Here is a 72,089-nt window from a genome sequence, read left to right as displayed (position 1 = left end):
TGAGTTAAATATTTTGTTAATAGTTTGTTTCCCACTTTTCAAGTTAATCTTTCAATTCTTAAAGCACTATTTAACAACAACAGCAAAACCAGTCTAATAAGATTAAAGTCGCATTTTTTAACATTTTATCCTGCCTTTAAAAAGAAAATCTACCATAAACCCATAACAAAAGGTACTAATTGAAGAAAGATAATTGTAGAAGAAATGTTCACCGTATTTTAAAAGAAGAGTGCTTAAATTGCTTGTTCACTTCTGATGGTTGCATTAATTGGTTTTTATTTTTCTTTGTGGATTGATATTTTCATTTAACATAAAATATTTCCCGCTAGACCTCCAGAAAGGTGGTACTTGAAAATCAAAGTGATCATAGTAGCTTAGACTCTGAATACAGTGAGTTTTCTCAAACTCAAGCTTTTTTGACCAGCTGGCCATCTTCCTTGAGCCAATGCTCCTGCATTTGGAGGCTTGACGAAGCAGTTTCTGGATATATTTTTTCCTCATTTAATCTGCTTGGATCCATGTCAGATGTTTTTCAAATAAATTTCAATTAATATTTACTTGAGATCAATGCTTTAGTCACAAAAGTAAGTTGTTTCTTGCCTAACACTGACAAGTAAATAAATTTAAGAGGCTATATTTGAAATACCTGTTTAAAAATCAGAGCTAAAGCTATTTTAGATATGACAATATAATACATGTAATAATGTATTTTTAGAATTGCCTCTAAAATATTATTTTTCTTTTTTTAGCATTCTTAGGTACACACTCTTAAGCTGTAATTCATCAGAAAGATAAGGTTAGAGAACACTTTTACTGTGTAAGTTCTGCAACAGATTTTGGCCAAAAACAATAAAACCAGACTTGATCTGAAGATGGGCATCAAGGAAAGCAAGGACCCTTATTTAATACGGAATGATGTGATGTGGAATTAGACGTTACTTCTGTATTACCAAGGAGAAAGGAAAAATCTTGATAAAAGTCTCTGACCATCAAGGGGGTTGGAGATGAGAAATAGCTGCAGGGATTTTTCAACCCACACAAGTTTTCTTAGCTTTTCCCTCCCAGTGAGATTCTGACAAGCTTTCCTAGAAGATATCTACTTCATTGCTCTCATGAAGTACTCCCTTGCCCCCTTAAATGCTTTAATGAGCCTCTGTTACTAAAAGAGGTAACTTTCCTAGTACCCAGGCATGTTGGATGGTGAAAAAAAAAGTATGTGAACAGCTGAACTAGGGCATGAACATAGAGGGATGACCAAGGCGCAATTTAGCAATCTCAGCTCTGGCAGCATAGTTCTTCACTTGGGGAGCTTTGAAATGTTGTAATGCCTGTTCCAAGCCCCCTGAAATTCTGATTTAAATGGTCTGGAGTGGGCCCAGGTATTGGTAATTTTAGAAGTTCCCTTTTGATTTCCACTCTGCGGTCAGGGTTGACAATCAATGTTATAAATTAATCATTATCCTGTAGTTCAGATTTTAAACGGAGGTTTTCCTAGTTTTTGTGTTCAACTGTGTTCCAAACAAGACATTCTTCTAAGCATCCTCCCCTTTCAGTTCTCCTCAAGTATAAAATCCTTCCTAGACCAAAGGAAAGAACTTAGCAAACCTCTTGCCACCACTATGGACACTGGCACAAGTACCCTGTTGGTAATTGCTGTGAGGCTGAACAAGCGCTAAGTCCACACACCACTGAAGGGCTGCAGCTTGAATAATGCCAAGCAGAGTGGCCCAGCCAGAGACGTTTTTCTGAGTGGCTAGTCTTTATCAAAGACCTTTGTTTATTGAAGACAGATGCCATTTCCTTTGTCACAGCCTTAAGATGCTTGGAAATTTGGGGGTGAAGATGTCTATGATTTTACCTTATAAAGCATGCTGATGGGACATTAGTGGGAAAGAAATATCACCAATTTTATGCACATTTATAAGTTAGGAGTCCAAGAAACCGAGCTAAGTGCAGCATGAGGGAGAGAGTTATGGCAACCAGCTCAGAAGGATCACAGCACAGTGAGTGTGCAGGGCATGGCTGGGAAAGATGAGACAGGGGTTTCATTATGGCTGTGCCATAAAAAAACCCATTACCTTGAAAAGTTCCTTCGGCTTTTGGTACTTTCTTTTCCTTCACCAAAAGGGTCCTGGGATAGGATTAGGTGATACCTAAGGCTTTTATAACTCTAATATTATATAACCCTTCAAAAGCTACTGGTGGATATTTATTGTAAGTATATGAAAGACATTGGAAGAAACAGGAATTTTTTTATTAGTTTAAAATGGTCATAAAATGTTAGAGCTATAATTTAGTCAGTCACACATTTAGTGACTGTAAACAAAGGGCTATATGAAGGTTGGAGGTTGAGCATCAAAATAAATCAGTTATGGTCTTTGCGTTTCCCAGGCTGACACATCATGAAAGGACAAAGAAAATCACACTAATGACAGATAAAATAATTCCAAAGAATAATTTAATAGAGGTGTGAAGCTCAACAGGAAAATCAGAGGGAGAGGTAAAGGTCATTTGGATCATTTTAACATCATTGCTAAGAATGGCTTTACAAAATCTGGTTTTCTTCTTTGGACTTGTTGAGAAGACATTTTGGTTGTGGTGGTATACTTTTTTGTCTTCTTTGGTTGTAAGCCCTGTGGTGTTAGCTGGGCACCTGTACTGGCTGGTTGCACAGTACCTGCTGTATTTGACAAATTGTAGAATAGAAGTTATTGTCGGTATTGTTTTCAAATGCACTCCATCGAAGAGCAGCATTAGCAGTGGCCTGATGCCCGCTATATAGATTTGTCATCTTATTATGAGGAGCAAAGCCATTTGGCTGTGCTTCACTCTAGGGCTTTTTGCTGCTCTGCAGTGGATTCTCAAATTAGGAGTGCATAATCCTGCCAACGTGTTCAGATGGCACTTTCATAAGTTGCTCGGGCTGTAATCAGGATGTGGTGATAATCAGACTGGAGTCTGGATGGACATCCTGCTGCACCTCATACAGCTCCTCTCTCATGGTGACAGCCACGGAACACTGGGGCAATGAGCTCCATCACTGGGGCATGATGACAGTGCCAGGAAGGATAACAAACAGACTATACCCACAGAACCTGGTGGTGCTTGTGAGTGCCAAGGGGAACAGATTGTACTACAGAGGGTGTTTAGGAAGGCCATTAGGGCAACTTAAGTTATCAGAAGACCATGACAGGAGACTTGTGATGCACAACAGTGATAGGCTTAGGTAGTGAAAAGACAAAGAAATGAAGTTGGCCACAAAGTCAAGATGAAGATAGCAAATGACATATTCTGTATTTGAACTATGTGTCAATGTTAAGAACTTACAGAAATGATACACATTGCTAAAAAACCACTCTGAGGCAAGAAGGAATATAATATCTGTATAGGAAGTCCCTTCCCCTGGCAGGGCTATTCAGGGTTATTCCAGCTAATGGGGATACCTAGGTGTGGCATGAAGGAGCAAACATTGCACACAGGGAAGTGGTTATAACACAGGTTTGTGGTAAATAAGAAGCTGTCAAAGGCCTTATCCAGAGCTTGTGGTTGTAGCCAGCTGAGACCCAATGTATGCTCACTTCTCAGCTGATGCCTGAGGCTCAGCCATGAGAGCAGAATGTCCATACACTTGTATGGTATTCGCTCCAAAAGGGTGGATCTGAATCTTGTTGAGATTATAAGCCAGAAGATGCAAATGAATTCTGAAGGAATCAGAATTAGTACTCCTACTTCATAAGGCTTTAGTTCATCTCTTAGCTCTGGATCTGAGAAACCCTCTGTGTGCATCAGAGTGAACTCTGAGCAGATGGCTTCACAGCGAAGATACTGATCCAGGTAACTGCATGAGTATTTTTATTAAGAGATGACAGAATTTACCATGATGCAACTTTAAAATTAAGGAGTCATAGAATGTTAGAGCTGGAGGTTAATCAGACACACATTCAGCGAACAGTTATTGTGAGTAAAGGGCTGTGTGAAGGGTGGGGGTTGAACATAAAAATTACCCAAATATGGTCCCTGCCTCTTGATGATGGAAAAACTGACTGGAAACCAAGTTTTTTTCAGGGGAGTCTGTGAACATGACCATCAGATGACCACTAATTGGGCACTGGAGTTTCAGAAGTCATAGACATTCACTATATTATACCTGAAGTTTATATTGAATGCAGTCATTTTATTTTATTATTTTATTTTTTGAGACAGAGTCTCACTCTGTCACCCAGGCTGGAGTACAATGGTGCGATCTCGGCTCACTGCAAACTCCACCTCCCAAGTTCAAGTGATTCTCCTGCCTCAGCCTCTTGAGTAGCTGAGATTATAGATGCACGCCACCATGCCTGATTAATTTTTGTATTTTTAGTAGAGATGGGGTTTCACTATGTTGGCCAGGCTAGTCTCGAACTCCTGACATCAAGTGATCCACCTGCCTGAACCTCCCAAAGTATTGGGATTAGAGGCGTGAGCCACCAAACCCGGCCTCAATGCAGTCATTTTAAATGGAATTATTTTGTTTGTGATTGGTTAAGCTTAGATATCCCTCACTGAGTCACCATCCGGATGACGCAAAACAAAATGAAGCTGTATTAGGTGATATACTATATTTTTCAGTGTAAGGACCACCCTAGCTTGTCTATATCTGAGGCTTATTTCCTCACTTGTTAGGAACCCTTTTTGAACAGATTACTCTTCATGTTAGTTAGAGCCTTGCTGTTAAAAGTATCATCCCTGGACAAGCAACATTGGTATCACTAGAGATCTGGTAAGAAAGGTGGACCCTTTTGTCTCAACACAGACCCACTGACTCACAATTTGCATTTTAACAAGATTCCCTAATGATTTCTTTGCCCATGAAAGTCTCAGAAGCTCTCCCTTAGAGTCCTCCCTAACTCTAGATTTGTAGTTCCAGATACCAACTTTATACATCTGGATAAATCATAGGCACCTCAAACTTATCCCAGTGGAAATGGAATTTATAATTGTTCACCTAAATGGCTTTTTCTCTCTATGTATATTTTTCTCAGACCATTCTCCAAAAACAATCTTCCTATATTTTGAACTCAGTTGATGGCATCACTCCTCTACCTAATCCTAAGCTCCAAACACCAGGGTCATTCAACTCTGTCCTTTCTTTGCACCTTCCACATCCAGCAAATCCAATGGGATTGAGTCTGTCTCAGAAATACCTCTCTAGCATGCCTGGAACTCCATTCCCACCTTATTCTTTTGGTTCAGCAACAGTCTTGTTTTTCAATGTTTCCACTATTCTCTCCCTCCACTTTCAACCCACTTAATATCTCTTTGAAAAATATTTTCATTTGTTCCAACTGTGAGTAATTAGCCAAAACTTCTACAGATGTTTTGTGAAAGCAGTAGTCAGTATGTGTTTTTTTCTCGCAAGACCTATCTTTATACACTTTCCACCACCCCAACTCCCTTCCACATATACACACACCTTTTCATCTGTTTAAGATTCAAGTTAGAGTAGAAAAGCAATTTCCAAGTCAATTACACTGGAAATTGCAAATTTGTCTCTTTTGCTCTAAAATAATCAGAATATTTCAATCATGGTTGTACCATCATATTAATAGAAATGTTTGGTTTACCTCTGAACGTAGAAGTTTTAATAAAACAGAATGATATTTTCTGACCAAAAGAAAACCCCAAATATTAACTTTTCTGTGTCCTCGTTTTGAAAGAGAGGTTATTGAAAAATCACCTGGGCTTAATAACGTTTTAAAAATGCAGTTATTCATTTAATAAATTTTAATATGTGAATGATGAGCTATTACTAAGGGCAATACATTTAGAATTTTTTTCTGAAGAAGTTGTGTAATGTGTTACATGTATGTCCTTGATTTTAATTTTAATGTGATTTTTCAAATTCTTATAAGGCAAAAACAACAATATAGTGCTCACTGGGATATCTTGAGGGAGTTCTTACATAAATTATGCTACCTTTCTAGCTGTGATTTACCTACAGTTTTCAGCTGAACCTCCTTTTTGTATGAAACGTACTGGAGGAATTATGTTTATTGCATTACAGGTTTCAGAGGAGAAAAAAGCAGAAATGGTTTTCTTTGCTTGGCATGTCAAGGATTTTATCCTCTCCCTCTGACCTTTTCACCTTCTTTGTATAAGTCATGTCTATAATTCTTACCTGTAATGACAACATTGGTTTATTTTCTTTGCTATATGATATCTGATTTTAAATGGTTCTTTTCTTGCTCAAGTTTGGTGCGTATTTATTTATTTAATGAAAAACTGCACCCTTTATTGTGGCATTCACATATTAATGTTTAATGCAGTGAACATGAAAAATATATCAAAGGTATTACTTGCGATAAAACCTGAATCAGAGCCTGATCTGCTCAATATGGACACTAATGACTCCACGGTGGTTTTGTGAGGCCAGAGTGCTTGCTCCACAAGATTTTTAGCCTCAAGCTGAAAACCTTGGCCAAATGAGTTCAGCACATCCCTCAGGATTTATTATATTAGGCTGGCTGACAACGAGTAAGGGACAGATTTGTTCAGACCAAAAAGGGCACACTGTTCCAATGCAGTTAAAAGTAGCTAAACACTCCCTACTTCAAATCTCTATTTCCACTTGGCAGGGCTTTTTCTGCTTTAAAACTAAGTGAAATTCCAATTTCCGTCATAGGTTTATCATTTTCTAACTGAGAAAATACTTTTGTGTTCTTTCCCTATAATAATACCTTTTATTTGTATAGCAATTTGCCATCTGCACAGTTTTCACTTCCGTTATTCCGTTTAACCTTCATAATAACCCTGGTAGTTATTGTCTTATTGTTCTCATTTTTATAGATAATGGAGTTGAGGCTCTGAGAGCATAAGTGATTGTCCAAGGTCACACAGGTGGTACTTAAAGTCAGAACTCAAACCCAGGTTTTTTGACTCCCAAGTATAGCTAAGACTCTTGACTATAGACCATTTTACAATAGTGTGGGATGTCTTAACCATACAAATTGTAAAAGGTTTTCAGAATTTCTTTAGAAAGTGGATTGAAACACAGGAACATTTGTAATGAGTGTTCTTCTTTCAGCTAGACCCAACAGTGAGTCATTTCACTGTTTTCCCTCAGAGCATTCTCATTTTTCATTCTATATACAAAATGCAGTGTTCATTACACTTGACAGTATTTTGGGAAAACTTGTTTTTAATATTAAATATTTCGCTAGTGAATATTCAAGTGGCTTATGCCTGGCTCTGTTGATAGCCTGCTGTGTGACCTTGATAAGGTTACTTAACCTTTTTTATGTCTTTGTAAATTTAGGGTAAAATCTTTCTCTCACTTGGCAATGTTAATGCATAATTAATTAGTGCTACTAGAATGAAATCAAAGGCTTTGCCATTAAAAGCAAGGGAAATACACCAGACAATATTACCCTAGATAATCACTGAGGCTCACTGCCCTGAGTCCGTGACTACAAATTTGGAGCTGAGATCCATTTGCTGTCATTGATGACAGTAGGTAGCACAATGCAGAACCAGAACTATTTTTACCATCTTGTGCCCCTCCCAATACATCCCAACACATAAAAACACTCCAAGGGTGAATCTAAGAGTTTTCTTTGTGCCCAGTCTATCTCTCAATCTTTTCTATATGTTGGTATTTTATATATGGTATACATTTTGAAAAATGTCAGTCTCCTCAGAGGGACATAATTACAGTTTTTGCTATTGTTATTTCTTCATTTTTGGTCAGGTAGTTAATGGTTTTATAGAGGTGTTGTTGGTAGTAGTATTTATTTTTAGTGAAATACCTTAATTAAAGAATTCTCTGCAGACAGAGCCTGTTCCAACATGGAAATGGTTTGGAAATACCTTTTCCCAAAGTGTTGTTCTAGCTTCTTGTTGGGTAGGAAGATATTGCAGAAATAGTAGTAATGAAGATGGGGACTGAGACGATATGAATTAGTGTCTTGATTTTAACTGATAAAGAAACTAAGAAACTAAGGTTAAGGAATATTTTTACATATACAGAGATAATAAATCTCAGAGTCAGAATTTAAATTGAGTTTTGTCTGATGACAAAGCCCTTTAGAAAGATAAAACAAAATAAAAACAAAGCAAAACAAAAAATAGACATACAGGTTCTATGGAAGGTCAGAGGACAGGGTGGCTTATCTGTGTACACTGCTGGCAGATGTTCACAGTACGTCACATTTTTATCTAAGCTGAGTCTAAAATGATGAGTAAGCATTGAATAGGCCATGAGAAGAGAAAACATTTGGCATTGTCTGTCTTTTCATTTTGGCCATTTTGGTTGGTGTATAGTGGCATCACATTGTTGCTTTAATTTGCATTTCTTGGAGGAAAAGGTTGAATGCAATTTCATATGTTTATTTGGCTCTTTTGTGAAATGTCTAATGTCTTTTGTCCATTTTTTCAATGGAGTTGTCTTTCTCTTACGGCTTTGTAGGTATTTTTCATATATTCAGTATACAAATTCTTTGTTGGTTATGTTATATTGCAAATATCTTCTGCTTTCTTAGTTGCTTTCACTCTATTAACAGTGTCTTTGGATGAATAGGCATTCTTCGTTTTAATACAGATCAATTTATCTTTTTTTCCTCTTTGGAAAAAGATTTCCTGATTTTTGCGTTCTGTTTAAGAAAATTGGCCGGGTGTGGTGGCTCACGCCTGTAATCCCAGCACTTTGGGAGGCCGAGGGGGGTGGATCACTTGAGGTCAGGAGTTCGAGACAAGCCTGACTAACGCAGTGAAACCCCGTCTCTACTGAAAATACAAAGAATTAGCTGGGTGTGGTGGGGGGCGCCTGTAGTCCCAGCTACTAGGGAGGCTGAGGCAGGAGAATGGTGTGAACCCGGGAGGCGGAGCTTGCAGTGAGCCGAGATGGCGCCACTGCACTCCAGCCTGGGCAACAGAGTGAGACTCCGTCTCAAAAAAAAAAAAAAAAAAGAAAAAAAAAGAAAATCTAGCTTACTTTAAGGGCATAACGATGTCTTCCTCGGGAAATGTCACTGTTTTAGCATTTACACTTATATATGTGATCCTTCTGAAAATAAATGTTGTGTCTGGTGGCAAGTTGTAATATAGATACATTTTGGATATACATTATGTATACAGATACACAATTAGATCCAGCACCATTTATTGAAAAGATAATTCTTTCCACATTTTCACTGCACTACCAGCTGTTAAATAAAGCAGTCAACTGTATCTGTGCAGCTGTGTTTCTGGACTCTACTCTGTTTTATTTGTTAGTTTATCTATCATTGCTCCAGACCATACTCTGTATTAACTAGTACTTTTTAATACATGTTGTTACCATCATGCAGTTTTATTCTTCCTTAAGTTTGCTTTGTCTTTCTAAATTACTTTCATTTCTATATGAATTGTTACAACTTCTTCTACTTACACACACAAACATTTATAGACTCATGTACAGAGATTTGCTGGTGTTTTGGCTGGAATTAGTTTGAACTTTTAGCTTAGTTTTGAGGGAATTAATGTCCTTACAATATTGAATCTTCCAATGCATGTTCATGGCATATTCCTCCATTTATGTAGATCTTCAATATTTCTTAATAATATTTTATAGTTTTCAGTATATTTTTTGCACTTTTTTTGGTTAAATTACCTCTTATGTGCAGTCTTATGCCACTTTCTTTTGATTCCCCTCTTACTTGTGCTCTGATCTGCTAACTGTCTGAGAAGTTCTCAATATTTTCCTGCTTAGAGTGGGCTCTCCTTTTCTGGGGATGATTTTATGTGTATTATTCTATGCTCGACCCCTCCTCTCTTGTTTTCTGTGAAGTCTCTGACCTTCTCTGAATTACCTTGGCTTCTGAAGCTGACTCCACTTATTAGATGTTAACTACCATACTTAGATGTAAGTTGAAGTCTGTAGTATTATCTTTATCCTAGATACTCTGTAGTTATGTGTTGTGGGTGGTTTTATTTGCTCTGTCTTTTTGATCTGTAGAGTGTTTTGGAGGAAGTATGGAAATACAGATGTTTGCATTCACTATTGCCCTATTGAAAACCAGTGTCTCTGTTCCATTTCTTCTCTCTTTGCAAACTTCCAATACTTCCTCTAACCTCTTTTCTCTCAAACAGTAATCCTTAATGTTTCATCATTAACAAAATATAATTCATCAGAAGAGAATTACTACATATTTCTCCACCAGTCTTCTCATTAGTACTGACATATTCTCATTTCCTTCCCGTTACAAAGGATGAACAGTTCTTGCTTCTAAGAGCAAACCGTACAGTTATGCATTTCACCCACTTTCTAGTCAATTAGTTTGCAAAATCTCTTAGCTAATGCTTCTTTTCTTGTCTTCAGTATCATTTTCTTTTATTTATTGGAAATTAACTTTTAGAATACAAACATGCTTCTCTTTTATAGATAAACAACAAAAAAGAAACAAAACCAGAAAAACTCTTTTGTTCTCACTTTCCTCTCCACTTACAGCCTCTTTATCTTTATTGCTAAACTATGAATATTGTTTTGTCCTATTTCTTCTCTCATTTTATCTTAAACTCACTCTGCGTAAGATTTTTATTTTCATCACACCTCCAAAGTTGCTTTCTTCACAGCCTCAACTGCCATCCACTTGCAAAATCCAATGGGTATTGTTTCAGTACTCATCTCACCCAACCCATCAGCAGGATTCAGCACAGCTGGTCACTTCCCACTTCTTGAAGCAAGTTCAGTTGCTCTTTAGAACCACTGTCTCTCGGTTCTCCCTCTACTTCAATGCATGCACCATCCGAATCATTATTTTCTTTTTCCTTCTTATCTTTTAAAATTCTAAGTAATGGAATGTCATAGGGCTCAGTGCTTTGGCCCCTCTTTTATTTTATATCAACATTTATTGCTTAGTTTCTCATCTACTCCCATGGTTTCAAATGACGTATAAATGCTACAACTCTCAGAGTTATAGACTCATGAAGCCTAGACTCACATAAACAATTATCTTCTGACATCTACCCATGGAGATTTAATAAGCATTTCAAACTTAAGATGTCCAAGATAAATTTTTCTTCTGCCCCAGATCCTACTGTAGTCTTCCTTGATTTAGAAAGTAGCGACTCCAGTCTACTTGGTGGTGCTCAGGTCAAAACTCTGGAGGCATTACTGACTCCTGCATTCAATCCATCAGGAACTTCTATTTGTTCTACCTTTGAAATATATCCATATTTACTACTTCCACTACTACCACACTATTCCAAACAACGGTTATTTTGCTTTGAAATTATTGCAGTAGCCTCTAACTGACCTGCCTTCTTCACTTTTGCTTCCTACAATCTATTATCCTCACAGTAGCCTGATTGATATTTTAATATAAAAGTTATATTATGTAACTCCTCAGTTCAAGATCCTGTAAAGGCTTTTCATTCCATTTATTATAAACTTCAAGACCATACCATGGTCTACCCATTTTGGCTCCTGCTGTCTCTCTGAGTTCATCTTCTACCTCATTTCCCCTTGGTCACTGAACTCCAGTCACACTGGCCTTCATTCTGCCCTTCAGTCACACCAGGCATACTTGGCTTCAGAACCTTTGCATTTTATATTCTCTTGGTTTATCATGTTTTTCTAGAGACATCATCATGAATCATAACTTCACTTCATTATGGTCCCTGATCTAATGTCTCATCAGAGAGGTCAAAGAGGCCTTCCTTGACCATCTACATCTACCTAATTAACACTCCTCACAACTCTATGTTTTTACATGCGCAGAATTTATTACCACTTGGTTTGTGTGTGTGCGAGTGCTGTGTGTGTCTGGGTATCTATGTGTGTGTGTATAAGCAAGAACAGTGCTGTCAAAGAGTAAGAACTTAGTAAATATTAGTTGGATGAAAAAAATTGCTTCATTAAATGCATATATTTTCATTAAATTTTAAAATGTTGTAATTCAAAAATACACATTTGCCAATCTATGTGGTGTTTTATAAGCTAGATTCATTTTTATTTGGGCTGGACTGAGTAGAACCACTAAGATCCAATAGAAACTGCATTTGTTTCCTCATAACACTGTTCATCTCTTATCCAGATGCCACATTAGGTTAATATGAAAACCTGGGTCTGTACTGAGAAAGCTAATCTTACTACTTAAATAAGAATACCTAGGAGCATTGAGCTCACTCCAGTAGTAATGACAAGATTTTCAAAACAGCAGTTTGCTCTGAGAAAATAAAATTTATACTAGGAGACTGTTAATTTTGAATTTAAGATAACAAGTGGAGTCAGATTCTTCTTAATAACTATTGTTTAGTTTTGAATATTACAGAGATCCTATGCTTTGGAAATATATTTAATTTTTTGCCTTCCTTTTCAATAAAATATTGTAGTTCATTTTTACTTTAACTTCATTTTCTGTAGCTGTTTTTTTTTATTTCCTTAATTTGAATTTCTTTTTGATCATCCTACATTACGGTTGTTGTCCTAGTAAATATAGATGAGAATTGTTATATATTTTGCAGGAATGCTGATAGTAAGTCAGGCTGATTGCAGTCTGAGTCATATAAGTGAAAATTCTGCACAAATCAAAATGTGCTATATCAGTATTGTTAAGCTTGTTATGATGACAAATATTATTGTTATTATGGATATGAATTTTACTCAATAAATTCAAGAGTGCAAGAAATAATATTTCATATTTAAAAATCAATTTACACTTAACTCAGAGGTCCCATCTTGCTTAGCTAGCTGAAAATTCAATTTTGTCATTGTTATTCAACCCGTTCCCTTACCCAGACTTGTGCAAAAGTTCTCAGATCTTCTACAGCATCAGCACATTGAGCTGCGCCCTCTGGTCAAGGGCAGTTAGCAAAAAAACTAAAGACAAAACACAAAACAAAACAAAGCAAAGCAAAACAAAACAAAACAAAACAACATTGGTTAGTGATGGAATGCTTGTCCCAGTCCGCAGACTGTTTTTTCTGTTTTGGTTGTTTTTCTGCTTCCATGCCATTCTTGGAGGAGGGTACTGTCTAGTGAGGCTGGGAGTGCAACATTCCCGTCTTGTAAAACATAAGAAAATTCCATCCCTCTGAGATTCTGGTTTTTTATATCAGTTAGGGTTCAGATTTTCTTAAGCAGAACTGGCTCTAGCCAGTTTAAGCAAAATGGGCAACTTATATGGAAATAAGTAGCTTATAGAATTTCCAGAACAGTCAGGAAAATAAATTTGGATGCTTTGCAACTAGATAAATGCTCAACCACCTCATGAGACCATTCTATAATAACAGGAAAGAATAACACTACTAGGCTATAGAAATTGGTCTTTTGTTTTACTGTTTCCTGGTGGTATAATAACGCATTAGGACACAGGCATACGTTGGTTTAATAAGGAAGTTTTCAATAGTTTATTTTGTATTTTTGAGCAGAATTGAGGCTGTCTTCCTACTGGTTTTCAGGGTACCCTCATCCACACCATCATAGGTTTCTACCTATTTGGGAGGGGAATAGAAAAATCTCTGAGAAATATAGTCATATTAGGTTTACTTAGTAATTTGCTTCAAGTCAAGCAGACTGAAACCTTTACTGTTGCCTTTAGTGATAGAAACACAATGACTATTTTATGCAGATGCTCTTTATCACTTACATGGGCAATGGCAAATAACTCCATTTCATGGTTCAGTTCATAGAGTCATCTGAGGGAGCATTTTGCAGCTAGTGTGATCTTGGTTGGTCAATCAGCATAAAGTCTGCGCAAGAACAAATGTGCTGTAGTAGCCATGCTAAGGCCTTTTAAGGGTTGAAGCCACTGATTTGTAGCTACTATCTTCAGGAATTCCCAGACAAAAATGTTTTTCTCTATGGGAAACTGTGGCCTTCATGATGCACATTTTCATATTCTTTAGGCAGACCTAAAGCTGCTTCCTTGGGAAGTCTTGGCCTTATCTTCTGGTAATACTATAGTTTTCAGCCAATGAAGGTAAACTGGAAAGATTTTTCTTTAGCCAGTTAATTTTTTATGAGAAAATACCAGCTTTTGCTACTGAGTACTTATCAGTATAATTTAAATCTCTTTTTAAATACACAAAGTATTTATGTTTCAGACATTTGTCATTCAGCTATAATTATGGTTATTTTATTTAGTTTTCTTGGTATTTCTTTTTCTGCATAACATTTTAAACAAATTTGAATTAGCCACTAAAACTTAAGCATTGACACATTTTATCTAGACTTGAGTTTTCTCTTGAAAAATGGAAGCTTTGGCAACAGCACTGAAGCCACACTGAAACATTGAAAATAGAAGGCAGGAACTGAGTAGCTGCTGAACAGCTTCTCTGCTTAGATGTAGTTCTGGTCCAGGCCTCCCACCTTCTCATCATATTCCTCCCAGCCCACTTCACTCTGGTCTCCTAAGCAGTTACCTGCCTGGTCTCCTAAGCAGTTGAGTTTGCAACCTTTGGTCTTGGAATGTATTCCCTTTAATCCGGAATTTTGAGGAATTTTTCAATGTTTGTGATTTTTTTTAACCTTGTATGTCAAAATGTTCAATCTGTATTTTTTTTGAGGTGGAGAAGATTCATAGCTTTTATTAAACTATCAAAAAAGCTTAAAAACTATCCTTTTGGGTGAGTCTCTATTCTAAATCTTTATTCCCCCCAAATGTTAATAGTCTATGTATGTGTTTTAATGTACTGTAAATGTTTTGAAATTAGGTATACTATAAATAATGTAATAGAAATAATGTTAATAATTAATAACGAATAAAAGAATACTGTCTAGCAGCTAGCTTGATCTTAAAGCATATTCCAGTCTTGTTCTGCTTCTGTAAGTTACAGAGGTCTTGGATTGCTCTAGGACAGTGGTAAAGAATTGCAGAACCTGAAGTTTAGCAATATCAGATTGTGCTCACAGTAACTTGGGGGCATGTTTACCTAAGTAAGTGTCACCATAACAAATTGTCATAGAATTGATTGCTGAAGAGAGAAACATACTCTCATGGAGGGGCCTATCTGCAGCTGACCAGCCAGGAATAAAGCACAGACTTAAGAATAGAGATTTGGAGTGTATAACAATGAATACACCTTTCACAGAACACCTGGTGGGAAAACCCTATAGGAAATCAAAGTCTGGTGAAGAATGCCACCACCCATTGTCTGGCAGCACTTGTGATTTGTCTTTCTCAGGTATTCCATTATCTTCATCAGTTTTCCTTTTCAGAACACTTTAGTGGGCCATAAGGATTCTTCATTTAGAATTTCTAAGAAGGAAATAAATTAGAGCATTTTAAATTAACTGCTTATATAATGATATACAGAACCTTGAAAATATTTTCAGAAAAGAGCATTGGTATATCTAGAGAAAAAAACACTGAGTTGTATGTGCTCTCTGCCCTATGGGTATATTAGAAGCATTAGAATCACTTATGTTTTCACATGAATGAACACTTGGGGTCTATGGTAAATGCTCTGGAATTCTGCCCAACTCCTGCTATGACTGTAGCCCTGATACACCACCATGACAGCTTTTAGTATTGTGCTTATGGGTTGGAAATCTATACAGTTGTACAAAGAAAGAATGATCTGGTAAGATGCTCTGTGGTTTATTTCTGATTTAAAAAAAAAGCTACCTTAGAAAAAAAGAATTTTGGTAAATTTCTTCAAAGGAAAGAGCAGGAATAAGAAAAAGGATGACGTTGTTTTTCCATAAATCATCATGCAAGTTTGATAGTTTTTATTTTGTAGTTTTGTTGAATGCTGTTTTATTTTTGTGAGGCAATGTTATAAATACAGTGATAACTGGGGCAGTAATAAGCATCTGTAAATGGTGTTTCTTCAGTGATGGTTTATACCTGAAGGTGTCATTCTGCTTCAAATTATCCGCACCCTGTGAACAGACTTGGCTCGGGGAAGGAGGGAATGGTTAAGCGCGCCATAAGCAGAGGGTTTTGCTGTTCAGCGTGGATGAAGAGCAGTTGGGCAGGGTAGTGAGGCAAGCATCTGGGGTGAACAGAGGGCTGCTACAGGTTGAGGTGGGGGCAAATGGGGCTCCCAGCAGGGGAGCCGGCACAGTGCCTGGCTCTGACTTTGTGTGGAGTTGGACAGAAGGCTTAGCGGATGCATTCCTTCCCATCTCCTCTGTCACTGCTGCTTCCTTACCTGGCCCTGTGCCTGGTACCAGGGAGCAGGAGGAAAAGCCCTTTTCCTCATCTATGAAAGCAGCTGAGCACCTGCTCTCAAACTCCAGATCAATACTAGGGTATAATGCAACGTTCTGGACTAGGTTCAATATTACTAGTGACAGCTCTCACATTTAGATAAACATAAACTTTTTCTTGTCATCTTGAAAAATATCTGTTATAGAATTCAATAAGGATTCATGTAAGGTGGTCTTCTTTTAGTCCATTTTATAATAAGCAGGATATGAATGTGCATATATAATGTAAAAAGGAGGCATAGGGCATAGAAAGAAACTAAACTAGAAACTATATTTGCTTTTCAGTCTTACTTAGCTACTAAGTTACTAAACTATTAGGCCTTTTTGATCATTAATGTGCACACAAATCCCCTGCGGATATTATGAAAATACAGATTCTGATTCAGGAGTTCTGGGGTGGGGCCTGAAATTCTGTATCTCTAATAAGCTCCTGTTTGATGCTTCTGTCCATGGTCCCCAGACCACATTTAGAGTTAGCAAGGCTCTCTATGACCTATGTGAAACACTTGACTGATCTCTGTTACTTCCCACTTCACTTCCTTCAGGTTTCATGTCAAATGTCACCTTCTCCCTTTGGGCTTGACTATGTTAGCTAAAATGGCAATTCCCACTGTCCCTCTGTCCCCTTAACTGGCCTCATTTTCTTCATTGCATTTACACCGTAAATTCTAACTTAAATACTTATGTATCTGTAGTTTGTTTCTTCCTAGTAGAATGTAGGCTCCATTAGAAAAATGGGTTTATTTACCTATTCATTTTGTTTTAGTATTGTACCCTCAGTATATAGGGGAGTATGTGGCATATAGAGGAGAATAGCATTGAATGAATGAATGGATGGATGGGTGGATGGATGAATATATGAATTTTCTTCGCCTTCATGGAATGTGTGACACTTTCTCTGGAGGCAAGGGTCTTTTGAGAGACTGAAAAATCCTAGCTTCAGACTGAGTATGGGCAAGAGCAGTGTGGGTAATATCTAGATTCAACTTGTCACAGACTTGGATGTAAGCTAAAGGGAGTTTGGAACTTTTTAACTGGTCTGGCTCTTGGTATTTTGCAATTTCCATATCTTTTCAATAAAAATAACCAGAGTACAATCTTGCCCAGAGAAATGAGGCATTCTTAATTTTTCTAGGCTTTGAAAGATATCGTTACTCAGGATTACATGGGTAATTAAAGCTACTTCAGGGATCCTTCTTCCAAATTATTTCGGCTATTACCAGACATAGGAAACCCTTCTGTCTCTTCCTGCTTATATTTATCTTGTCTCAACACAGAATACATATTGTGGGGACAAATTGAGTTTCAGGTCTAAATGAGGAAAGCACCTGAGGACACACTCATAATTGCAGCTCTCAGGAGTGGAAGCCATAGGAAGCAGAGGTCAATTCCAATTGTAAGGTGTGACTTGTAAAACACCAGAACAGGCAATACAATTGTAATAGCAAATCAAGAAAGTATTGTTTTATTCTGGGTAGAAAGGAGGCAGAGGGCGCTATGGGAGTCTCTTCTGCTACATCACATTGAACAATAGTAACTTTCCTCAAAATAGTCATCTTTACATTTTATTTATGTATAAAATAATTTATGTGAATAAAATATTAAAATAAGATTTTCATTTTTCAGGGCTAAACCTCATATTTTAAAGCAACTCCTCAATAAGTGTTCTGTCTTCTATGTGTATCATAGAGCAGAAGGCCGTATATGCACAAAAGCCATAGATCACTAAGAGACTGTTTCCCTAACCGAGGCTTCCTGCAATATTCTAACCCCAAATTTAAAACAAATTACTTCAATTAAGTTAACTAAGTTGCAGACTGTTAAGAAAGGAAAAATGTGATTTGAATTGGTCTTTGTTCTTATGCCTTGTCAATGGTAAAAAAGAGAATAATTTTGATTCAGCTAAAAACTGATTTAGGTAAATTAGTAAAACAATACTTTGAGCCAAAAGCTTTGTTTTCTCTCTTTAATTTTATAAACTACCTGCTAATTTTCTCACTTGTGGTGAAGCAAATCATAAGATTTGTGGATGATTGTTTCTATAACAGAAGACCCTAAACCATTTCTGACAAGAAGCTCTCCCTCATTTCCAATTATTTCAGGAACACTGCAGGGAAGTAAAAAGAGCATCACAATGAGATAGCATGCTGACGATAGGACTGCTGGGGAGGGAGGACTTTCTCTCTGTTGAGAATCTCTTTAAACCACAAGGTCTGGAGAGCTCTACCAGGCGACACTTCTGGATTTACTTGCTGTAGGAGCCTAGTCTACCTGCCAGATTGAAAAATTCCCATACATAGAGCTTTGTTGCCTACAAATCCGAGTTAGAGATGACATAGTACTGACATTTTCTTTGGATATGCATTTGCTGAGAAATAGAGGAACAGATATTGGATTCTCATAAAATGACCACCAACCACAGTCATTTTTCACATTTGTGAAACATGTAATTAATGGGAGAAATTAAATATGTCAAAAATAATAAAATGATTAATAAATTAATAAGATCTTCCCACTGTGAAAGCCATCAGCATTATAGATTTGTGTGAGGTGAGTCCCCTTCAGTGAATGAGGTGTAAAATTAAGGCCAAGGCATGGTCAATGAAGAAGAAAGTGATGTTGCCTACATACATACATATAGACATGCCAAAGCATTTTTCATGACTAATAATGGCAACTTTTTTTTTTCTGTTTGATTTTGTTTACAGAAAACTATTTTCTTAGATTCAAAGTATTATTATAAGAACATAGCTGTTGGGCTTTACCAGGGGTTACACCTTTCACCATACAATAAGTATTGCAGAAAATAAAATTAAGAACTTACAAAAATATTTAAGGCTCATTTATCTATCTTTCTAGCTCACCTCATGCAGTTAATGAGACTTGACAAGAATGTTGATTTCCTTGAGATATTTGGTTAATAAAGCTTTCCTTCAGTAGTGGTGGTTATATAATCATGTGCAGTAGGCATAAATCTTTCTGTGCATACCAGGAATAAATAACTTTTGGAATTTTAAAGGTATGGTGCTAGGTCATTGGGTCACAAAGAAGGAATTCTACTGGTGAAACAAATAATTTCACAATATTGGAATAACTATTAGCTAATGAATAACCGCTAGTCAGCAATAGTGCAAAATATTATTGTGTAATTTAGTTTTTGCCATTAACTGAAATGACTATGCTATTTCATTTTGTTTTTTAATATTAACTTTTATTTTAGATACAGAGGGTGCATGTGCAGGTTTATTACAGGTGACATATTGCGTGATGCTGAGATTTGGGGTATGGACCTCATCACCCAGGTAGTGAGCATAGTACCCAAGAAGTAGTTTTTCCACCCACAACCCTCTCCTTCTCTCCCTCCTCTGCTAGCCTGCAGTGTCTGTTATTCCCATATTTTTGTCCATGTGTGCTCACTGTTTGGTTCAGGATGTGAGTAGCCTGTTCCCAACAATAGTGCCCTCTCAGAGCAGAACAAAGATGGTTAAATATTTGTCAATGTAGCAACAATGTTACTGGATTAATATGCCATCTTGCACTGAATATACAAAAAGCATGGCCAATATTTGGGTATACAGAATGGTAAAATGAATAAAAATTCCCTTTTAATCAAAAGGGAAGACACCCTGGTAGACTCTTTTTATTAAATGGTCAAAAAGCAAATGTCATATCTGCCTATTGTTCAGTCACTTTCCAGTCAGGGTTCTTAAGTGATTCCATAGTGTCATGAAATGCATGTTGAGTGAGGTCCTTTCCACTCTGCTGTGGCCTCTCCTCTCGAACTGACATTAAACAGTGCACATCACTGTCACTGTCACAGCATGAGCTGCATATTTTGGGCAAAACTGATTTCACACGGATGTCAGATACTACAGCCAGTGCTACATGTTCAGAATTTAGAGCTCCTATTTTAGAAATAATATTTTTCACTTGCTTGTATTGTTTTTTTAAGTTTTGATATTAAACCGTCTTCAGTGGGCCCTATAATTGACCCGTGGAGAAGTTTAATATAAATATTTGTATTTATAGCAAATGAACTAATGACGGCGTGGCTGAGAAATAGGCATTATTTTAACATCTTCATTTATACACTGTGTGTGTTTACATGCATACATATGTATACATATGCATATATATGTTTGACCTCCATTTTCTACATAAGCATCTTTTGTTCTTTCTTATAGAGCAAATACCACTTTTATGCTATTATCTTGTACACAGACTAGAAAAATATCAGATACCTATGGGATACATAATCAGCTGTATATAATCAGTTAGATTCATTGAGGATAATTTTTTAACATCTATCTGTTAATGTTCTGCCCCACAAGTAATAGGACTCAGAAATTTTTGTGAATACGTTGACTGGATTTTTCTGCCAGGTCTGATATTTTAGCACACAAATCAGTCTTAGAAGTAAGAAAAAATATACCATTGTTAACATTAACTAGCAGTATGTGACCTTGGAAAAATCATTTGAATTCTTTGAGCTTTCTTTTTTCCATGTTTATGAAATGTTAGCTTTGGAAAAGTTGAAGGTAATATTTTGAAAAATAAGCATTAACTATGATTTAGACCAATTATGAAACAAATTAATGGAAGAAAAAGGTTAACTGGGGTTTCTGACTTTTTATTTAGATTCAGAATAGAATTTTATTCTGGGTAGAATTTCCTTCTATGAAGAAAATGACTAAATGAGAGATATTTCTTTCCGCCACCCAAGCTGCCCTGAAAAGGATGGACTAACAGAGGATGTTACAAACAAAAATGGGTTGTAATCCAGGAGAAGCCATGCTGGAGTGGTGAGTTTGTTGATGCATGATATCTTGAAACATAAGTGGTGGGTACCAGAGGGAACTGTGGACAAATAGTGGTTATCAGTGATGTCCAGCTTGGTGTGTCAGTGATAGAAAGATGCTCCACAAGGCATATGAAACAGTTTCTAAGATGAGGCCATGTTCTGTAATGTAGACAGGTTGACACATCACGAATATCAGGAAAGTTACTCAGTAGGCATTAGGGATGAACATGTGGCAATATTCTAGACCGTGGTGGCAGAAATGTATCAGACAGAATTGCAGACTTGGAGCTGGTACAACCTAGGCAGATTATGAAGGTTGCAACTGAGGAAGGGAAAAATAAAATCCTCTTCACAATTCTGGGAACTTCTTTGTGACACAGATTAGTCCATGAATGTTATCTTTGGATCCCTGGCTCCTACTCCAGTGCCTGACACACAATAAATGCCTAACAAACACTTGTCATTAAAATAAACATCAAGTTATGGATTAAGATGAGTGGTGTGAATTTTATCTTGGTAAATAAGAGTTGTAGAGGTAGGCCAGTTTTTGTATTTTCATTTTTTTGTTTGATTTACAAAAGCATTCAAATGAAAAAAATGTGTATTTTAATATAAAAATAAGTATGAATATTATTTATTAGATAGGAAAATAATAAAACTTTAAATACTTTGTTTATGACTTGTATTACCTAAGAGGAAGTTTTATATTGCATTTATAGCAATTTGTGAGCTTGTTGCAATTAAGTGCTGGTTTTGATGCTTGGCACAATGTAACTACATAATAAATGTTGATAAAATAAAATGCAATTTATAATATGCTTTTTTGTAAACATCAATTTAATTTATAAGTATGTGAAATAATTATATTAATGGAATCATTGTGGAAGAGATGGGACACATATTAACAATGTCTGAAAAAAATACACTATTACATTAATTATAGGGTTAATAACATACTTTGAAAATCATTTTGTATTTTGTTCATTTCATCAATTTTAGGCAAAGCTTAGATGTTTATGGTTTCTTTTAAGAAAGTACGCAACTTTTTATAGTGTAATTTTTGTAAGTGGTACTCATAAGTTTTGGTCAAACATAACAGACTTTAAGTAAAATTATATCCTAAAAAAATGGGGTATAAAACAAATTTTTATGTTAAATTTGGCCTCTGAATATAATAATATTTATAGATAACATGAAACAATACACTAAGAATGGAAAATTTAAGGATAAAAGTACTTTCTAATAGAATATAGATAATAATGGCACAAAGTTCAAATATTCTATTGACATTAGAATACTATAGATGAAGTTTGTACTCCTTTGGGACTGAGTCCTTGGAAGAAAGATATGTAATCTATGTATAGCCTGATTCTATTTTGTGTCTCTTTTATTCACAGCACTTGAAACTTTTTGCCCTTTCTTCTAATTGGGTTTGTTTATCCGGTATGATATATTTTCATGGTTTACTTAGTAGCTCTTATGTAGCCTGGTAGAGGTTTTTGATTTGTTTGTTTAGCATACTTTTGGGAAGAGAAGAGCAGCTATATTCCAACACAGAACACAGGTACCATTAAAAGGATAGTTACTACAATATATTTTTTTCTTAAAATAAGGGTTTTCTTTTAGTAATTTTGCTTTTTAAAAAGCATAACTATAAACTAGAAGGATAAGGACATTTTTGTCTACAGGTTTCTATTTTTAATGTTGTCTAATATGAATTATGCATACTAGGCACACGGATTAGAAATTTTGCTCTTCTGCCTATTCTGATATTTGCAGCATGGTTACATTAATCCCTTTAGTGCATAGATACCAAAATCAACTGGCTAATTAATATTTCTGATTACTTCATGCAATATAACAAAGCAATATACTAGGCATGGGAGAAGTAGTACAAGACAATACTCTCTGAATTAAAGATATTGATAAAACCCAAAGACGTTTGCATGGGTCTATTTGGCTGTGGTTAACTCATTTTCATGTTATTTCTTTTTCACATATCCTTTTCATTTCCATTTTCTCCTTAAGTATAATTTTCTAATCTGTAAAAGTTTGAGTTTAATATAGAGTTCTAGTTTCTAGCTAGAACATTCTGCAATTCCATATATCTGAGATTTCAATGCTTTTTCTCTTCACTGACTTAAATTTTTAAATCATTATTATTATTATTTTACTGAGGGCTTTGCCATTCTCTATTATTTATGCTACCCCAGGTTGTTTCTTCCCCAAGAAAGCAGAGGTGATATTGACCCCTTCAAGGTAACCAGGCTCAATCTTGTTCAACTTGTCACTCAACAAACACATACCAAATAACTACTGATTTAAAGCTTTGTACTCTATCCAGGATAGGGTATGAAGGAGCGAGAGTTTATACTGCCATTCCAGTCCTGTGAATTCCATCCTTTTAAAGATGAGAATCCCTTTACTTTAAGTTTATGTGAGTCCTTATGTGTTAGGTGAGGCTCCTGAAGGCAGCAGATAGTTGGTTGGTGAGTTTTTACCCATTCTGCAGTTTTAAGTGGAGCATTTAGGCTATTTATATTCAATATTAGTGTTGAGATGTGAGGTACCATTGCATTCATCATGCTATTTGTTGCATGTGTACCTTGTTTTGTTTTTGCTTTTTACCTTGTATTTTTGTTTCATAGGTCCTGTGTAATTTATACTTTAAAGTGGTTCTGTTTTTATGTGTTTCCAGGATTTATTTCAAAATTTAGAGCTCCTTTTAGCAGTTCTTGTAGTGGTGGCTTGGTAGGAAAAAGGCATTTCATGCAAATGGACACCAAAGGTAGCTATTCTTATATCAGACAAAACAAACTTTAAAGCAACAACTGTTAAAAGAGACAAAGAGGGACATTATATAATGGTAAAAGGCCTTGTCTAACAGGAAAATGTCACAGACCTAAACGTATATGCACCTAACACTGGAGCTCCCAAATTTATAAAACAATTACTAACAGACCTAAGAAATGAGATAGACAGCAACACAATAATAATGGGGGACTTCAGTACTCCGTTGAAAGCACTAGACAGGTAATCAAGACAGAAAGTCAACAAAGAAACAATGGATTTAAACTATACCTTGGAACAAATGGACTTAACTGATATATACAGAACATTTCATCCACCAACCCCAGAAAACATATTCTATTCAACAGTGCCTGGAACTTTCTCCAAGACGGACCATATGATAGGCCACAAAATGAGCCTCAATACATTTAAGAAAATTGAAATTATATCAACCACTCTCTCAGACCACAGTGGAAGAAAACTGGAAATCAACTCCAAAAGGAACCTTCAAAACCATGCAAATACATGGAAATTAAATAACCTGCTCCTCTATGAGCATTGGGTCAAAAACAAAATCAAGATGGAAATTAAAAAATTCTTCGAACTGAACAACAATAATGACACAACCTATCAGAACTTCGGGGATACAGCAAAGGCGGTACTGAGGAGAAAGTTCATAGCCCTAAATGCCTACATCAGAAAGACTGAAAGAGAAAAAAACTGACATTCTAAGGTCACAACTCAAGGAACTAGTGAAACAAGAATAAACCAAACCCAAATTCAAACCCAGCAGAAGAAAAGAAATAAACAAGATGAGAGCAGAACTAAACGAAATTAAAACAAAAAAAAAAATGCAAAAGATAAGTGAAACAAAAAGCTGTTTCTTTGAAAAGATAAATAAAATTGATAGACCACTGGCAAGATTAACCAAGAAAAGAAGAGAGAAAATCCAAATAACCTCATTAAGAAACAAAGCAGAAGATATTACAACTGACACCACTGAAATACAAAAGATCATTCGAGGCTACTATGAACACCTTTATGCACATAAACTAGAAAAACTAGAAGAGATGGATAGATTCCTGAAAAAATACAAACCTCCTAGCTTAAATTAGGAAGAATTAGATACCCTGAACAGACCAATAACAAGCAATGAGATTGAAATGGTAAATCAAAAATTACCAGCAAAAAAAAAAAAAGTCCAGGACCAGAAGGTGGCACAGCAGAATTCTACCAGACATTCAAAGAACAATTGGTACCAATCCTTTTGACATTATTCCACAGGATAGAGAAAGAAGGAACCCTCTCTAATTCATTCTATGAAGCCAGGATCTCCCTATTACCAAAATCAGGAAAGTTTTGATATTAACCAAAAAAAAAAAAAAATACAGACAGAAATCCTTGATGAACATAGATGCCAAAATCCTTAACAAAATACTAGCTAATTGAATACAACAACATATTGAAAAGATAATTGACCATGATCAAGTGGGTTTTATACCAAGGATGCAGGGATGATTTAACATTTGCAAGTCAATAAATATGATACATTACATAAACAGAATTAAAAGCAAAAACCACATGATCATCTTAATAGATGCAGGAAAAACATTAGACAAAAATCCAGGATCCCTTTATGATTAAAACTCTCAGCAAAATAGGCGTACAAAAGACATACCTCAATGTAATAAAAGCCATCTATGACAAACCCACAGCCAACATAATACTGAATGGGGAAAAGTTGAAAGCATTCCCTCTGAGAACTAGAACAAGACAAGGATGCCCACTCTCACCACTCCTCTTCAGCAGAGTACTGGAAGTCCTAGCCAGAGCAATCAGACAAGAGAAAGAAATAATGGCATTCAAATTGGTAAAGCGGAAGTCAAACTGTCACTGTTTGCTGACGATATGGTCATTTACCTTGAAAACCCTAAAGACTCCTCCAGTAAGCTCCTAGAACTAATAAAAGAATTCAGCAAAGTTTCTGGATACAAGATTAATGTACACAAATCAGTAGCTCTTCTATACACCAACGGCGACCAAGTGGGGAAGCAAATGAAGAACTCAACCACTTTTACAATACCTGCAAAAAAATTAAAATAATTCGGAATATACCTAACCAAGGAGGCTAAAGACCTTTACAAAGAAAACTACAAAACACTGCTGAAAGAAATCGTAGATGACACAAACAAATGGAAACACATCCCATGCCCATGGGTGGATAGAATCAATACTGTGAAAATGACCATACTGCCAAAAGCAATCTACAAATTCAATGCAATTCCAATCAAAATACCAGCATCATTATTTACAGAATTAGAAAAAAACAATTCTAAAATTCATATGGAACCAAAAAAGAGCCCGCATAGCCAAAGCAAGACTAAGCAAAAATAACAAATCTGGAGGCATCACACTACCTGATTTCAAACTATACTATAAGGCCATAGTCACCAAAACAGCATGGTACTTGTACAAAAATAGGCACATAGACCAGTGGAAATGAATAGAGAACCCAGAAATAAACCCAAATACTTACAGTCAACTGATTTTTGACAAAGTAAACAAAAACATAAAGTGGGGAAATGACACCCTTTTCAACAAATGATGCTGGGATAATTGGCTAGCCACATGTAGGAGAATGAAACTAGATCCTCATCTCTCACCTTACACAAAAATATACTCAAGATTGATTAAGGGTTTAAATCTAAGACCTGAAACTATAAAAATTCTGGAAAAGAACATTGGAAAAACCCTTCTAGAAACTGGCTTAGGCAAGGATTTCATGACCAAGAACCCAAAAGCAAACACAATAAAAACAAAGATAAATAGTTGGGACCTAATTATACTAAAGAGCTTTTGGACGGCCAAAGGAACTGTCAGTAGAGTAAATAGACAACCCAATCTATATGCCTGACAAAGGACTAATATCCAGAATCTGCAACAAACTCAAATCAGTAAGAAAAAAAAACCACACACAATCCCATCAAAAAGTGGACTAAGGACATGGATAGACAGTTCTCAAAAGAAGATATAAAAATGGCCAAAAACATATGAAAAAATGTTCAACATCACTAATGATCAGGAAAATGCAAATCAAAACTACAATGCGATACCACCTTACTCCTACAAGAATGGCCATAATCAAAAAATCAAAAACGGTAGATGTTGGTGTGGATGTGGTGATCAGGGAACACTTCCACGCTGCTGATGGGAATGTAAACTAGTCCAGCCACTGTGGAAAACAGCGTGGAAATTCCTTAAAAAGCTAAAAGTGGAACTACTATTTGATCCAGCAATCCCACTACTGGGTATCTATCCAGAGGAAAAGAAGTCATACGAAAATGATACTTGTGCACAAATGTTTACAGCTGCACAATTTGCAATTGCAAAATTGTGGAACCAACCCAAATGCCCATCAATCAAGGAGAGGATAAAGAAACTGTGGTATACATATATATGATGGAATACTATTCAGCTGTAAAAAGGAATGAATTAATGGCATTTGCAGTGACCTGGATAAGATTGGAGACTACTATTCTAAGTGAAGTAATACAGGAATGGAAAAGCAAACATCATATGTTCTCACTGATATGTGGGAGCTAAGCTGTGAGGATGCAAAGGCATAAGAATGATACAATGGACTTTGGGGACTTGGGGGAAAGGGTGGGAGGGAGGCAAGGGATAAAAGACCACAAATAGGGTGCAGTGTATACTGCTCGAGTGATGGATGCATCAAAATCTCACAAATCATCACTAAAGAACTTACTCATGTAACCAAATACCACCTGTACCCCAATAACTTAGGGAAAAATAAAAAATAAAAATAAAAATAAATAAATAAAAATGAGAATCCTTCTTTTTCCCCTTTAAAAGCAACCCAGTGTTAGTTGAGTACATGACACATGCCAGATACATGCATTATCTCCATGCTAAGTGCTTAATATGCATTTTTTTCCTGCTGTTTTTGACCTATAGCCCCTTCCTCATCCCTGCCCATGATATGTCCTCTTCTTATAAAATTCTGATAAAATACATATAAAATTTGCCATTTTAGCCATTTCAGTGTACTACATTCAGTGGAATTACATTCTCATTGTTGTAAAAACATCACCACTCTCTACCAATATTTTTCATTAACTCAAACAGAAACTCTGTACTCACTAACCAGTTACTCCTCATTCTTTCCTCCACGAAGTTCCTGTGAAGCTCTAATTTGCTTCTGTCTCTGTACATTTGCCTATTTTATACAGTTCAGATAAGCGGAACCATATATTTCTCCCTCTGTATTTGGCTTATTTCATTTAGCATAAGGTTTTTAAGGTTTTCCTTGTTTGTAGCACATATCAGAACTTTATTTCTTTTTATGTCTGAATAATTTTTCATTGCATGCATCCACCACATTATGTTGATTTATTCATCTGATGATGGAAAGTTGGTTTGTTTCCACTCTCTTCTAAGTTTGTCAAGATTCTAGCTTTTGTAATCATAGATCTGACTGGTGTCTTGATTTCTTATCTATTTCTAGTGTTAAATGCTAAAATTAAAACATGCTCCCTCCATGTTTCCTTTGTCTTTATTCAATTCAGAATTAGTTTTTAAATGCCCCTTTCATTCCTTAGTTTGTTTTCTCTTTCCACTAATGACTATCTTAGCATATGTGTGACTAATTTTTTCAGAAGGTGTAATTTCCTTGTGCCAGTGTGTTTACATAGGAGCCTAAATTATTACATAATAAGGACATATCAAAACCACAATTAATGTTCATTTGAGTTAAATTTCTCCTAGTGACACTGTAGTGAAAATGAGTCTGTTTTTTTTTCATTTCATTGATGTTTCATGATTTCACCCTAAAATAATAAAGGGAAATTTAAGACATTTATTTTGTTTAGTGAAACACTGGCATCAACCCTCAAACAATTATTTAATCTCATTGCTAATTTAATTTTATTATAGATATATTTTTAAATTTTTATAAGATTATTTATTGGATCTTAATACAATATACAGTTGACTCTTGAACAATTGGGGGCTAGAAGCCCCAGTCCTTGTGCAGTTGAAAATTCATGTATAATTTTTGACCTTTGAAAAATTCAACTATTAATAGCCCACTGTTGACCAGAAGCCTTACCAATAACATAAATAGTCAATTAACATGTATTTTGTATATTATATGCATTATTTGCTGTATTATTACAATAAAGTAAGGTAGAGAAAAGAAAATGTTATTAAGAAAATCATAAAAAAGAGAAAATATATATTTACTGGTTCATTAAATGGGAGTAGATTATCCCAGAGGTCCTTCAAGAAGGCTCAGGAGGCAGAGGAAGAGGAGAGGTTGGTCTTTCTGTCTTGGGGCGGCAGAAGCAGAAGAGGTGGAAGGTGAGGCTGGAGACATTTATTGGAAATTATCCGTATATAAGTGGACCCATGCAGTTCAAGCCCATGTTGTTCAAGGTCAACTGTATTTACAAAAGTCAAATTGAAGCAGAAACTACTAAAGGCTGTGCCCATGTAGAAAATTCTTCCATAGTTGTTGAACTTCATATAAACACTTTCTACCTAACTAATTTTTTTTTTTACTGGTCAGATATTAGTAAATAGGAATTAGAAAATAAGTAATCTATGTACTTTATTCTTAGGATAAAAAATAGTTTGGACCAGGTACATCAATGAATTAAATTTAACAAGAATGTTTGTGGCAATTATGATGGAGTGTAAATGTCTCTAGAATGCCACATGCTAGCTATTTTTTCATTCCCTTTAATTTACACACGAAGGCTTAAAGAGCTGTGGGCAAACTGCTTCAAAGAAAAGAATATCACTGCTGAAACAAAGCTAAAGCAAAACTATTTGAAAACTAAAGAGTATTTTAAAGACACAATAATGGAAGAATGCAGAGCTTTTATGTAACAAAATATAAGCCTTCACGAAAAGGATTTTATCTTCTTTATTGTTCATATCAAGCACACCCCATTCATTTTTTATTCAGTCCTCAATTTTTTAAGGCTGCATGGATGAGTTGGTCATGTGAGGGTTTGGATGGAAAAAAATTAAAAACAATTTTATGTTAACATAAACAGACTGAATTTAGTTTAACACTTCTCGTATTTCCATTTATTTTAGTTAATGACATGCATGGAAACGCATACAAATGGTATCTTTAACAATCTTTGGATGAATAAAATAAGGAAAAAAGGAGAGTTTATGCTACTATAAATTATAGTTGGAAATCTGATGATTGAGATTTTCCATATGTGGTAGGGAAGCCAGCACAAAGAGTTCATCCTTCAGTTCATCGTTTTGATTGTCTTCACAATCAATACCGATTTCTGTGGTTTCATTGATTTGGCCACAGTCCACATTGAGTCTCAGCTTGGAAAGACCCAACACTTAATCTCTGTCTCTAGCTGACTGCCTTGAACCAAGGAGATGCTCCCTAATTGTTGTGAGAGAAAAAAGTGAAAAAAGGCCTTAATACCCAGTATTTCCCAGAAGAAAATATGGTAAAATAGCACTTTACAGCCCAATGCCATTTGGACTAAGTATTCTTTTTACTTCTTTAGAAAAAATGCAATAAAGCACAAAACAATATAACAATACTTCAGCACTCCTCTGTCTCACATTCTGTGGATGCTCAGCAAGTATCAGACTAAAACTAGAAACATTATGTGTTTATAGGTTTAATTCAACTTTTTAATGTGCTGTTTATGATAAAATGTGTAGCGCAGGAGTTATTAATTGGGGCTCGTTGACCCCAGGAATACATGGGGGAATGGGAGTTTTTTGGTGTCTGTGAAAATTCTAACACTATACACACATTTTTGAGTGCATTTTCCTCAGGTGATATTAGTTCATAATGAACAAACAGGTCCTATTTGTTTGGAACTGTTCTAAGAGTTTTTACTCATTTGATCATCATGGCAAACTAGAATGTAAATATTCACAGTATCCTTGTATTACAGTGAAAAAAAAAAAGAGATGTATTATACAAATATTGTATGTAACTTGCCTAGGGCATCACAACCACTAAGGGGTCAAGCCAGCATTTTTTTCTTTTTGTTTTTTTGAGACGGAGTCTCGCTCTGTCACCCAGGCTGGAATGCAATGGCGCGATCTCGGCTTGCTGCAACCTCCGCGTCCCAGATTCAAGTGATTCTCCTGCTTCAGCCTCCCGAGTGGCTGGGATTACAGGCGCCTGCCACCATGCCTAATTTATTTATTTTTTTTTTAAGTAGAGATGGGGTTTCACCATGTTGGCCAGGCTGGTCTCGAATGCCTGACCTCGTGATCCACCCACATCGGCCTCCCAAAGTGCTGGGATTACAGGGGTGAGCCTCCATGCCCGGCCTTGTACTCTTAAACAGCACAAACACTGTGCTGTCTTTAGATAGGAAATAGGTTTTAGAACTTTTTTTCTCAAATTTTAGAGGAGTTTGTGACCAAAAGACAATAAATATCTACTGGAGTCAACTAGCCCACAGAAATGTAGTTTTCGCTAGATATGCTATTGCTTAAAGCGATACATCTTCCACATCTCAGAAAAATCCGATGAAGTCACCTGTGGTCACGTTATCAAGCAAAAGAGGCTTGCTGCCCCGTGCGCTAGAAGCCAATACTATGACGCTGGGTTTTTTAGAAAAGAAAACATTTTACTGCAAATTGACTCACAGGGAGACAGTAGTCCACCTCAAATCTGTCTCCCTGTGCTGGCCTTAAGGGAGTCATTTTATTAGAAAACATTTAGGAAATGGATTCTGGGATTAGTAGGTGATTGGTGGAAGGAAAGACAAGAGCTGGAAAGTCTTTGGGAATGTGCAGTTATCCATTCATGCTACCTCACGGGTCCCACGTGCAACTTCGGGGCGTTATCATGAAAAGTATGGTGGAAATGTGAAGTCCGCAAGCTCATTCTGTGCAAACTCCAATTAGCCATATTGGTTCCAATGGGTTTCAGCCAGTTTTATCATCTTACAAACCTGGGAAAAGGGAGTTTCAGCATTTCAGCAAGTTGTTTTCCTGCCTTCCTGCAAGCTCAAGAATTTCTGTTAGTCATGTTTCCTTAACTGTTAGGGGCATAGTTTCAGTCACTTGGATGTTAGGTGTTTTTCAGGTTTGCTTTTTCATATAATCTGGCCATGCAGGGTGTCATATTGCATACAGCATACAAGAAAATGGATAAAACATAAGAATCAAGATTCTGGCAAAGCAAGTAAATGAATTGATCAAAATCGAGGAGAAAGTTAAAATTTAAGTAGAGACTGTAGTGTTATGTAAAACGCAGTTATTTAAGTCGAGCTTCGGGTTCCTGGTGGCCAAAGCAAAATGTGAAACAACATTATTTACATGATTTGCACTATTTGAAAACCTATCACTCCATAAAGAGAACAATAAATTGTTTAGTTCAAAGTCAGTAGTACATCTCTTTCTATGATTATATGGTGAACGCTTTTTAAAGTAGCATATCTTTAGTAAATGTAATGGCAGTCTTATGGACTTAATTGCATTCTCCCCCAGTTCCAAATTCATATGTTGAAGTCCTAACCCCCAGTAACTCAGAATATGACTGTATTTAGAGATAGGGTCTTTAAAGTGGTAATTCAGGTAAATGAGGACATATGGGTGAGCCCTAATTCAATAGGACTGCTGTCCTTATAAAAAGAGGAGGTTAGGACACAGACCTCTGTGTGTGTGTGTGTGTGTGTGTGTGTGTGTGTGTGTGTGTGTGTGTGTGTATGTGTGTATACAAAGGAGAAACCTTATGAAAACACAAGAAGGTGATGAATTGCAGGCCAAGGACAGACGCCTCTGGAGAAAGCAAGGATATTGACACCTCGACTGTGGACTTCTAGCCTCCAGAACTATCATGAAATAAATTTCTATTGTTTAGGCCACCCAGTCTGTGGTATTTTGTTATGTTAGCCCTAGCGAACTCATATAAACAGCTTCCTTATGATACTTTACCATCATTTATGCTATGGCATCCTGATTTTACAATATCCATCATGATAGCTGAGGAAGCAGGGCAAGCTGATTGAGGACACCTCACTGCAATTCTGAGGACCCCAAAACAGTGTAATTCAAACGTAGCACCTTCTCTCTCTGGGCAGCTTTATTCAGAGATGAGATATAGGCTCTTCAGAAGTATGAATGGAGTGTGTGTGTGTGTGTGTTTGGGCTGTTCATAAAAACCTTTGGGGCAAAAGGCACATAAACTTCATGGTAAAGCATGAAATAAACTATTGTTTCTGTGTTGCTAATTAAGGATTAAAAACAGACTATTGGGCAAAAGACTTGATGACCTCTGATGATAGAGAAAAGGCCCTACCAAGAGTTGGGTCCTTCTAGTTCTTGGTCATCCTGGTTCCACACCAAGAGAAATCTTGTTCAGGAGCAAGAATTTTACTAGAGAGAATTATGGCTTAAATATGACAAGTGAAAAAAATGAATGGCATGATGTTAAAGCTGCACGTCATAGGATTGTACAGAGTATTTTCAAAGTGTACGTAGACAGAATCCCACTATAACCAAAGAAAATCTCACTAACATAGGCATATAAATGCAAATTTACCAAACAATTAAACTTAGTGGTAATTAGCTGTATAAAATGATTCACTATGAAAGTCTCATCGTAACTTATGAAAAATATAAAGAATTCAATTTTTTGTACCTTTTTTGTAACATATGTCACCAGGATTATAATTATTTGTTGAATTGGTTGTGTTCTCACTACTCAGTCACATCTCTGAGATCATGAACTCACTTAATTTCTTACTGTTTTTTTTATCAGTGAGGCTTAAGTGTGTGTTGAATGATAAAGTGAACAAAACAAATGAATAAGTAAAAAATGAACACAAAAACATTTGAATTTGTATAGCAATTGGATTATCAAACTTTGCAAACATTATGCCCTCTTTAAAATTTTTTTTATATTTCAGGTTCTGGGATACATGTGCAGAACATTCAGGTTTGTTACATAGGTATACATGTGCCATGGTGGTTTGCTGCACCCTTCAACCTGTAATCTACATTAGGTATTTCTTCTAATGCTATACTTCCCCTAGTCCCCCACTCTGAGAGGCCCCGGTGTGTGACATTCCCCTCCTTGTGTCCATGTGTTCTCATTGTTCTACTCCCACTTATGAGTGAGAACATGTGGTGTTTGGTTTTCTGTTCTTGTGTTAGTTTGCTGAGAATGATGGTTTCCAGCTTCATCCATGTCCCTGCAAAGGACATGAACTCATCCTTTTTTATGGCTGCATAGTATTCTATGATGTATATGTGCCACATTTTCTTTATCCAGTCTATCATTGATGAGTGTTTGGGTTGGTTCCAAGTCTTTGCTATTGTGAACAGTGCTGAAATAAACATAAGTGTGCATGTATCTTTGTAGTAGAATGATTTATAATCCTTTGGTTATATACTCAGTAATGGGATTGCTGGGTCAAGTGGTATTTCTGGTTCCAGATCCTTGAGGAGTTGCCACACTGTGTTCCACAATGGTTGAACTAATTCACACTCCCACCAACAGTGTAAAAGTGTTCCTATTTCTCCACATCCTCTCCAGCACCTGTTGTTTCCTGACTTTTTAATGATCGCCATTCTTTTGTTTTTGTTGTTTTTGAGACAGAGTCTCGTTCTGTCACCCAGGCTGTGCAGTGTCACAATCTCGGCTCACTGCAAGCTCAGCCGCCCGGGATCATGCCATTCTCCTGCCTCAGCCTCCCAACTAGCTGAGACTACAGGCACCCACCACCTTGGCTGGCTGATTTTTTTGCATTTTTAGTAGAGATGGGATTGCTCTGGCCAGAACTTTCAATGCTATGTTGAACAGGAGTGGAGAGAGAGGGCATTCTTTTCTTATGCCCATTTTCAAAGGGAATGCTTCCAGTTTTTGCCCATTCAGTATGATATTGGCTGTGGGTTTGTTATAAATAGCCCTTAATATTTTGAGAGACTTAGTTTATTGAGAGTTTTTAGCATGAACTGCTGTTGAATTTTGTTGAAGGCCTTTTCTGCATCTATTGAGATAATCATGTCATTTTGTCATTGGTTCTGTTTATATAATGGATAACATTTATTGCTTTGTGTATGTTTAACCATCCTTGCATCCCAGGGATGAAGCTGACTTGATTGTGGTGGATAAGCTTTTTAATTTGCTGCTGGATTTGGTTTGCCAGTATTTTATTGAGGATTTTTGCATCGATCTTCATCAGGGATATTGGCTTGAAATTTTCTTTTTTTGTTATGTCTCTGCCAGGTTTTGGTATCCAGATTATCCTGGCCACATAAAATGACTTAGGGAGGAGTCCCTCTTTTTCTATTGTTTTGAATAGTTTCAGAAGGAATGGTACCAGCTCCTCTTTGTACCTCTGGTAGAATTTGGCTATGAATCCGTCTGGTCCTGGACTTTTTTTGGTTGATAGGCTATTAATTACTGCCTCAATTTCAGAACTTGTTATTGGTCTATTCAGGGATTGGGCTTCTTCTTAGTTTAGACTTGAGAGGGTGTATGTGTCCAGGAATTTATCCACTTCTAGTTTTTCTAGTTTATTTGCATAGAGGTGTTTATAGTATTCTCTGATGGTAGTTTGTATTTCTGTGGGACCAGTGGTGATATCCCCTTTATCATCTTTTATTGTGTCTACTGATTCTTCTCTCTTTTCTTCTTTTTTAGTCTGGCTAGTGTTCTATCTATTTTTATGATCTTTTAAAAAAACTACCTCCTGAATTCATTGATTTTTTGAAGGGTTTTTCGTGTTCCTTCTTCAGTTCTGCTCAGATCTTAGTTATCTCGTCTTCTGTTAGCTTTTGAATTGGTTTGCTCTTGCTTCTCCGTTAGATATGAGGTGTCTATTTTACATCTTTCTTGCTTTCTCTTGTGGGCATTTAATGTTATAAATTTCCCTCTAAACACTGCTTTAGCTGTGTCCCAGAGATACTGATATGTTATGTCTTTGTTCTCATTGGTTTCACAGAACTTATTTATTTCTCCCTTAATTTCATTATTTATGCAGTAGTTGTTCAGGAGCAGATTGTTCTGTTTCCATGTAGTTGTGCAGTTTTGAGTGAGTTTCTTAATCCTGAGTTCTAATTTGATTGCACTGTGTTCTGAGAGGCTGTTTATGATTTCTATTCTTTTGCATTTGTTTAGGAGTGTTTTATTTCCAATGATGTGGTCAATTTTAGAATAAGTGAAATGTGGTGCTGAGAATAATGTATATTCTGTTGATTTGGGGTGGACAGTTCTGTAGATGTCTATTAGTTCCACTTGGTCCACAGGTGAGTTCAAATCCTGAATATCCTTGTTAATTTTCTGTCTGGTCTATCTGCCTAATATTGACAGTGGAGTGTTAAAGTCTCCCACTATTATTATGTGGGAGTCTAAGTCTCTTTGTAGGTCTCTAAGAATTTACTTTATGAATCTGGGTTCTCCTGTATTGGGTGCATATATATTTAGGATATTTAGCGCTCCTTGTTGCATTGATCCCTTTATCAATTTATTATTATTTGGTAATGCCCTTCTTTGTCTCTTTTGATCTTTGTTGGTTTAAAGTCTGTTTTATCAGAGACTAGGATTGCAACCCCTGCTTTTCTTTTCTTTGATTTGCTTGGTAAATATTTCTCCATCCCTTCATTTTGAGCCTATGTGTGTCTTCGCACTTGAGATGGGTCTTCTGAATACAGCACACCGATGGCTCTTGACTCTTTATCCAATTTGCCAGTCTGTGTCTTTTAATTGGAGCATTTAGCCTGTTTACATTTAAGGTTAACATTGTTATGTGTGAGTTTGATCCTGTCATTATGATGCTAGCTGGTTAATTTGCCCATTAGTTGATACAGTTTCTTCATAATGTCGATGGTCTTTACGATTGGTTATGTTTTTGCAGTGGTTGGTACTGGTTGTTCCTTTCCATGCTTAGTGCTTCCTTTGGGAGCTCTTGTAAGGCAGACCTGGTGGTGACAGAATCTCTTCAGCATTTGCTTGTCTGGAAAGGTTATTTCTCCTTCGCTTGCAAAGCTTAGTTTGGCTGGATATGAAATTCTGGGTTGAAAATTCTTCTTTTTAAGAATGTTGAATATTGGCCCCCATTCTCTTCTGGCTTGTAGGGTTTCTGCCAAGAGATCTGCTGTTAGTCTGATGGGCTTCCCTTTTTGGGTAACCCAACCTTTCTCTCTGGCTGCCCTTAACATTTTTTTTCTTCATTTCAACCTCGTTGAATCTGATGATTATGTGTCTTGGGGTTGCTCTTCTCGAGGACTATCTTTGTGGTGTTCTCTGTATTTCCCGAATTTGAATATTGGCCTGTCTTGCTAGGCCAATAGTTCTCCTGGATAATATCCTGAAGGGTGTTTTCCAGCTTGGTTCCATTCTCCCCATCACTTTCAGGTATACCAATTAAATATAGGTTTGGTCTTTTCACATAGTCCCATATTTCTTGGAGGCTTGGTTGCTTCTTTTTCATTCTTTTTCCTCGAATCTTGTCTTCACACTTTATTTCATTAAGTTGATCTTCAATCTCTGATATCGTTTCTTCTGCTTGATGGATTTGGCTATTGATACTTGTGTATGCTTCATGAAGTTCTTGTGCTGTGTTTTTCAGCTCCATCAAGTCATGTATGTTCTTCTCTAAACTGGTTATTCTAGTTAGTAATTCCTCTAACCTTTTTTCAAGGTTCTTAGCTTTCTTGCATTGGGTTAGAACATGCTCCTTCTGAAGAACTAACTTCTGAAGCCACCTTCTGAAGCCTAACTTCTGCCAATTTCTCAGAGTCTTTCTCTGTCTAGTTTTGTTCCCTTGCTGGCGAGGAGTTGTGATCCTTTGGAGGAGAAGAGGTGTTCTGGTTTTTGCAATTTTTAGCCTTTTCGCGCTGGTTTCTCCCCATCTTTGTGGATTTATCTACAAAGATTCAAAGACCAAAGTCTTTTATTTTGGTGACTTTCAATTGGGGTTTTGGTGTAGAAGTCCTTTTTGTTGATGTTGATACCATTCCTTTCTGTTTGTTAGTTTTCCTCTAACAATCAGGACCCTCTGCTGCAGGTCTGTTGGAGTTTGCTGGAGGTCCATTCCAGACGCTGTTTGCCTGGCTATCACTAGCAGAGGCTGCAGAACAGCAAAGATTGCTGCCTGTTCCTTCCTCTGGAAGCTTCGTCCCAGGGGGCACCCGCCAGATGCCAGTGGGAGCTCTCCTGTATGAAGTGTCTGTCGACCCCTCCTGGGAGGTGTCTCCCAGTCAGGAGGTAGGGGGATCAGGGACCTGCTTGAGGAGGCAGTCTGTCCCTTAGCAGAGCTTGAGTGCTGCGCTTGGAGATCCACTGCTCCCTACAGAGCTGGGAGGCAGGAATGTTTAAATCTGCTGAAGCTGCACCCATAGCCGCCCCTTCCCCCAGGTGCTCTGTCCCAGGGAGATGTAAGTTTTATCGATAAGCCCCTGACTGAGGCTGCTGCCTTTCTTTCAGAGATGCTCTGCTCAGAGGGGAGGAATCTAGAGAAGCAGTCTGGCTACAGTGGTTTTGTCAAGCTGTGGTGGGCTCTGCCCAGTTTGAACTTCTTGGCGGCTTTGTTTATGCTGTGAGGGGAAAACCACCTACTCAAGCCTCAGTAATGGTGGACACCCCTCCCCCCACCAAGCTGGAGCATCCCAGGTCGACTTCAGACTGTTGTGCCGGTAGTGAGAATTTCAAGCCAGTGGAGCTTAGCTTGCTAGGCTCCGTGGGGCTGGAATCCACTGAGCTAGACCACTTGGCTTCCTAACTTCAGCCCCTTCTCCAGGGGAGTAAAGGATTCTGTCTCTCTGGTGTTCCAGGAGCCACTGGGGTATGAAAAGAAACTCCTGCAGCTAGGTCAGTGTTTGCCCAAATGACCATCCAGTTTTGTGCTTGAAACCCAGGGCCCTGGTGGCATAGGCACCGGAGGGAATCTCCTGGTCTGCAGGTTGTGAAGACAGTGGAAAAAGTGTAGTATCTGGGCCAGAGTGCACGGTTCCTCATGGCACAGTCCCTCATGGCTTCCCTTGGCTAGGGGAGGGAGTTCCCTGACCCCTTGCACTTCCCAGGTGAGGCGACACCCCACCCTGCTTCTGCTCGCACTCCGTGGGCTGCACCCACTGTCTAACCAGTCACATTGATATGAACTAGGTGCCTCAGTTGGAAATGCAGAAATCACCCACCTTCTGCGTTGATCTCACTGGGAGCTGCAGACTGGAGCTATTCCTATTCGGCCATCTTGCCAGCTGCCAACATTACAACTTTTAATAATAATTAACAAATACATTTTTGCACACTAGTTATTTTTCCATAAGATGAGATTTGATAATACTAAATTTTTTTAACATTACATTTTGGAAGATGAGTTAAAGATAAGAAATGCTCTCAGTAGGTATTAAATGCAGGATAAAAATATGCATACATTATAATTGTTTATGTGTAAAACACACTAAGGGCTTTTGCCTATTCTCTCAAGACAACAGTTATCAACACGGAAGACTTCTGAGACCAAATGTAGGCAGGGGTTTTTCCCCATCACCAAGTGAGCAATTAATTCTGTAGTGAACACCAACTGAGTATTCTCCAATTCAACTCCAACATTACCTGGAGATAGAGTCAGGTCCCAGAGCTTGGGGACTCAGTTTCCCAAGTTCCCCCATGCCCACTCCTCCAGACACCTTTTGCATGTCCAGGCCATCCTGAACTTCTGATCAACTGGCTTCAAGTTGGGGTTCCCACAATCCACTCTTTGGGTTTGATTAATTTGCTGGAGTGGCTCACAGAACTCATGAAAACAAATTTACCATTTTATTATAAGCGATATTACAAAGAAGACAGATGAAAAGATGCATAGGGCAAGGCGTATACAAAGGAACATGGAGCTTTCATGTCCTCTCTGGGTGCAACACCCCCCAGGAACCTCGACATGTTCAGCTATCTGGAAGCTCTTCAAACCTTGTTCTCTTGGATCTTTTAATAGGGATTTTATTGGAGAGACAGGATTGAAGCATGGACAACCATATTGAAATGTGATTGGACAGAAATGATGTGATATAAACTCAGTAAGGCCTGTCTGTTCAGATTCTTCTTGTCCTCTGTGCGGCATTCTTTACTCCACGGTAGGGGGCAGGACCCTTTCTGAAATGATTGTTTTATGACTCACAATCAGATTAGAATCCTGCCATGGCCAGTTGAAAGGAGAGCAGGAGAAGTTCAGAGGGAGAGAGAGATTGACTCTGTTTACTATAACAAGGGCTTTGGGAATTATGAGCCAGGAACTGTAGACCAAAACCTGTATGTATGTGTGTATATTTTATGCACACACACCCCCACACACAGAAACACACACATATATATGCAGATACATATATATACACACATATGTATGCACATGTGTATGTGTGTATCACAGTAGCATACACACATATAGAAATAAAAGAAAGTAAACTTAAATGTTAGCTATGGTTATGACCTGGGTGAAGAAATTCATTCTGGAATTCTTCCCAGTCAAGTTTATTGAAAAAAAATTAAATATATAAAATGTATCCTTTCGGTGTATAGTTCTATGAGTTTTGACAAAGGCAGGCCTTTCTCTAAGTTTTTGGTGGACATGTAATCACAACAGTCAAAATAAAAAATAGTTCCACCACCTCAAAAAGTTTCTGCATGCTCCATTGTACTCCTTCCTCCCTGGTCACACACCCAACACATGCAGCCCCTGGAAAACACCAATTTTTCATTCTTTATAAATTCTCTCATCCAAAATACCATATTCGAGAATCACACAGTATGTAATTTTTGAGTCTGGCTTCTTTCATTTAGCATAATGCTTTTGACATACCTCTATGTTGTTACATGTACCAGTATGCATTCTTCCAGGTTTTGATAATAAGTATAAAGCTGCAATAAACATTTGTATGCAGGTTTTTCTGTGAACATATGTTTGTTTTCTTTAGTACAAATATTGAGTGGAAATACTGGTTTGCATGGTAAGTGTACATTTAATTAAAAAAGAAACTGTCAAAACTTTTCCAAAGTGATTGTAGCATATTGCATCCCAACTGGCAATATATGAGAGTTCCAGTTGTTTAGTCTTGTCAGCACATGTTATTGTCAAGTTTTTGTAGTCTTAGCCACAATAACGGGTATGTAATGCTATCTTATTTTGGTTTTAGTTTGTATATCATTAATGACAACAGATGTTGAGCACTTTTTGATGTGCTTAATTGCCATTTAAATATCATCCTCAATTAAAATATCAATTTTTTCTCATTTAAAAATCAGATTGCTTGTTTTCTTGTCATTAAGACCTTTTATATCATATCAGATATGTGTTCTTCAAGTATTTTATTCCAATCTGTGGCTTGTCTTTTTATTTTAAGTTTTATTTGAAAAGTAGAGATTTTAATTTTGAGGAAGTCCAGTTTTCCAATTTTTACTTTTCAAGATTATGCTTTTTGTGTCATATTTAAATTTCTTTTTGCCTAACCCAAGGTGACAGAGATTTTCTTCTATATTTTCTTCTAGCAGTCCTTGTGACTTTATTAGGAGAAAGGGTATTTAAAGAGATAATTAAGGTTGAATGAGTCATAAAAGTAGGGCCCTAATTCTATAAGACTGGTGTCCTTAAGAAAAAGAGACACCAGAGGTGCTCACACACAGAGAAAAAGCAATGTGGGGCCACAGCTCGCTAAAAATGACTATTTACAAGCCAAGAAGAGAGGCATCAGGAAACAGCAAACATGCTAGCCCCTTGAAGAGAGGCATCAGGAAGCATCAAACATGCTAGCCCCTTGTTCTTGAACTTCTGTCCTCCAGGAGAAAATAAATTCCTGTTGCTTATGCCACCCAATATGTAGTATTTTATTATGGCAGTCCAAGCTGACTGCTGCGAACAGTATAAGTCCTTCAACTTTGTTCTATCTTTTCAAAATTGTTTGAGCTATTGTGTTCCTTTGCTTTCCCACTCCTCCCACCCTACCATATTAGAATTTGATGGCAAATTTCCACAAAAAAATTTTGCTGACATTTTTGTTGTAACTGTATTGACTCTACAGATCTATTAGGGTGGAATTGACATCTTAATGTATTGAGTCTTCTGATCCATCAACCTAAAATATATTTTAATTTATTTAGGTCCTCTTTTATTTCCTTTATAAGTGTAGTTTTTAGTATATAAATCTTGAGTTGTACTTTATTACACTTATATCTCAGTAATGTTTCTGATGTTATAAATAATACTCTATTTGTTTCAATAGTCTGTTTATTTCAGTTTCCCATTGTTCATTGTTAGCATGTAAAAATACAATGGATATTTGTTTATGGAGTTTGTTTTCAGTAAAATTGTTAAATTTATTTACTAGTTATACTAGCTTCTTTGTAGATTGTTAAGATTCTGTATGTAGATAATATGTCTTTCTTTCAAAACTGTATGTCTTTAATTTTTTTGTTTTTATTTATTACACTGAATAAAACCTCCAATAACATGTTAAATAGAAGTGATAAGAAAGGACATTTTGCCTGTTCCTGATCACAGAGAAAAATACTAAGTCTGTCATTAAGAATGGCATTATATGAAGGCTTTTAGTAGATATCTTATGTCAGGTTGAGGAAATTTTCTTCTGTTTGCTTATTTTAACATTAATACATATTGAATTTTATAAAGGCTTTCATTGAGATGCGTGTATTGAAATCATCATATGATTTCTCTTCTTGTGATATGGTGAATTACACTGATTAATTTTCAGTTATTGAACCAAACCTGCCTTCCAAGTATAAAATCTATTTGGTCATGATGTATTAGCTTTTGCATATGATGCTAAATTTGATTTGCCAATATTTTCCTCAGGATTGTTCATCGGTGTTTATAAAAAATGTCAGTCTGTAGTTTTCTGTTGTCTTTTAATGGTTTTGTTATCGGTGTAATCTTGGCCTTGTAAAATGTCTTGGAATGCATTTCTTTCTCCTCTATTCTCTGGAAATGATTTTTAAAAATTGGTATTATATGTTACTTGAATTCTTGATGACTAGTAAGCTATGTCCTAGTAAGCCCACTAGGAAATAGGCTGACATTTTAACAAAAATTATTCTTAGAAGTTTTGCAATTATGAATTCAAATTCTTTATTGTTATAGAGTAAATTATCTATTCCTTTTGAACATGCTTTAGTAGTTTGTTTCTTAAAGTTGTTTAATGTTATATAAATTGTTGAATTCATAAGCATATAATTTTTAGAGTATTCCATTATTATTCTTATAGTGTTTGAGGAATTATCAATGAAATCTTCTCTTTTCTTTTTAATATTGATTTTTTAGTCTTCTATTTTTTACCCTGAAGCATCTGATTAAAAGTTTATCATTTTTATTGTTATTTTCAGTCATCTTAAAAAAATTTTTTTTCTCTCAGAATTTTCTTATTTCTGCCTGCTTTGGGTTTAATTTATTCTTACATTCTTTGTTTCCTCAAGAGGATACTTAGATAATTTTTTGAACTCTTCCTTCTTTAATAATTAAAATATTTAATGATATACATTGTTTTGTAAGCAGATTTTTATTTGCCTATAACAAATTTTGATACCTTGTGTTTTCATTTTCATTTAATGAAAAATGAATTCTTAATTTTCTTTTAACTTTTTTCTAGACTCATAGTTTATGTGGAAGTATGGTGTATAATTTACAAATATTTAAAGATTTTCCTGGACAACTTTCTCTAATTTATTTCTGGTTTAATCCATTGTGTTGAGAAATTGTATCATTTCAATTCTTTTAAGTGTGTTGTGTTTTTTGCTAAAATTATTCCTAGGTATTTTATTTTTAAAAATTTTTATAGCTCTTGTACATGAAACTGTCATTTTTAAAATTTGTTTTAGATTGTTTTCTGTTGGCATTTGCAAATGTTACTGATTTTTATATGTTGATTTTGTATCCTGCAACTTTACCAAATGTGTGTGTCAATTCTAAGTTTTTTGTTGAGTCTTCAGGTTTTTCTAAATATCATATCATGTTGTCTGTAAACAAGGATAATTTGACTTCTTCCTTTCCAATTTGCATACCCTTAATTTTTTCTCTTGCCTGGTTGCTATCTCTAGGACTTCCATTGCTATACGGAATAAAAGTAGTGAAAGTAGGCATCCTCGTCTTGATTCAGATTTTAGTGGAAAGGCTTTCAATTTTTCCCCATTCAATATGATATTAGCTATGTGTTTGTCATATATGGCCTTTATTGTTTTGAGTTGTATTACTTCTATCCCCAGTTTGTGGAACATTTTTATCATGAAGGGTTATTGAATTGTATCAAATGCTTTATCAGCATCTATTGAAATGATTATATGGTTTTTGTCCTTGATTCTGTTGATGTGAGGTATTATGTTTATTGATTTGCATAGGTTGAACCATTCTTGCATCCCTGAGATGAATCCCACTTGATCACGGAGTAATTTTTTAATGTGTTGTTGGATTCATTTTGTTAGGTTTTTTTTTTTTTTTGACAGAGTTTTGCTCTTCTTGCCCAGGCTGGAGTGTCACGGCACAATATCGGCTCACTGCAACCTCTGCCTCCTGGGTTCAAGCAATTCTGCCTCAGCCTCCCAAGTAGCAGGGTTTCACCATTTTGGCCAGGCTGGTCTCAAACTCCTGACCTCAGGTGATCCACCCGTCTCGGCCTTCCAAAGTGCTGGGATTACAGGCATGAGCCATTGCGCCCGGCCTGTTAGTATTTTTTGAGGATTTTTGTGTCTATGCTTATCAGGGATATTGGTCTGTAGTTTTCTTTTTTGTGTGTGTCTTTATCTGGTTTTGGTATCAGAATAATGCTGGCCTGATAGAAAGCATTTGGAAGAATTCCTTCCTCTTCAATTTTCTGAAGTAGTTTGAGAAGAATTGATATTAGTTCTTCTTTGAATGTTTGGTAGACTTCAGTAGTAAAGCGATCAGGTCCTGGACTTTTATTTGATGAAAAACTTTTAATTACCAATTCAATCTTATTACTTGTAGCTCTTAGGTGGGAGTTTCTTCCCCTCTGAGGCAATAGGAGACTCCTGATTATATTGATATAGAATCCTTCACCCAGGATTATTTTCTGCTCCTTCTTCGGGGATATTTTTAAATTTTTATTCTTCCTTCTACTTTAATGCGTTTTCATTGTACCCTGCTGCCCTAAGTGATTTCAGGACTTTTTGTTGTTTTTGTTTTTCTATAGGGAAAAGGGTGTGGGTAGAACTTTGTTCCTTTCCTGCAGCTCTGGCTGCTTCTCTCCTTCAGAATCACAAAATAATGGGACTTTCTCTAGTCTCCTGCTTCATCCCTAATCTTCTCATGAGTACCCATTAGCTGTCTGTGGAAAACATCTGAAGAATGGGTATAAACTCTTCTTAAATCTGCAGTTTCCATGGATTCTAAACTTTTACACTACTTGGCCTTTCTAAATTTGCTAAAAATTTTAAATGCGTTATTTTTATTTACATCTGTGATGACTTGTGTCTTTTACTCCTGGGCACTGCTTTAAGTGAGCCATTGCTTTTGTCCTATCTATTCTTGCAGACGTCTGTTTTCCTTGGATTTTGAGCTATGTGGTTGCTCTGAGTCCTCAGCTCTTTGATAGGGTCAAGAAAAGGTTTATATGGGCTGTGTCTGTACAAAAATAAATTAGAAAAGAATTTGTTCTTCTTATTTTAGGCAAAACCCAACTGTTTAGTGATTGATTGGTGTCTAGAAATTTATAAATCAAGCGTCATCTTATGTCAAATAAAATAGAAAGTTTTTTTCACTTTTGGTATTTTTTAATATATAATCTGTCTTATCTCGCTCTTTAGTCATACAGTAAATATGTTCTTGTTACTGATTTAAATTTTGAGCAACACAGAAAACATTCTTTGAAGCTGCTCTTTCCATGTTTGGAAAGGAAAGAAATCAAATATTCATTAAACAAAAATTTTAAATTCATAATATCAATTCAAGAAATACTATGTACTCTTAGCTAATTAGCAGAAAAGTACACATAGCTCTTTTTTCCCACCAGAGGCATTAAGATCTGTAGGTTTATTAATGGAAATATTTATTTGGAAAATAGAACTTGGATTTATTTTTTCAAATGTTAAGACAGAAAAGTTAAGCTGACCATGGATGATTTTGTTTCTTGCCAGTCCCATCATTCATTATATAATGTTCTTCAGGCTTATTACCATCTACCTTAAATACCATTATTTTATTTCTTAAATATAATATTCAAGTATTCAGATAAAAATTACATTTTTACTTGATATTTCTGGGAACTTCATAGCTTCATGCAGTTTTGGTGGGATTCATCTGTCATTGTTTCATGATACTTCAAGTTGCAATCAGCCATGCAGGAATTTCTTAATGATGAGAAATATGCATCTTCAGTTTATCTTTATTTTATATCTTTTCTGGGGGGATTCTGGAAAAATCTTTTTGTTGGACAGAGTAATTAAGCAATATCTTTAAAAAATATTCTTTAGATGACTTAGACTTTCTTATCAATCAGATAAATCAGCAAGTCTTCAGTTGAATAGTGAAAATAAAGATGAGAGTAATATAAAATACTAATTTAAAGTTATTTTATTAATGCAGAAGATTTATTTGGATGCAAATATTAGAATTCTGAAAGTTTACATATTTTAAGAACTTTTCATTTGAGACTATCACTTGGGAGGGGGGAACTTGAGATTTAAGAAAATCATTATTAGTTCACTACATTTGGTACTGTAACATTGTTCCATTCTACATAAATGTGGTTCATGGTCCCCTTGTGGTTAATGACCAGTCATCAATCAGTGGACTCCTGCACATTGGGCTTGGCTATCTCTCAACAGTGCCACAGGTGGTTAAACACACACACACACACACACACACACACACACACACACACACAAAAATGTGAGCCAGAAAATTAAAAAAGACTCAATTCCAGCGGGAAAGAATATTGAGTCACCTATGGAAATGAGAAATGTGGGTTAAATACAATATCTAATTAAGGAAACTGTTGGTTAAATGGATGTTCACATTTAGTAACTAATTAAAGTATAATAGACAAATTATGTTCTCTTTGAGTTGGTATCGTATCTGAATTTGCTAGTTCTCTGCCCAGGTTTGTCTGTTGACAAGCCGGCCTAGGGGAGCAGAATACTTTAGGCGGAGGGAGAAAAGAGATGTTTCTTTGGGTAACTGGGAGGGAGTGGGAAGAATAAAAAAGAGAAGGTGGAAGCAGCACATGTGACCTTCTCAGATAATGGTCACCTGTCCCTGGTCCAGCACCCTAGACCTGTGTCTGAGATCAGAGAGACACAGGCCATATTAGAGGATCCATAAGTTGTCAGGTACACGGAAATGTGCTGGTAGGGCTGAGACTGCATTTCTAAACAATTGGTACATAACATTTATAGAATTGAATGTTCTCTCAGAAAGATCTGCTTGAGGAGTTGCATCTCTCAAGGTTTTTTCCTCTGGCAAGGGTGTCAGTGCAGCTTGTCAGAGCAGAAAACAGGACTTCAGGGATAACTCAGTTGAGACACTACTGGGAGTTCTAGAAACGACTCAGTGAAACTTTAGGGTAGTACAGACTAGAGGATCTCCATTATGCCAGTGAGGGTTATAGCAAGTGAAATTGGAGTTATTAGTGTGAATGAACCTCAGTGGGACAAGAAAGCCTACTTATGGATCAGACTTGGTCTCAAATGTAATTTCCTCATGTAAGCTTCTCAGAATTCCCAGTATAAATGGGATCTCCTATGTACATTATCAGTGTCATTTTGTTTCTTGGTGCTTATAAAAGTTTGATTCATGTTTTAATTCTTTGGTTAATATTATTTTCTCCATCAGACTATAAACTCCAAGAGGGAGAGGACCACAGAAATGGAGCATAGTAAGTGCTCAATAATTTTTATATAAATACATGAGCAGATGGATGAATGAATGATATGTTTGCTAGAGCAGTCTCAAGTAAAATTCATTACTTCTTTACTAAATATTAATTGGTCTTTGAGGAAACTGCCAGTAACTTCTTTGGTCATTTCTTCTCTGATAAATTTTATGTTGGTTTTTGGGCTCATGCTTATGATGGGGAGAAGCTTCAGCCAGATCCCACTGAGGAAATTATACTTTTACTACAATATACCAAAGCAAATGTTAGAAACAGTGAATAAATTTAATCAATAGATTAATTTGAATAACTGATGCCAGATAGCTAGTTGGTTTGATTTTTATCTCTTATTGAACTGACTTAACAGCTGTTTTCATGCTGTGTAACCCGTCTCAATGACTATTGACACACACAGTACTATCATTTATTGTTAGCAAATAATCACCCCTAAGAACTGGAATTTGACTGCTGTATTACTCTGTGTACTTCTGATTAGAATTTCTGTTTTTCTAATGGTATGACTTAATGATTTTGCTCTTGTTGTATACCAAAATGTTATCAGTTTAACATATTATATGTATTGGACATATAATATTTTGTTTCTAAATTTTAACATATATGCAATTTTAAAATATGCATATTTTAAAATGAACTTTAGTAATTCTGGATATCACAAAAATTTATAAGTGGGCAGCAATATGTTGTGAAGAATTAAATCTCTTCATTCTGATGGCTTTATAAAACTTGATGCAATTTTGTAGACTACTAATGTCTATGAAATGATACTGGGTGGTAAAATTATTTACCTTGATATAACTTTTCTGTTTTTTATGCTTCTTTTAAAAAAACCTTTAGTACTAATACTTGAGAATAACTTTACTACCCTTATATAGGTTTTACTTCCCAAGAAGTTATAATAATAGACTAGAGTCATTTTGTTTATCATCTGATAATACTTTTGAATACTTTTTAGTGCTATTCATTTGTAAGCTTATGGTATTTTAAATTAACATAGAATCATAAGTTTTGTGTCATAAGTTAATATGAGGCAGTATAGCAGGACTGGATATTATGGAAATTGACATGTTTCTGCCTCTAGTGGAAGCAAGTGACCTAAATGAAGGCAGCCAGCTAAGTGTGGCAAACAGGAGAATGTTTGCCTTTCTAAGTAAAGTGCTATTACTTGGTTCTGGCAGGAATGCAGCCTGCAAAGGCTTTCAGATTTTCTGATTCTTGTTTTTTTTTTCCCAACTATAAAAATTGCATAAGTTTTAAAAAATCCTCCTGCCTTAAAGTCAGACAGATAAATGGAAAAATTCTGGCTCTTTCACTTAAACCATTTATCACAAAGTCCATTACATTCTAAGCATTCAGTAAATGATAGCTATTATATTACAACTAGAAAAACTCTAAGTTGAATTGACCTCCAGTTTCTGCGTTTCTTAAAATGAAATGTTTCAATAGCATACTCTGGCCTAACTGTGGGCATACATGTGTGCATATGTATGTTAGAAAATAAGAAAGAAGTTCCTGGAATTTCTGGGTAAATATAGATAAAATATGTATGTTAGAAAATAAGAAAGATGTTACTAGAATTTCTGGTTAAATATAGGTAGAAATAGGGCAAAAACAGAAAGATCAATGACATAGAAGTATATTTTCTGCCAATTCTATAAACTTCATTTCTCAGAGATGAAGTGCTTCATTCCTATTTGTTTTCTTAGATATATATTATCCATTTACTACCCCATCAAAATTCATTTGTTATTTACCCATGCTTGGTTCTCTCAAGGGTCTTTCTAAGCGATTGAGACTAATCTGATGAGTTAAGGTTCTAATCGCATGTAATTGCTTAATGTCTTATCTCTTCCTGGTAGCTTTTGCATTTTAACACAGGTCTTCAATACCTTAGCCCAGTGGGGTTTGTAATAAGATAAGAATGACCAGACCATGCAGGCCCTTGCAACTAAAGGATGCAGCAGTTAATATTTGTGGATAGGCTTAAGAATTCCAGCTACTGACAAGACCAGGCCAAAATATTTTTGGGAAGGAAGATGTTTCAATCTCCCTCAAATCTATGTTGGGGTAAGATTTAATAGTTGGAAAACTCTCTATTCTGGGTTGCATATATCAAAAGTAATTAATAATTTGACTTATTTGAAAATAGTTTTAACCAGTCATGTTGGAATTATATAAGCAGATCATTAGAAGGCAAAAAGGGGATGAATGGGAAAATCTCTCTTTTTTAAGCTCCATTTATGCTGACAACTTGTGCTTGTTCTAAACACATTAATATTATCTTACTTCATTAACTTTGAAAAGCAGCATTTTGGTGTCATTTTCAATTCCTATAGAGCCTCCCACCTTTTTTCAGAGTTCTTAGGAAATGCCACATATGTACTCACAAATTAGTTTTATGAGGCTTACACATTTCTCTTCTCCTCTGCTCCAGGTTTATTTCTGCTGCCAAGGTCTAAAACAGCTATGAAGTTGTGTCTTACTATTTCTTCCAGTGGCCTGCAATCCACTGGAAACCATTTCCTCTGTTGTCCAGCAAGCAGTTTAATTGAGTACTGCAGTACTCTTCTTGAGGCAGTACAAGTTGGGGAATAAACTCAAGTAAGGGGTCATGTCCTGTTTAGAAGAAACAATCATTTTAAGAGTAAAGAATTTGTTTTGACTACTCCTGGGTACCTGACTTCACTTCTTTTAGATAAGCCTCCCTCACTGGAGACTATATGTCATAAATGGTCCCCTGGATTCCACTTTGCTGACTGTCATATACAACCACAGTCCTGTAGGGAAACAACTTATAGTCCTATGGGGCTGATATACATCTTCAACTGTGACTTTTCTTGGGACCAGAATTCAGTCTCTGTACTTAGATTTTCCAATTTATACTTGTTTAAGCTTAGAGAATTTGTTTTGAGAATGTAGCTCTAAAAAGTTTAGGCTTTTTTTTTATTCCATTTATCAGGATCTACAGTAATACTTTCCCACCTTTCCCTGCAAATTTTCAGATAGATAAATCACCAGCAAAATAAAATTATCTGCCTAAAATCTTTGCAGCCTAAGATCATGCATAGAACTTTAACGGAGAGGTCAAAAGACCCAAAGGATAGCTATGGGGTCATTTTTAATTATTCCACAAATGAATCAAAATAAAATCTGAAACATTGTAAAGATATCATACTTTAACCAATTAAACAAACCAAAACAACTAAAATCTCAGTACTGTTTGTGTGGCATAGTATTGATTGCATACACAATGGGCCATTCTATCTTCATCTGTGTATCATAACTGCCATCTTTTTCAATGGCAATAAGATCAGCCCCAAAGAATAAACTGCATTCATTTAATTATGCCAACCTCATTCCCTTTTGGCAACAATTGGCCTAGGAGTAGACATATGACCAGACTGACTGAGATAAAAGGGGAAGTACGAGAAACTTCTGTGACATTTTTTTTTTCCTTATCAAAGAAGGGAAGCATGTGAGGAAGACTCATTCTCATTGCCCTGAAAATACTCATGCTTCTTGTTTAGAAGTGGACCAAGTATTTGGAGCTATAGCTGTCATCTTGGAATTACGTGAAGTAGGCCTAGAGTAGCAGAGGGAATAAGACCCGCTGCTCAGACTCTTAAAGTTGTTGAATCAACCCCTGACTGCCAGCCTCTAAATTTCACTTTGAATAAACAGTATAGGTCCTTGTTGATTAAATCATGGGGTGACAAACAATCTGCAGGCCAAATCCAACCTACCACCCATTTTTGTTAATAAAATTTTATTGGAGCAGGGTCACCGTATTTATTTATGTATTGCATAATAGCTCCTTGCACTACAGTAACAGAGTTGATAGTTATGAATGGTATAATTGAGTAGTTGTGACAGATACAGTAGTTATGGATTGCAAAGCTTAACATATTTACTATCTGGCTCTTTGCAGGAGAAGTATGCCAACTTCTACATTAGGCCAGTATAATAGTCCCCCCTTATCCACAGTTTCACTTTCCACTTCTCTGTGGTCAACCATAGTCCAAAAATATTAAATAAAAAATTTCAGAAATAAATAATTTATAAGTTTTACATTGCATGCCATTCTGAGACAATCCTCCCTTTGTCTAGCATATCCATGCTGTATGTGCTAACCCTGCCCATGAGTGCTTAGTAGCCATCTTAGTTATCAGATTGATTGCTATAGTACAGTAGTACTTATGTTCAAGGTCAATAGTAACCTAACACTACATTATAATGCTTACATCATTCACCTTACTTCAACTCATCATGTAGAAATTTTATAATCTCACATTATCACAAGAAAAAGGGTGGGTACAGTACAATAATATATTTTGAGAGAGAGAACATTCACAAAACTCATTATGATATATTGTTGTAATTGCTCTATTTTATTATGTTATTTTTGTTAATCTCTTACTGTGCCTAATTTATAAATTATACTTTATTATATGTATGTATGTACAAGAAAAAATAACACATATAGGATTTGGCAATATTCACAGTTTCAGGCATTCCCCAGGAGTCTTGAAACATATTCCCTTGCAAATAAAGGGTGATTTCTCTGTTAGAATTTTCTATTATTGCCATATCAGTGCATCTGAAGTGATAAAATTCTAATTCTAAACATCTACATTTGTTGGCATAACAACCACATTTTACACACGATATGCCTATTAAATGCTGATAAATTCTTTTCTAAGTAAAAAACAGATTTTAAAAAGAGATAAAGTATTGAGAAACTTATGTCTGTGTTTTAATTTACCCCTAAACTCCAGCTAATATTTTGCACTGAGAAGAAATCATCATCTTAATTGTAGCCTAGTGAGATTTAAAATAACTTGACTTTTTTTCTTTTAGAATGAGATGTTTAATGGAAATGCTTTAAGGGCCCAAGCTAGTGAGTGAAGCACTATTGTTACAGCTATTTCAAAATGACATTTATGCAGACTGTGTAAAATGTTCAGAGTCATTAAGTAGCATTCTGTGGCCAGCCATATATCCTTCCTCAATCATGTAATAAAAGAGCTAATCATGATCAAGTCCCAGCTTTTAAAAAAATGCATTTTTTTGCATACTGCCCTGAAGCTTAAATAAGTCAAAAAGGATTTAACAGCAATTGCAATACCTGTGAACTAAATAGTTGTAAAGTGGAATGAGTGTGTGATGTTTCCTGGGGGTATTCTTTCATATGAAGATTATTAACTGGGGCTTAATGTCTCCATCTTGTTTCCTAATATATATGACACGGAGATATACATTTAAGATTAGTATTATTAACGTGTTAGTCTACCACAGAATTGGGATTTAGCCTTTCCTCTGCTAATCATAGAATGGTGAAATTGAGATAGCAGAGAGGGCCACCTCCTTCCATACACAGGCTTCCTCTGCTGATCTCACTTCTACCCTTCATGATTAAACTGCATTGAAAGATTTCTTTCATGATTCAAGAAGATGGCTTTTTTAATATTTGTTTTAATATGAAAGAAGGATATACTCATTCATCATCAGAAATGTTGTTAAAACAGCGCTTCTGATCAACCATTGATGATGAATGGGAGGATCTTTTCTTCGTACAGGAGAGAATATTACACAAATCTTCCTGAGACTTGCCACAAATCTCTCTTAATAAAATTCAGCTCATCAGTTTTAGAAGATGAAGAGGTTTTCAGTCATAAAAGGGATAGTGACAATGGAAGATGGTTCAAAGGCCTTTTTATACTATGTTTATGCTTATGAGTAGCTACAGGCATAGCTGGTATTATGTTTGTTTTCAAAAGAAAAATCTAGGCTAATAGCATTTGTTATGAGAGGAAAACCTGTCACATTGTCATATAGTCTTTGATATTTAATTACTATCAATTGAACATGGGAATAGTACTAGATATTGTGAGACATTACAGTGAAAAAGAAACCAATAAACAACATTCGTTTAGGAACTAGAATAAACATGTATTAAATGAAAGATAGGGCTATGCCCATTAAAATAACTATATTCATGCAGTCCTTCAGTAGTTATTGAGAACTTGCTATATGTCAGGCTTGATAGGCCCAGTGGTACATCTGTGCACAGAGTAATGCTCCTGTTGTCATGGAGCTAATGTTTAACTTGTCCCAGGTGTCTTCCATTTGCCACTTGAGATTCTGGTCAATAAACTGGGTCATATTTTCAAGCATTCAACAATTCTTTATAGTTTGGCAGAAAGTATGCCTTATCATTTCTATTAAATGTGTCGTGATTTTATCTTCAGTATAAAGTGATGAGCAAATTTGAATCAGATACTACAGTCTAAGCAGTTTCATTGGCTGCTAGGTCATCATAAAATAAAGATCTAGAAAATGTGTCTTGAGCCTTAGAAGCATTACTGTCCCATGAATCAATTCTGTGTCAGAATTTTTGAACGTATCAGTAGATCAATTTTGCATCATTCATTCCATTGATCTCCCATTGCCATTATTATGCAGGTCAGCCATGCAGCTGGCAGACATGCATTGCAAAGTGAAGTTTATCCACGATGCAAATAGAGAATAAGTAAGAGCAGTCATCACAGAACTGAGCTACACATGATCTTTGGTCACCAACACTGGCCTCTGAAAGACTGCATATCAGTTCAGTGATCTCTACAGAGTTCAGGGTTACAGACTGAAAAACTCAGAAAGTTTTTTTTTCTGCCAGCTAAGCATGTGTGCTTGAAAGTATAAAAGATGGAGTATTTGAATGTTGTTGCACTTACTGAGGAAATTTAGGTAGATATAATTGCTTTCAAATTCAAAGTACAAAATGTCTATGATGCCTTGGATCATCATGAATTCTCCATCGTAAGTGTTCACTGTGTTCTACCTGTGTCTCTAATACCTCCAGTGCCATTTAATTGAATCTGGATGTTACCTAAATCTCCATGTCTCCATGGATGTAGCATTTTGTCTTAAAATCTACCCTTATAACAAGGAGATAATAAAGGCTTAAACCAAAGATTGCAATGAAACATTTAGTGTGGCAGGAGTCTAACTGGATACACTATCAAATTCCTTCCCTTGAGGTAAACAATTTGCAATGGAAAGGGGCACCTTAGCCAGAAAATAGCACAAAATCTATTGAAAATAAATGATGAAATGAACATGATTTTAAAAAGTGTATAATTAACTTTGAATTTTCGTGATTGACATTCACTTTTAAAACTCACAGAGTATTTATGAGAGATCTCTATTTACAGAAATGGGATCTATATGCCTTGCATTGTCAATGATAAATGGAAGTTCTTTTGGACCAAAGCAGCATACAAAAATGTGTGAAGTAATATGAACCAGAATATGTACTATGTAACCATAGCTTACTACTTAATAATATGTAGCTTACTACTTAAAATTTAAATAGGTAACATAGTTAAATCATCCAGATATAAATATTGACCGATAAATCGTTCTAGTTAATTCAGGGTTTCTTAAACCTAGCACCTTTTTTTTGGACAACATAATCCTTTGTGGTAAGGGGCTATTCTGTAATATGTAACCATAGCTTACTACTTAAAATTTAAATAGGTATCATAGTTAAATCATCCAGATATAAATATTGGTCCATAAATTATTGTAGTTAATTCAGGGTTTCTTAAACCTAGCACTTTTGTTTTGGACAAATAATCCTTTGTAGTAAGGGCCTATCCTGCATATTGTAGGCTGCTTAGCAGCATCTCTGGCCTCTACCCAGCAGACACCAGTTGTACAGTCCCTGGGATGACAATCAAAAATATCCCTGGATATTGCCAAATTGGGAGAACTACTTGTGGTTGAAAACTACTGAGTTAACTACACCCTTTTTATCCTACATTATTAATCAACACAGCAAGTTGCTATGCATTAGTATGTTAACATCTCAAACATAAAAGACAGGAGGAGTTGTGAATGGATGTAATGATCAATCAACTATTTGCATTTATAAAAAATAACTACTATCTGAAGTATGTTAGCAATTTTAAGAATAACAGTACAACAAACTGTAGTCTAATATTAAAACTAATAAGAGCGTAATTAAGTCTTATTTCTATCATTGGGAAGGCATTTTAGGTTCTTGCAGACTTTGGAGACATTATTAGTGATATTGTCATCATACTGTAGATATTCAGGAATGCAGTAAATATAATTATAGAATTTTGTCCCAAAATAATAAAGATAAAAGTTTCACTGTCTTCAGCACTGATCAGAAGATATATAGTCCATTGTGTAGGATTCTAGAAATTCAATTTATAGGAAACATTGGCAAGTATATAAAGATTTTAGGGGAGAGCACTAAGTTAAAAAATTAAAAAAAAACATTTTGGAGACATCAGATTGAAGAAAGGAGTGGGCCATGGCACAGCTATTTACATTAAAAATTAAAAGTTGGAATATAATAATTTCTGTCAATAATTTGAAAATTCTCATGTAAAAGTAAAAGTTTACCTATGCTATTTTTCTCCAGAAGGTAAACAGTTTGACAGATGGCATTTTAATGATGGTGAGTAAATTCGTTCCACTCAGCCTGATTGACACCTCATCCTTCAGGTCACAGTTTCAGTGTCATTTTAAAATCAAGTCCTTCCTTAGTCCCCTTGCTTAAATTGAATCTCCATTATTGCACCCTATCTTTTACTTCATAGTGCTTATCACAATGTACAATTAATAATTTATTTGGGTGTTTAACCTTGGTTGAGCCACTTAAGTAAGTCCTAAGAAGAGGTGTGCTGTCTCATTTGCTCACTATTACATCATTGACACTACGGGTCGGGAACCCAGCATTCACTGGCTTATGAGATATATGTTCAGTTAGTAATTGAGGAACATGAGTAATGTATTTAAAATAAGGTTTTCAAAAATAAAATAGTAAGGCTAGCACAAGGGTGCTTCCATACTCATTATAACAATTTTATTTTGTCCTCCAGACATGAGATGTGTTTGATCTGGCTTACATTGGTTCCTGAGAGCAAACTGTGCAAATTTCTTCCAAACTTCAAATTCAGTAAAACAATGAAGGTAGCTCCAAGTTAATTATGATGGGAGATTTATGCCACAAAAAAAGGAAATACAGATGTTTAGCTGGTTGTCAACCATTAACCAACACATCTCTAATGTTCAGTATATTTCTATACCAGCAAGAAAGTTGAAAATGAGGCCTCTGATTACACTTTCTACTCTGAGTCTTCACCTCCACATAAGAGGCAGCACTAGAATAAACCTACAGAAAATGGAGGACTGGGTTGTTTGGAACAACTTTTCTGCTGAGAACAATCATAAAAGTTGGACATAATATTTAAAGAAATAGTTTTTAATAGTAACAGAATGCTACCAAAGCAGTGAGAATTTACGAAAACAAGACCTGAAAGAGCAAGGAAGCCATGAATAGTGAGTTGACATTTGGTGCTGATTTTCTTCTTGAGGCTGTTATCAATTCCAAACTTTTAGCTGAGGAGTTGCAAAGCTGAGCAGAGCACTGGAGGTATGGAAATTAAAGTCAAAACCTACCAAACAGAAGGATCTCTTGTTAAATGCAGGATTATAGTTGACAAATAGGAAAAGATGAACCTGAAATAAAGCAACCTAAACAAAAATTGAAGCTCACTTTTGAATCAGCTTAATCATTGATTGGACTAAGGTGATCTGCCCTTAGCTGCCTGCTAAAAGCAAAAGTTAATCCCTGCTGGAGCTTCAAATTATTTGTACATTTTTTATACACAATGCCAGGTACTTAAACAAAAATGTCTTCCTAAGTTTATAGGAAGACAACATTTGACTAAAATAAAAGAAAAAAAAAGACAGGAGAAATAGACTTACAAGGTGTACTGGTTTTCTGTGGATGTATGGATGTGGTAACAAATTATCATAAACTTAGTGACAATGTGAACTTAGGAACTACAGTCCTTGAGGACAGAAGTCTGAAATGAGTCTCACTGGGCTAAACTCAGTATCAGCAGGATTGTGTTATTTCTGGAGGCTCTAGAAGAGAACACATATCTTTTGCTTTTCCAGATGTTGGAGACTATCTGAATTTCATAACTAATGGCTCCATTCCTCCGTGTTTTACAGCCAGCAACCTCAGGCAGAATATTTCTGACACTGCAAATCTCTGGTTCTGCCTCTTCTATTTCCTTTTTTACTGATAAGGGCATTTATGATTGTATTAAACCCTTCAGGATAATCCAGAATAATCTTTCGAGCTTAAAATTAGCTTATTCATAAACTAAATTACATCTGAATCTTAATTCCCATTTTCTTTGTAACCTAACATATACACGGGTTTCAAGTTAGATGTGGACATCTTTGGGGATTCATCATGATACCTAACACACAGGTTATCCAGAAAATTCAGTTATATGGCACACTTCAAAATGACTATGTGTTTGTACAATTCAAAGACAAGATGGAGAATTTTAGCAGATAAATGGAAATTATGAAAAATAATAAATGACAACAATAAAAATTTGAAGAAATAATGATAGAGAATTTTAAAAAACTGAAGAAATGTATTGAGCTATGGTTTTGAGAAGTTCTAAAACTCTAAGCATGGTAAATATAAAGGAAATCACATGTAGGCACATTATAGAAAAACTGCTGCGAGCAAAAGACAAAGACATTCATATTAAAGAATCAGAATAAAAAGGTGTATTAAATCTCAAAAAAGAATAACAAGAATGACAGCTGACTTACGATAAATGATGGAAACTAGAAGTTAATAGAATATCTTGAAAGCACTGAAAGAAAATTATTTCCAAACTATAATTTTATATTCAGTGGAAATATATTTTAGAAAATAAAAATTTTTTTCACAAAATTATTCCAAGAAATTATCTCTATCCATGCTACACCAAAATAAACACTTGAGAATGTTCTCTAGGCAAAAGGAAAATAATCACAGATTTGTCTGGAGATTCAGTAAATATATTTGTAAATATAAATAAATATTCACTATACAAAACAATAATAATGTGTTTTAGGTTTCAAATATATTTAGAATTAAAATACACAACAATATAACACATAAATCAGGAGGAGGATAAAGAGAGTAATTGTGTTCTATGGTTCGTGTATTGCCTGGAAAGTGGTAAACATATGGGCTGACTGTAAGTTCTGGTTTGCATTAGGCCTCTTATCAGACATAATTAATGATAGGGTGCCGTTTCACTCTCAAAGTGTCCTGTGTTGAATGATAAATTACATTTTCATTCTTTAACAGTATTAATTTTCATTAGAGTTTAATAAATCAAGAAGTCACATTCTAATTTTATGAGTAAACACTAAAAGAATAGTAATATAATTTAAATAATCTAATAAATGGGAAATAAAATTAAAATGATGAAGAAATATTTTAAAAGGGAAGACAGGAGAGAAAAAGGAACATAGGATGTGTACAACTATAAACCAAATAAAAATATGGTGAATTTAAGCCAATATTTATTGGTATTTTGATTAAATGTAAATAAACTATATACTGCAATTCTAAAAGACAAAGCTTGTCAGACTGAATAAAAAGGTCAAATAACTTCTACCTAGAAGTTGCTTACAAATGATATACTATAATTAGACATAGAGATATGTTATAATTAGACATGCATCCCTCAAAATAAAGAGATGTAGGAGAAAGTAGATGAAGCTACACTAATATATAACAAAGTAGATTTTAAGTTAAAAACATTGCTAGAAACAGAAAGGCACATTGTATAATGATAAAATGTTTTATTTACCAGGAAAATATTATCATTCTAAATTTATATGCTCTTAATAAAATATAGAATAAAAATATAAGGTAAAGATGATAGAACTAAAAGAATTATAGAAATGCACAATTATAATGGAAGATAACACACTTTTTTCAGCAAGAGATAAGAAAAAACATGTAAAATTAATAAATTTATAAAAGTTTTAAACAATGCAATGATTAAATTTTGCCTGACCTAGTGAATATTGCATACAGTGATAAAAGAATACACATTATTTTCAAGCATAGATAAAACATTTTTTAAAAAATTGACTGTATGTTGGGCCACAAAACAAATCATTTCAAATCTCAACTTAAAATATGCAGAGCATTTTCTCTGACTATAGTGGAATTAACGTATAAATTAATTACAAAATGATAATTGGAAATCCCCATATGTTTACAAATTAGGCAATGCATTTCTTTTTATTTTATTCTTATTTGTTTTTATTTTTACAGGTTCAGGGGGGTACATGGGCAAGTTCGTTACATGGATATGCTGTGTAATGGTGAAGTTTGGGCTTCTAGTGTACTTATCTCCCTAATAATGAACATTCTACCCAATACGTAATTTTTCAACCCTCATCCCCCTCTACTTCTCCCTCCTTTTGGAGTCCCCAGTCTATTATTTCTCACTGTATGTGCCTATATACCCATTGTTTACCTCCTGCTTTTATGAGTGAGAACATGTATTTGATATTCTATTTTTGAGTTATTTCACTTAGGATAATGCCCTTGAGCTCACTGTGCTGCTGCAAAAGTCATGATTTCATTCTTTTTTATGACTATGTAGTAGTATTCTGAGGGGTAGATATGGCACATTTTCTTTATCCAGTCATCAGTTGATGGACACTTAGGTTGATTCCATGACCTTGCTATCTTGAATAGTGCTGTGATAACCATATGAGTGAAGGGGTCTTTTTGATATAATGATTTCTTTTCCTTTGGGTAGGTACCTAGTAGTGGGATTGCTAGGTTGAATGGTAGTTCTATTTTTAGTTCTCTGAGAAATCTTCATACTCTTTTTCATAGGGATTGTACTAATTTACATTCCCACAAACAATGTGTAACTGTTCACTTTTCTCCACATTCTCACCAACATCTGTTTTTTTTTTGACTTTTTAATAGTAGCCATTTTGACTGGTGTGAGATGGTATCTCATTGTAGTTTTAATTTACATTTCCCTGATATTTAGTGATGTTGAGCACTTTTTGATTTCTTTGTTGGGCATTTGTATATTATCTTTTGAAAAATGATTTGGTCCACTTTTTAATGGAGTTGTTTATTTTTTCTTGATTTCTTGATTTGTTTGAGTTCCTCATAGATTCTGAATATTAGTCTTTTGTTGGATATGTAGCTTGCAGATATTTTCTCCCATTCTGTAGGTTGCCTGTTTACTCTGTTTATTGTTTCTTTTGCTGTACAGAAGCTGTTTAGTTTAATTAAGTCCCAATTGTCAATTTATGTCTGTGTTTGATTGCTTTTGAGGTCTTAGTCATAAATTCTTTGCCTAGGCCAATGTCCAGAAGAGTTTTCCTTGGGTGTTCTTATAGTATTTTTAGAGTTTCATGACTTACATTTGTCTTTAATTCATTTTTTTCTAAATTAATGAAAAACGCATTGGTAATTTCACAGACTTGTGCTGAATATGTAAGTTGCTTTAGGCAGTATGGTCATTTTAGCAATATTAATTCTTCCAATCCATGAGCTTAAGATATTTTTCCATTTGTTTGTGTCATCTATGATTTCTTTCATCAGTATTTTGTAGTTCATCTTGTAGAGATCCTTCACCTCCTTGGTTAAATGTATCCCTAGTATTTTATTTTGTGTGTGTGGCTATTGTAAATGTGATTGAGTTATTGATTTGGTTCCCAGCTTGAATGTTGTTGGTACATAGAAATGAAACTGATTTTTTTACATTAATTTTGTATCCTGAAACTTTATTGAAGACATTTATCAAGTCTAGGAGTCTTTTGGAAGAATCATTAGAGTTTTTCTAAGTATAAAATTATGTTATCAGCAAACAGAAATAATTTGTCTTCCCCTTTTCCAGTTTGAATACCTTTTACTTTTTTCTCTTGCCTGATTGCTCTGGCTAGGATTTTCAGTCATATGTTGAACAGGAGTGGTGGGAGTGAACATCTTTGTCTTTTTCTAGTTCTTAGGGGGAATGCCTTCAACTTTTGCCCATTCAGCATGATGTTAGCTGTTGGTTTGTCTTAGATGGCTCTTATTATTTTGAGATATGTTCCTTCAATGCCTAGTTTTTTGAGGGTTTTTAATCACAAGGGAATGTTGGATTTTAATGCATGCTTTTGCTGCATCTATTGAGATATTCATATGGTTTTTCTTTTTAATTCTGTTTATGTGGTGAATCACATTTATTGATATTCATTCGTTCAACCATTCTTGCATCCCTAGAATAAAACTCATTTGATTGTGATGGATTATACTTTTGATGTACTATTGGTTTTGGTTTGCTAGTATTTTGTTGAAGATTTTTGCATCCATGTTAATTAGGGATACATACTGGCCCTTAGTTTTTGTTGTTGTTGTTGTGTCCTTATCAGATTTTGATGTCATGATGATACTGGTTTCATAGAATGAGTTAGGGAGGAATCCCCTCTATTCATTATTTCGGAATAGTTTTAGTAAAATTGGTACCAGTTCTTCTTAGACCATGCACTTCTAAGTAATCTATGGGTCAAACTAGAAAACACAAAATATAATTTGAAATAAAAAATGATAAAATATTGCATATAATAATTTTAAGATGCAACTAAAGCTATGCTTAACTGGGAGATTATGTTCTTTATTAGGTATTATAATTAAAAAGTGGCAAAAAATGGATGAACTGTACTTCTAATTTGAGAAGCTAAATCAAAAACCAGTTAAGCAAAAAGAAAGCTGAGGATGGGCATAATAAACTGAGAACATAAATTACAGATAGTTATAAAAGAAAAACATAGAAAGTGTCAACAAAGCCAAACATTGTTTTAATAAAAATGACAAATCCTAATGATACTAATCATAAATCAAAATGAGAGAATGCACAAAAAATTAATATGGATGATTTAAAAAGTGACATTATTACAGATAGTACGGACATCACAAAGATAAAAGGAGAAATTACTTGCAAACTCAAGCTATGAGGAAGCATAATATATACCCCCAAAAAACTGACAAGTAGATTTACAAGAGGGAAAATTAAATGCCAATATTTTTCATAAACATGTTCACAAAAACCCCAAACAAAATATTAGTAAACCAAATAGGTTAATGTATAAAAAGGAAAACAAACAGATTTGTGTCTATTTTAGTAATGCAAGATGAACTTAACACTTGGAAATCAATGAAAATTACCACATTGATAGAATAAGTGAGAAAATATAATCATAATAAAGTTAATTTTAATAGTTAACAACTACAAATAACTTAAATATTCACTAAGAATAGAATAGAGAAATAGATTGTACTATAGTCATACAATCTGAATTTACACAGTGAGAATATTAGTAAATTACTTCCATGAAAAAATCACATGGGATAATCTCAACACTAGAATATCAATCAAAAGAAACCAGGCACTTATCTTCCATTTATACAATGTGCAACAACAGACAAAGCTATAGTATTTGAAATGATACTGATAGGTGTCTTCTGTGGTGTTTCTATTTTTTTTTAATTTTCTTGGGATGTGGCTATGTTGGTGTGTAATTTTGTCGTTAGAATAAGAACACTTTCATCTATAAATGTCACACTTCAGTAAAATAGTCTATTTTTTTTAAAAATGGCAGTCTCATAGACTAGTTTACTTCTCATTTGTTTTTGACAGAAACAGCCCTTTGACCCATAGGTTTTTTAACCAGTTAATCTTCTGTTATTGAATTACTCTAATCATATCTATGAAAATGATTAAACTGGTTGATTTAGGTAGGTATGGCCTTAGGGGTGATATTGTATCTTTTCCAATCAACTAAGCATTTTATAAACATAAGATATAGCAATGAGAGCAGTAGATAGGGGAGATTCATATACCATATAGTAATACAAAATTATTCAATAAATTGAATGAATAATACAACAAATACCAATTTTAGGAGGACATTTGTTATTGAAAGGTACTTATCCATCCTTAAATAACTTATGTGTTATTTTGGATGACCTTCAAGCAAAATACACATAATTGAATATTTGTGAATTCAGTGTTGATTTCTGAGCATGGGGGTCCATTAACTATTTCTCAGGAGGTGTTCCAGTTTCTGGACATGAGCACTGATCAGCAGGTCAGTTTATGCAAATCTGTGCACTATTAGCACTCCAGCCACCATTAAAAAAATATTGTGTGTTCTCGTAATAGCAGCACATATAGACATCTTTATTCAAAGGTCTATGTGCTATAACATGCTTTCTATTGAAGTGTTTTCTGTTATGTCTTTTTTTACCCTGTTTTGTGTGTGTGTGTGTGTGATATCAGGGCTGGGGACTAAATAGGTTGACAGTTAAAAACAGCAGGAATAATAGAAATCAAGTATTTGTTCCTTCAAGTAATATTGAATAAATCCTTCTTCTTCTTTAAAAATGACCTTTTTTTTCCTTTTTGTGGCAAAATGAATGCTAATCTTATTTTAGCAGAGAAGAGCAGGTATTGCTTCAGAATTTCAAACTTCTTTATTTATTGTACCAAAGGGCAATTGTTGAGAGCTATTCAGCAGATTGAGCTCAACTCACACCTCCAAACATGAAATGACATCCCTCCAAAGCAATTTCAGTGACACAGAGTCTTTCTGCCCACCAAAGGGAAGTATTTTCTAGGTCACAAGCAGAGACAGGCGTTTATTAGTTTGGGCTTTCAGATCATCTTCCCACTGCCTGGAAATCCCATTAAAGAGTACAGTAGTCCTTTCAGCTTTATGACTGAGGCAAAGATGTACCTGTCTGGAAAGAAGCATGTTTTCAAGATGTCAGTATGCTTGATTTTGTGAGAGATGATGACTGAAGGGAAGACAAGCATTCTTCACAGAGGGAATAAAGCACCTTGAACTTTTTAAGCAATAGCCTTCTTCAAACCATTGAGCATTGCTGACAATTATTTCCCATTTGCCAGAGTACTACAATAATAGTTTATGATATTTTGAAAGTATAAAGCCAGGATCAGAACCTTTGAGATGGAAACTTCAGCCTGCATCAGCAGGGTACATGTTATAATTTACTCCATTTTTCATGACAGTGGTTCTGGAAACTGGCAACAGAGGAAGCTTTGACACTGTCTGCGTAACATAACTGAGGCCTCTCCTCTGAAGCCCACATATCTTTTAAAGATCTATACTGTTTTGAATACAAATCCAACATCATCTTCATCTAAAGAAATTTATAGCAAACAAAGAAAGTTCCTCTAAAGAGAAGATGTTGAGGTGTGACCTAGGGACTAGTATTTTTACCAATGTCATTTTTCATTATAGTTTAGTGACCTAATCCAGACATGGGTTTGTATCCTGGTTCTTCACTTGGTGGCCTTTTCTTAGAAGTGAATGCCCATGTCTTAAGGCTTAGGATTAAGTAAGATCATATTTACAAAATATCTGCCACGCAGTGGGTGCATAATAAATATCAGTTGCTGCTTCTGGTAGCTAGTATGATTTCCTTAAATTGGAAAAAGCCATCAACAATGCGTTTGTGCATGTGAATGAATGTATCCCAAACACCTAAATTCAGACAGAGAGAACTCCAAAATGAGGAAGATCCATTCCCATGGTTTGTGTAAAATTTAAGAAGTCAAAGGTGTAAAAGACATGTTTCTAATTATGCCACTGGCCTTTGTCACAGTAGAGAAGCAGCTAAAAACTTCAGAACAGAAGAGGCAAGGGAAATGCGTACAGTCTGGAGTTTGTGTCAGGAGATCTGGGCTGAATTCTTGGCTTTCCTGCTTAGTGGTTGAATGATTTTGGTAAATCACATAAATCTGTGTGAACCTTCTTTGCTTTATGTCTTAAAAGTGGATGATGACATCTCCTCTGGCTTTCTCACAGGGATGTTGTAAAAATAAAATTGGATAGTATAGGTCTGCATACATATTGTGGTTTGTTTTGTAAGCTGCAGTGGAAACTTTCACGCTGACCACAGTGTGGTAACAGTGAGGGGTTCCTCTCCTTTCCCTGAAGTGAATTGCAGAGTCCTCTTCTCTACTAAAATCTGCTCAGAGACCCAATTTTCTGTATGAAGACCACCATCTCCTTCACCTCCACCCCTAGGTTTCAGGTTTGAGGAACCAGAGCTTTGAGAGGAGAACTCCAGATAGGGAGACGGAGAATCAACTCTATGGTAGTAAGTTCCGCATATTTATTGACCATCTGTCATCCACAGGAACCCCCCGTGTTCCTCTGTTAATGATATGGTACCCAAATCAACTAAAATTCTTTTGTCGGCTTCCCTCAGCGTAGCAAAAAAAAAAAAAAAAAAAGCCCTGTCATTTTCAAAAGAAACTTTAATAAATATATTTTGAACACAGAAACAAAATCACTTAAAAAATACCAATGAAACCAAAACTTTTTTTTCTGAAAATTTATATTAACTCTACAGGGTTGATTGACCTTGTTTATGTTTACTAGAAAATGACACAGACAAATACTGAAGAGGAGCTGTGTACTTTTTCGAATCACAATATCACAACCCCTTCATAATAAAATATTTATTAATTTATAAAGAATTGTGTATGTATGTGTGGTAAGAGGGAGCACGTTCTCTTATAAACCTGTTATTCTTTAAAATTACTGCCCCTTTTCTTCCTTCCACATTTGTCAGAAATCCAGCTCACCTTTACTGATTCACTTCTTCACCACACTTTTGTCCTTAACCTTGACATCTATTTTCTATTGCCAACAATTTTCTGATTCCAGTTTCCTTCAGGTTACCTACAAACTACAAGTTATAAAATCTTGCAGCTTCTTCTCATTCCCTTCAGTAATCTCTCCTTTAGTCAGGATTCTTAGTTGTTTGTGGCAAAAGCCTTACTGTGAAGAGATAGAACAAGGTTAAAAAAAAAAAAAAGACAGGAGGGGGCATTTATTACAGTGATTCTAGGGAAGTGTGCAAATTAAAAGAAAGTAGTAGTAAAAAAAATCAGTCATAGGAAAGCAAGAATCAATGCAGAAATAGGACTCCCTGGGATTTGAGCTGTCAGAAATGTCTCTTGCAATCTCTCTTTACTTCTTTCTGAATATGCTACTGAGGACTAGATTTTCCAAATTATTGAGGAAAAAACCATTAGTCACCACTAGTCACATGTTTCAAACTCATATTTTTACAGCTTTGTCAACCTTAAGGAGAATTCTTCCTCATCCCTTCCTTCCATGTATAGGGGAAGGATTCAAATAAATTGGACTTTGGTTCTATGAGGCTCAGGAGTTGTGGTCAGGGATTGAAGTACCATGTTTGGTCACGTTTGGGACTCTTAGCATACCTGTGTCTCAGGCGAGGGTGGGAATAGTATTAAAATGGATGGCCCCAATTGGAACCACAATTGGTATTGAGAAGCAGATGTTCTCTCATTGCAAGAAGAGGGGAGGAAGTGCTGTTATCTGAGGACAGGAATGTGGGCAACCCAAAACAATGCATATCCACTATAGTCCTCTGAATTTGAATACATTGTTGGCAATCTCCACTTCTTTGGTTTCTTTTTTCTTTTATTTTGAGACAGGGTCTCACTATGTTTTGCAGGCTGGTCTTGAATTCCTGGGCTTAAGGGATTTTTCCCTCCTCAGCCTCCCAAGTAACTGAGACTATAGGTACGCAACACCATGTCCAACTCCACTTTCTTGATTTCTGTGAGATCACACTTCTGGTTAAGCTCCTACTACTCTAATATTCTTTCTGGGTCTTTTTTCCAGGCTTGATTTCCTCTAAATGTAGGCATTCCCTTGTAGTCTATTCTTAGGCCAGTTCTCTTTTCTGTCTAAATACTTCTCTCTTGGAATCCTCATTTACTTTTGTAGCTAGGCAATCCTCCCTACTTAGAGGATTCCAAAATATATCTCTCTATTTTCTTTCTACTAAAAGTCATAGACCTATATTTGGACTATACTCTTAATAGCTAAATATGGGTGAATTCAAAATCAGACTTATCTTCCCACTCTTTTACAGTTCATCATCTATCTTGCTTTCATTTTTACCTATTGACTTCAGAATAAAAGCCAGGAATAGGGGATTGCTGAGAAGTTTGAAGTTTTGATCCATACTCTCAGAGGCAGGAATTGTGAGGAGGCAGCCATTAGGACTACAAAAGGTTACTAAAAGTTTAGAAACTAGCAAACAATAGGCTAAAATCTTTGATCCAATGCTGAAAATTTAGAGCATGTAATCAAGGTAATGGGACACAGGACTCAAGAAAGCATTGTGATTAATATTCTTTTCCAGGGTGGTTTTGGGTTTTCAGGCTGCCTTTGGGTGTGCTTTTCTATGCCCTACAACTTTTTTTATTTATTTTTATTTTTTTTTATGTTTTATTTTTATTATACTTTAAGTTTTAGGGTACATGTGCACAATGTGCCGGTTAGTTACATATGTATACATGTGCCATGTTGGTGTGCTGCACCCATCAACTCGTCATTTAACATTAGGTGTATCTCCTAATGCTATCCCTCCCCCCTGCCCCTACCCCACAACAGGCCCGGGTGTGTAATGTTCCCCTTCCTGTGTCCATGTGTTCTCATTGTTCGATTCCCACCTATGAGTGAGAACATGCGGTGTTTGGTTTTTGTCCTTGCGATAGTTTGCTGAGAATGATGGTTTCCAGCTTTATCCATGTCCCTACAAAGGACATGAACTCATCATTTTTTATGGCTGCATAGTATTCCATGGTGTATATGTGCCACATTTTCTTAATCCAGTCTGTTATTGTTGGACATTTGGCTTGGTTCCAAGTCTTTGCTATTGTGAATAGTGCCGCAATAAACATACTGTAAACTAGTTCAACCATTGTGGAAGTCAGTGTGGTGATTCCTCAGGGATCTTGAACTAGAATTACCATTTGACCCAGCAATCCCATTACTGGGTATATACCCAAAGGATTATACATCATGCTGCTCTAAAGACACGTGCACACGTGTGTTTATTGCCCTACAACTTTTTTAAGGTTCCACATAATATGTTATTTATATCATACTGGTCATCCTGGATCAAAGCTTCCTCCCTCCCCTTTTTTACCTTCTACATAAACTTAACCATCAGCTTCCTTCAGTTTTAGTTCTACAGCACCTCATTCCTGTTTTTTGTTTCTTTTAAAAATTACTGTTGCTATTCCTGTAGTTCAGACCATTTTTATTTTTCTAAACTACTGCAGTAGCTTCTGAATTGGGCTCATTTTCCTGGTCTCTTCCTGGTTCAATCCAACCAGCTTACTGATGATGTAGAAATCTGTTTAAAGCACAGCCCTAATGATGCCAATTATTAGAGAGAAGGAACTGGAATGGGAAGATAAAGGGATATGTAAAGTTGATAGATTATCAGATGTAGACTTTTTGAAATGTAATTTTTGGAGATTTAAAGATTACTTAAGGTAAATGTTCTTAAGAATTTTGGTTGTTTGTGTTTGTGTGGATGGAAAGATAAAATATTTGGCTAACAGAACATCTTAAATGATGTTATCACAGATCTAGCTAATGCCATGTAATTCATCACCTGGAGAATATTGATGAAATGCATTTCTTCCTTGTTATGCTCATCTAATTGTATTAATAAAGCTGCTCAATGAAGAAAAGAGTGGTGATGAAGAGCACAGATTCTAGAGTCAGAAGACTCCATTGCAGTCTTGGCTTTCTAACCTAGTAGATGTGCAACCTTGTAGAATTATTTAATGTCTTTGAGTATCAATTACCTCTGCTATAAAATAAGGATCATTGTGAGGAGTTATTTATTGAATAATTAATATTAAATTATTTTGTTAATGTATTTTGTGGATAATATCAGATAATACATAAAGAGCACACCAAACAGTAAGTAGTACATTAATAGTAATGCTAATAACTAACATTTATTGAGGGATTACTATGTATCAGGTGCTGTTCTAAGCACTGCTCATCAGTAGTGCTTAAGATGGTATGAAATCCTGATAAGATGTTTTACTTAAGATGCCATTATTATTCCTTTTCTTAATACACAAGGAAAATGATGTGCAGAGATGTAATAGCTTGCCCAAAGTCATACAGCTAATATGTAACAGAATTAGAATTCTAAGTGATAGTTACACTTAGTCTGGGATTTTATACATGATGCTACACTACCTCCATGACCATGGTAACCATTTCATACTTTTCACATCTCAAGCATGCAATCATTTTGCATCTCTAGAATGCACTGAGGCTGGAGGTAGGAATAAGCAACTCTCATTCTCATAATTCTTCAATGATCTTCCATTGCCTGTAGAATAAAAAAACCCAATACTTATATAGAGCCTTTGATAATCTTGTTTCATTGACTCTTTTCACCTTTAATTTTTACTGTTTATCAATGGCAACATTTTGCTACACTTAATCTCATCCATTCTGTAAGAGAATCAAGAGTCCACTTTTATGCCATAGCCATTTCTTTAGAGTTAACATGTGTTGGAATACTGAAGCAATACTGAAAAGTCTTACATTTTTGTTAATTATTTTTACAGCAAGCTGGACCAAAGCAAGACTGTGATCTATTGAGAAATAGTTGTGCCTAAAACATCTGCTTACTTCTTAGAGAGCATATTAGATTTAACAGCTCAGTTTTGAAATTTGTTGGAAAGAATCCCAGCATGAAGTTTTAAAGGATCGGCCAGCTGACTAATGCGACAGTAATTTGGGGGAAATTAGAGAATTTACCGTTTAGAAGATTGGGTAGAAAATACTTTTAATTCATCCTGAGGGAATTGTACATGAGGAGTTAATCAGGGTAAATACTTTGGTGGTGACTGTGGTCCACCACTTAGGAAAAGATTCAAACATTTCTGGCAAAAATAGATTTTCTCCTGGGTCACTATTTAGCTTTGGGCTATTGATCAGAGGTTTTAGTGCTGCTGTAGTTATTGAACTACAGATGGGTAGATCCTGCAACCTCAAAAATGCATAGAAATTATCTTTAGAGCTATGTGAACTCGCTGGTTCAGTTACTGATAAAGATGTAGGCTCTTAATTTATCTTATTGAAACTGCACAGTTGATAACACCTCAGGTCTGCACCAGTCATTGCCATTCATGTAAAACTCAGAACCAGCTGTTGCTACATATCAGCATTTGAGTTTTGCTTTTGAGTGGATGATCCGCTTATAAAAGAACTGTATTTAAAATATTGTTAGATATTTTCAGATCGAAGTTTTCAAAGAGAATATCTCATTATGTCCCCTTGAACAGACTGGTCCTCCTGAGTTAGGGAGGTCTGTCTTGTCAAAATACAGCGCTTTGGAAGAAACACAGGTTTAGATACAAGGAAGGGGATTTCTGTAGCGCTTACCAGGGCAGCAGAATCGGCTTTGTTGATGAATGGAACCATGGCTGTTGCAGCTGTTTCTGATCTCCTCTGGCATCCCGTGCTATATGTTTATCACTTGAAATAGCTAGGTGTTCTTTCTCAGGTTTGTGTAGCTTTCTCTCTCTCTTTTTTCACTGAGCTAATAGAATGACCAAAATTTTGATTGTCTAAGTGTCATGAGGCTATAAATAATCTATTGGTATTAAGAAGAAAAACATGCTTAAAAGAAAGAGTAGATTAATGCTATAAATTTCATAGATTTTTAGAAAGCCACCTATAGAATGGGATGACAAATAGAACTAACAACTTGTCTTTGAATTTGTGCATAATTTTGCATTCTATACAGATATCTGATTAGATACAGGGACAACAATATTAGAATGCATTTTTACTTAGCCCTCTCTAAAATGGAATTAAGAAAAAAAGTTCTGGTAATTAGACATTTTCTAAAATTGTTTTCTAAATAATTTTCCTCTAAATAATATGTAATTTAATATGACTCTTTCTGTGTCTGTGTTACTAGGTGCCTTTGAGTCCAAATGGAGAATGGGATTGCTTTTTGCAACCCTTGAACTATTGCTCAAGATGTTGCAAAAGGTCTCCCTCCATCAGCATTTCTTAGGACACTAAATAAAACTGCACATTTCTAAAATCCAACTCAGACATACAGGTTCAGAATTCAAAAGGTGAATCTGGGAAATAAGAATTTTTAACAAGTTTATTAGGAGAGTCTTGTTCTGAAAGCTTGAAACACAACGGAAACACAATATTTTTTAGTTGAAGAGCAATGAATCTCTTTTGGATTGAGAATCTTAATTATGCTTTTGGCAAACTTACAAATAGAAAAGATGACCCCAAGAAGCCCAGAGAAGAAAATATAAGTGATATTGCTTGTGCTGAGCTTGAAGAGAATTCTCTTATTGTGAGGCAGGATTTAGAAGAGAAACTAGCATAGTTTTGAAGTAGCAACTATCCTATTGCCCCTGAATAAATAAAACTCTGTGCTAGATACTAGAGATACAAAGATGACTATAATATCTATTCTCAAAGTGTTTACATTATTTTGGCAGGTTGATCTGAAAACAAATAATGGCTGCAACAGAGTTAGTCACAAGGTCACTCACAAAGGAGTCAGGGAACAGAGAAGGATCTATTAATGAATTCTTGAAGGAAGAGTTGAAATTTTCAGCTTATTGGTAATGGGAGAGTGTAGGCAAAAATACTGACTTTTAGACC

At 35.6% G+C, this 72,089-nt stretch overlaps 1 long non-coding RNA gene across 1 annotated transcript; it reads left to right on the top strand.

Moving 5' to 3' along the window:
* The first annotated feature begins 40,010 nt into the window (after positions 1-40,010).
* LINC02534 (long intergenic non-protein coding RNA 2534) lies at positions 40,011-50,304 on the top strand. Its single transcript, NR_134602.1, has 4 exons — positions 40,011-40,041; positions 47,582-47,624; positions 49,499-49,706; positions 50,074-50,304. It is a non-coding gene; the product is annotated as a long intergenic non-protein coding RNA 2534 (long non-coding RNA).
* The last annotated feature ends 21,785 nt before the right edge of the window (positions 50,305-72,089 follow it).

The sequence above is a fragment of the Homo sapiens genome, chromosome 6, assembly GCF_000001405.40.
Source record: "Homo sapiens chromosome 6, GRCh38.p14 Primary Assembly".
In the NCBI taxonomy this organism is placed as follows: Eukaryota; Metazoa; Chordata; class Mammalia; order Primates; family Hominidae; genus Homo; species Homo sapiens.
Note: the sequence above shows the minus strand (reverse complement) of the source record. Positions and strands in the feature narration are given on the sequence as shown.